We start from the raw sequence: 72,089 nt of genomic DNA on the forward strand, positions 1-72,089 counted from the left end.
TATTTTATCCTCAATATTTTCTATTTTATCCTCATTTTTTTATTTTATCCTCAACATTTTCTATTTTATCCTCAATATTTTCTATTTTATCCTCATTTTTTTTATTTTATCCTCAATTTTTTTTTATTTTTTCATCTCTAAATATAGTATTGAGGAGTACAAAAATGACAGTACCTATTGATATAAAAATTTGGAGGTATTCTGCATTCCTCAATGCCCCTACTTCTTCAGCTGCCATATAATTGTCAAAGAATGTAGTACTCATTTTTTTTATATATATTTTGTAATTCCACAAAACACGTGGGGAGCAGGGCAAAGCCACAAACTTTCCACAAGGTTGTTGTTTTTTTTTTAATCCAGGAAGTTGTTCCTTAAGGGAAAGGATATTTAGAAACAGCTCTTCCAGCCAGGAGTTTAGAGTCCTGTTGCTGAGATTTAAAACAGCTGTTTTCTGTCTATCAGAGTCACACAGCTGGGAAGTATCTGAGGTCCGATTTGAACCCAGGACCTTCTGCCTCTAGGGCTGGCTCTCAATCCGCTGAGCTACCCAGCTGTCCCTTAAGATTAAAGGGAAGAAAAAGAAAAAACTGCTGATTCCAATTTAACTTAAGGAGAAAAGAGAAAAGAGAAAAAGTTTTTTATACTCACCTGTTCTAGCAGCTGTGTCTTTAAGCCAAGTTTTTTGTTTAAAAAAAAGGGACTAAGTGCGAGATGGTATAGTAAAAAGGCAAGGAATTTCAAAAGTTTTATTGAGAGGATTCTTTAGACTCCCGTGTGGTCAGCCACAATGTTACAAGGAAATCACTTTAACAGACTGATATATATTAATTTAAGGTCGCCAAGGAATCAGCTATGTAATTCCTAAATGAAAACTTAAGTCAGCAGTCAATCTTTTATGGAGTTTAATTACAATAGGAGGAAGTAATTAGAGAGAGAGAGAGAGAGAGAAAGGGAGAGAAGGAAATAGGGCTTAAATACCCATTATGTTTAGGCTGGGCCAAAAGGCCCAAGCCCTTAGATAGCTGGGGCAAAGAAAAGAGATCAGTCCCTATTACTCACGTGACCAAAATGGAGAAACAGTCTCAGAGGCCCCCACTTTCAGCTTCCTTCAGAGCAAGCTTCTCAGAGCTCACACCAACCACACCGACCAACTTCTCAACCCTCCTCGAGTCTTCAGACCCCCCTATCTTTAAGGAAACCATCCAAGTTGCCTCCCCTCAGTTCTCACATCTACCAATCACCTGTCCATCAATTTCCCTGTGCCAATGGAGGCTCTAGCTTAACCCAGGACCGCCCAGAGGTCTCTGGCTTTGCACATGTCTGTTGAAGGTCATATTTTCAAATGATTAAATCTTTGCTCCTTTGCTACAGCCCTTTCTAAATCCTGTTAACCTAAGTAGGGTAGAGATTGGAATAATTAAATTTTGATCTAGGCTGCAGCCCTTACTCAATCCTGTTAGGACTGAATAGGGTGGAGATTGATTCCAAGTATCTCCATTGTATCAATTCTAAAATCAATCATGACTCAAAGAAATTCCTGTTCTATGCTTAAGCATAGGTCAAAGTCCTTTCCATTGTTCAGCAAAAGGTTTCTGTCCTAAAGTAATCTTAAGAAGGGAGGAGGAGGAACCTCCCATGCCAATGGGGTTCACATTCCAATAGACTATCAGTAAGAAATTTTCCAAGTATGAAATATCCCAATGGTGAAATTTCCAACATTTATAAGTCTAAGAAATTTTGAGGTTTACAGGTGATACCTCAAAGTTGTTTTGATTTGCATCTCTCTGATTATAAGAGAACTCTCTTTCATGCACTTAGTAATGGTTTTGATTTCTATGACTGAAAATTGCCTATTCATGTCCATTATCCATTTATCAATTGGAGAATGGCTTGATTTTTTTGTACAACTGGTTTAGCTCTTTATAAATTTGAGTAATTAGACCTTTGTCAGAGGTTTTTGTTCTGAAGATTGTTTTCCAATTTGTTGCTTCCCTTCTGATTTTAGTTACATTGGTTTTGCTTGTACAAAACCTTTTTAATTTGATGTACTCAAAATTATTTATCTTATATTTTGTGACTCTAAGTCTTGCTTGGTTTTAAAATCTTTCCCTTCCCAAAGATATGACATGTATACAATTGTGTTCACATGATTTGCTTATACTTTCCTTCTTTATGTTTAAGTCATTTACTCATTCTGAGTTTATCTTGGTGTAGTGTGTGAGGTGTTGATCCAAGCCTCATTTGTCCCACACTGTCTTCCAGTTTTCCCAGCAATTTTTATCAAATAGTGGATTTTCATCCCAAAAGTTGGGATCATTGGGCTTGTCATAGACTGTCTTGGTGAGGTCACCTACCCCAAGTGTATTCCATTGATCCTCCTTTCTGTCTCTTAGCCAGTACCAAATTGTTTTGATGACCACTGCTTTATAGTATAGTTTGTGATGTGATACTGCAAGGCCACCTTCCTTTGCATTTCCCCCCATTATTTCCCTGGATATCTTTGAGCTTTTATTCTTTCAAATGAACTTTGTTATGGTTTTTTCTAATTCAGTAAAAAAGTTTTTTGGAAGTTTGATGGGTATAGCACTAAATGGATAAGTTTGGGTAGGATGGCCATTTTTATTATGTTAGCTCATCCTACCCATGAGCAGTTAATGTTTTTCCAATTGTTTAGATCTAGTTTTAATTGTGTGGAGAATGTTTTATAGTTGTGTTCATATAGTTCCTGTGTTTGTATCAGCAGATATATTCCTAAGCATTTTATATTTTCTAGGGTGATTTTGAAGGCAATTTCTCTTTCTTATTCCTGCTGCTGAGATGTGTTGGAAATATATAGAAATGCTGATGACTTATGTGGGTTTATTTTGTATCCTGCAACTTTGCTAAAGTTGTTGATTATTTCCATTAGCTTTTTAATTGATTCTCTAGGGTTCTTTAAGTATATCATCCACAAAGAGTGATACCTTGGTCTCTTCGTTGCCAATTTTAATTCCTTCAATTTCTTTTTCTTCTCTAATTGCTACTACTAATGTTTTTAGTACAATGTTAAATAATAAAGGTGAAAATGGGCATCCTTGTTTCACTCCTGATCTTATTGGGAATGCATGTAGTTTATCCCCATTGCTAGAGTATTGTGATGCTATAGAAACTATTTGACATAATAAGCAAAGGTGTCTTACCAAATTCCATTTATGATACAAATATGGTAAACTGATTCCAAAGCCAGGTAGACGAGAAACAGAAAGAATACTATAGATGCAAAAATTTTAAAATAGAATACTAGCCAATAGACTCCAGCAAGTAATCACGAGGGTTATTCATTATGATCAGGTAGGATTTATAACAGGAATGCAAAGATGATTCAATTTTAGGAAAACCATTCAAAAAATTGAGATATTCTTTAAGGTATGCAAATTAAGTTTCAATTAAGATATATTTCCGTTGTTTCTCATTAGAGAGAACTAGGTAAATTATTTGGTAAATTTGGTATATTTAAAGAAATCCTATCAGAAAAAAAATAATCCCCAAAATAATACCCTAAAAAAATAAGAAACCGGGAGCTGTGCCAGCTCATCAATGCTCTCAGGGAGCTGGAATTGTTTAAGATAGGCTGGAACCTCCCCCTTTATTACATGGCCATAATATCTAGAACCATATAAAATTGCTCATAAAAATTTAAGAACAGAAGATTTAAAAGTTAATAAAACTCCTAGCTGGCTCACCAAGTATTGTAAGGGTTGAATTAATGAGGTCGACAAAGTGAGATGTTCAACAGAAACTTTAATTTAAGAAAAAAGTAGATAGAAAATAGAAAATAGCAAAGAGATGATTAATCTTATACCCTATCAATGTACCTAAAATGCCCAATACTACCTAAAATTTCCTAAAATTTATTTTTACTCAGGACAGATTCTCCTGCCTGGCACACCAGGCCTAATATATTCTACTCTATCTGTAAATTATTCACTTAATACCCAACTCTTTAAAATAACAGACAGCCACAAGTAATTCACTATTTCAGTCAGTTTTCTAAAGCAGCCCAACTATCAATAGCCCCTTGACTCAGATGCAATCCTCCTGCTCTCTAGAGATCCCAGAGGTAAAAGAACCTCAACTGTTCATGGCTGCTTCATTTCTGCTCTCACAGACCAACTGTACCCCCTCACTTTATGTCAGAGAGCAGTCTAATACCTCCCCTCGGTCCTAATCTACCTGGTAATTGTATCTTCAGCTGTGGCTCACTGACTCCTGTCACTTCTGATCTAATGAGAAATCCTGCTCTCTAGCCTCATAAAGAGACAGAGGAAGAAATTAAGAAAATCCCTTTAACATTCACATTCATAACGTTTCTCCCCAATATGGGTTCTCTGATGAACAGCAAGACTGGATCTCAGTCTGAATGTCTTTCCACATTGTTTGCATTCATAAGGTTTCTCCCCAGTGTGGATTGTCTGATGTAAAGCAAGACTGGAGCTCTGACTGAATGTCTTTCCACATTCCTTGCATTCATAAGGTTTCTCCCCAGTGTGGATTCTCAGATGTATTGCAAGACGAGAGCTCAGACTGAATGTCTTTCCACATTGTTTGCATTCATAAGGTTTCTCCCCAGTATGGATTGTCTGATGTAAAGCAAGACTGGAGTTCTGCCTGAATGTCTTCCCACATTCCTTGCATTCATAAGGTTTCTCCCCAGTGTGGATTCTCTGATGTACAGCAAGAATAGAACTCCGACTGAATGTCTTTCCACACTCATTGCATTCATAAGGTTTCTCCCCAGTGTGGATTCTCTGATGTACAGCAAAGCCAGACCTATGACTGAATGTCTTACCACATTCCTTGCATTCATAAGGTTTCTCCCCAGTATGAATTCTCTGATGATTTGCAAGACCAGACTTCTGACAAAATGTTTTTCCACATTCATAGCATTCATAAGGTTTCTCCCCAATGTGGATTCTCTGGTGTACAGCAAAGCCAGATCTCTGACTGAATGTCTTTCCACATTGCTTACACTCATAAGGCTTCTCCCCAGTATGACTTCTCTGGTGATTAGCAAGACCAGACCTCTGACAGAATGCCTTTCCACACTCAGTGCATTCATAAGGTTTCTCCCCAGTGTGGATTCTCTGATGTACAGCAAAATAGCTCTCATGGAATATCTTACCACATTCTTTACATTCATAAACTTTCTCTCCAGTGTGGATTCTCTGATGTTGAGCAAGACTGTAGCTCCGACTGAATGTCTTCCCACATTGCTTGCATTCATAAGGTTTCTCCCCAGTGTGGATTCTCTGATGTCGACCAAGACTGGATCTCAGTCTGAATGTCTTTCCACATTGCTTGCAGTCATAAGGTTTCTCTCCAGTGTGAATTTTCTGATGTTGAGCAAGACTGGATCTCAGTCTGAAAGTCTTACCACATTGCTTGCATTTATAAGGTTTCTCCCCAGTGTGGATTCTCTGATGTCCAGCAAGGCGGGGTCTCAGTCTGAATGTCTTTCCACATAGCTTGCATTCATAAGGTTTTTCCCCAGTGTGGATTCTCTGATGTACAGCAAGACCAGACCTCTGACAGAATGTCTTTCCACATTCCTTGCATTCATAAGGTTTCTCCCCAGTGTGGCTTCTCTGATGATTAGCAAGACCAGACCTCTGACAGAATGCCTTTCCACACTCAGTGCATTCATAAGGTTTCTCCCCAGTGTGGATTCTCTGATGTACTGTAAAATATCTCTCACAGAATATCTTTCCACATTCCTTACATTCATAAACTTTCTCCCCAGTGTGGACTCTCTGATGTTGGGCAAGACTGTATCTCAGTCTGAATGTTTTTCCACATTGCTTGCATTTATAAGGCTTCTCCCCAATGTGGATTCTCTGATGTTGAGCAAGACTGGATCTCAGTCTGAATGTCTTTCCACATTGCTTGCATTTATTAAGCTTCTCCCCAATGTGGATTCTCTGATGTATAGCAAGACCAGACCTCTGACAGAATGTCTTTCTGCACTGATTACACTCATTACATTTTTGCTCAGTGTGCATCATTTGACATTCAATAAGGGTTGAATTTTGGGATTCAACAAACAATTCTCTCCAATGTAATTTATCAGGACCATCACTCATGAATCTTTGTCTGTCACTTTCTTCCACACAAAGGCTGGTATCTATTGGAGTCACTTTCATTTCAGGGCTGATATCTCCTGAAAGAAATACTAAAATATAAATAATCACATATCCATATTTATAACCACATCTCCTTTACTCCACTGTAAAAACTTAGACTACTTTATATCCTATTTCCTTGGGTATGTAAAAAGGATTTCATAATATCTTTCTTTAATTTAACTGAGAACCTTGAAGTCCTTTTACCACAGAGAAGTGTAGGAATTAACCAGTCCACAGTGAAATTAAGTAGAAATCAGACAAGAAGTGAGGTAAGAAGGAAATATAAAGAGGCCAGCTTCATTTGGTCAGGAGAGGAAGACAGTTGCTGACAAGTGCTGGTGATTGTAAGGAACTTGGCTACTGGGGGGTGTGTCTAAAGGGGACTGACCAGGAGATTATCTTTTCTTTTTTTTAGGATAGAATAGTTTTGACTTCATTTATTTATTTATTTTTTCTTTTAAGTATTATTTTATTTGTTTTTTTTCAAACATTATTCATTGGAAACAAAGATCATTATCTCCCCCCCCCCCCCATAAGTGACCCATGATTCCTCTGGGTATCACGTGTGTCCTTGACTGGAACTCATTTCCATGTTGTTGGTATTTGCATTAGGGTGTTCATTTAGAGTCTCTCCTCAATCATATCCCTTCCACCCCTGTAGTCAAGCAGTTGCCTTTCTTCGGTGTTTTTACTCCCACTGTTTGTCCTCCGCTTGTGGGTAGTGTTTTTTCTCCTAGATACCTGCAGATTGTTCAAGGACATTGCATTGACACTAATGGAGCAGTCGATTACATTCAACTGAACCACGTATATCAGTCTCTGTGTACAATGTTCTCCGGGCTCTGCATCACTTCCTGGATGTTGTTCCAGTCTCAATGGATACTCCACTTTATTATTTCTTTTAGCAAAATAGTATTCCATCACCAACATATATCACAATTTGTTTAGCTATTCTCCAATTGAAGGGCATCCCCTCATTTTCCAATTTTTGGCCACCACAAAGAGCGCAGTTATGAATATTCTTGTACAAATCTTTTTCTTTATAATCTCTTTGGGGTACAAACCCTGCAGTGCTATGGCTGGGTTAAATGGCAGTCATTTATCACCCTGTGGGCATAGTTCCAAATTGCCCCCCAGAATGGTTATATCAATTTACAACTCCACCAGCAATGCATTAATGTCCCAACTTTGCCACATCCCCTGCAGCATTCATTACTTTCCTTTGCTGTCATGTTTGCCAATCTGCTAGGTGTGAGGTGATACCTCAGAGTTGTTTTGATATGCATCTCTGATTATAAGAGATTTAAAACATTTTTCATGTGCTTATTAATAATTTTGATTTCTTTATCTGAGAACTGCCTATCCATGTCCCTTGCCCATTTATCAATTGGAGAATGGCTTGATTTTTTGTACAATTAATTTAGCTCTTTGTAAATTTGAGTAATTAGACTTTTGTCAGAGGTTTTGGTTATGAAGATTGTTTCCCAATTCCATTTATATTGGTTTTGTTTGTACAAAAACTTTTTAGTTTGATGTAGTCAAAATTATTTATTTTACATTTTGTGGCTTTTTCTAAGTCTTCCTTGGTTTTAAAATCTTTCCCTTCCCAAAGGTCTGAATGTATACTATTCTGTGTTCACCTAATTTACTTATAGTTTCCTTCTTTATGTTCAAGCCATTCACCCATTCTGAGTTTGTCTTAGTGTAGGGCATGAGATGTTGATCCAAACCTAATCTCTCCCATACTGCCTTCCAGTTTTCCCAGCAGTTTTTTTTAATCAAATAGTGGATTTTTGTCCCCAAAGCTGGGTTCTTTGGGTTTGTCATAGACCGTCTTGCTGAGGTAACTTACCCCAAGTCTATACCATTGATCCTCCTTTCTGTCTCTTAGGCAGTACCAAATTGTTTTGATGACCATTGCTTTATAACAGAGTTTGAAATCCGGGACTGCAAGGACACCTTCCTTTGTATTTTTTCCCATTATTTCCCTGGATATGCTTGATCCTTTGTTCTTCCAAATGAACTTTATGGTTTTTTCTAATTCAGTAAAATATTTTTTTAGAAATTCAATTGGTATAGATAGCACTAAATAGTTAATTTTGGGTAGAACGGTCATTTTTATTATATTGGCTTGTCCTACCCATGAGCAATTAATATATTTCAACTGCTCAAGTCTAGTTTTAGTTGTGTGGAGAGTGTTTTGTGCTCATATAGTTCCTGTGTGTGTCTTGGGAGATAGATTCCTCAGTATTTTTTATTGTCTAAGGTGATTCTGAATGGGATTTCTCTTTCTAATTCCTGCGGTTGAGCTGTGTTGGAAATATATAGAAATGCTGATGACTTATGCGGGTCTATTTTGTATCCTGCAACTTTGCTAAAGTTGATTATTTCGATTAGCTTTTTGGTGGAATCTCTAGGATACTTTAAGTAGACCATCATGTCATCCACAAAGAGTGATAACTTGGTCTCCTCCTTGCCTATTTTAATGCCTTCAATTTCTTTTTCTTCTCTAATTGCTACTGCCAGTGTTTTTAGTACAATGTTAAATAATAAAGGTGAAAATGGGCATCCTTGTTTTACTCCTGATCTTATTGGGAATGCATCTAGTTTATCCCCATTGCAGATGATATTAGCTGATGGTTTTAGATATATACTGTTTATTATTTTTAGGAAAGACCCTTGTATTCCTATGCTTTCTAGTGTTTTTAATAGGAATGGGTGTTGTATTTTATCAAAGGCTTTTTATGCATCTATTGAAATAATCATGTGGTTCTTGTTGGTTTGCTTGTTGATGCGGTCAATTATGTGAATGGTTTTCCTGATATTGAAACAGCCCTGCATCCCTGGTATAAATTCTACTTGATCATGGTGAATGACTCTTCTGATCACTTGCTGGAGTCTTTTTGCTAGTATCCTATTTAAGATTTTTGCATCTATATTCATTAGGGAGATTGGTCTATAATTTTCTTTCTCTGTTTTTGACCTGTCTGGCTTTGGAATCAGTACCATGTTTGTGTCGTAAAAGGAATTTGGTAGAACTCCCTCTTTGCTTATTATGTCAAATAGTTTGTATAATATTGGGGTTAGCTCTTCTTTGAATGTTTGATAGAATTCACTTATGAATTTATCAGGCCCTGGGGCTTTTTTCTTAGGGAGTTCTTTGATGGCCTTTTGGATTTTATTTTATGATATGGGATTATTTAAGAATTCTATTTCTTCTTCTGTTAGTTTAGGCAGTTTATAATTTTGTAAATATTTATCCATATCACCTAGATTGGTATATTTATTGCCATATAATTGGGCAAAGTAGTTTTTAATGATTGCCTTAATTTCCTCTTCATTGGAGTTGATGTTTCCCTTTTTATCTATGATATCATTAATTTGCTTTTATTCTTTCCTTTTTAAAATTACATTGACCAGTACTTTGTCTATTTTGTTTTTTCAAAGTAGCAGCTTCTAGTATTACTTGTTCAATAGTTCTATCACTTTTGATTTTATTAATTTCTCCTTTAATTTTTAGGATCACTAATTTGGTTTTCTTCTGGGGGGTTTTATTTGTTTGCTTTCAAATTTTTTTATTTGCATGTCTAATTTATTGTTCTCTGCCCTCCCTAATTTGTTAATATATGCACTCAAGGATTTGAATTTTCCTCTGAGTACTGCTTTGGCTGCATCCTATAAGGTTTGAAAGGATGTCTCGCCATTGCCATTTTCTTCAATGAAGGTATTGTTTCTATGATTTGTTCTCTAGTTTCTCCTTTGAAATTTGGGAGCTATACAATTTGGTGCATACATGTTGATTAGTGCTATTTCCTCATTTTCTATACTCCCTTTTATCAGGATGTATTTACCTTCCCTATCCCTTTTAATTAGGTTTATTTTTGCTTTGGCTTTGTCAGATATCATGATTGCGATTCCTGCCTTCTTTCTATCAGTTGATACCCAAAAGGTCTTACTCCATCCTTTAATTCTGATCTTATGAGTGTCTACCCGCCTCATGTGTGTTTCTTGAAGACAACATATGGTAGGGTTTTGGATTCTAATCCACTCTGCTTTTCATCTACATTTTATGGGTGAGTTCATCCCATTCATGTTCAAAGTTATGATTGTCACTTGTGAATTCCCTGGCATTTTGATATCCTCCCCTAATTCTGACCTTTCTTCTTTTGCTATAAGCGTTTAAATCAGTGGTTTACTTTAAAGCTGTTCTCTTAGTCCCCTCCCTTGTTATGCTTCCCTTTCTGGCCCCTCCCTTTTTATTCCCTTCTTATTTTTGGGGGGGGGGCGGTCTGTTAATTTTCCTCCACCCTCTCTTTCCCTCCCTTTTTGAACTCCCTCCCCTTATCCCCCCAGTATTCCCTTCTCCCTCACCCTGTTGGATAAGACAGAATTCAAGATCCAAATGGATCTAGATGCTCTTCTCTCTCAGAGTTGATTTCACTGAGAGTAAGGTTTAAGTAGTACCAATTAGCAATCTCTTCCTCTCCTTATAAGAGAATTCTTCCCCTCCCTTTCCTGTGTGTATCTTTGTGTGACAAAGATTATTTTATTTATTTCTGTCTTCAAGTATATCTTGGTACCATCATCGATGCTCCCCTCCCTTTTTCTCTTTGTTTTTTTTCCCCTCCAAATCATCTTAATGCCCCAATCTTTCCCTCTGAGTGATTCTTCTGTTTATTAATGTATACAATTATTTAGATTTACACATAACATTTTCCCTATATATTAAATTGTAGTCCTTATAGAAGAGAATTTGAATAAAAGATAAAAGAATATTTTTCTCCTTTCCCCTTTCTTTCCTATTTACTTTTTCATGTTTCTCTTGCTCTTTGTGTTTGGATATCAAATTTTCCACGAGTTCTGGTCTTTTCTTTAAAACACTTGGAAATCATCTATTTTGTTGAATGCCCATACTTTCCCCTGGAAGTATATAGTAAGTTTTGATGGGTAGCTGATTCTTGGTTGAAGACCCAGTTCTCTTGCCTCTGAATATTGTGTTCCAGGCCTTACAGTCTTTTAGCGTGGCTGCTTCCAGGTGTTGGGTAATCTTGATTGGTGCTCCTTTGTATCTGAAGTTTCTCTTTCTGGCTTCTTGTAAGCCTTTCTCCTTAGCTTGGAAGCTCTTGAATTTGGCAATTACATTCCTGGGAGTTGTCTTTTGGGGATTTAGTATAGAGGGTGTTCTATGAGCCCTTCCAATGTCTATTTTGCCCCCTTCTTCAAGATCTTTCAGGCAATTTTCTTCGATTATTTCTTGTAGTATGGCATAGAGATTTTTATCTCTGGTTTTCCAGGTAGACCAAATGATTTTCAAATTGTCTCTCCTTCCTCTATTTTCCTGGTCTGTCACCTTGTCAGTGAGATATTTTATGTTTTCTTCTAATTTGTTAGTTTTTTTACTTTGCTTAATTCTGGTCTTTAAGGACTGGTTTTGCTTTTCAGTTTGGTCTGCCCTGCTTTTTGAGGCTTCCAGCTGTTTCTCCAATTGGGAGTTCTTGTCTATCAGACTGTTGATCTCTCTCTGAATTTTTCCCCATTTTTCTTGCCAGAAGGTTTCAATCTTTTGGATAAGCTCCAATTTGAGTTCTTCCAGAGCTTGTGGACAATTTGTATGAATTTCATCCTCTTTTTCCTCTGTTGCCTGGGTTTTCCCTCCATAAAAGTTTTCAATAGTCACTTTTTTTCCTGTTCTTCTTGGAGGCTTGTCTGGGGCCCAATGAGCCATCCCTTTGGTGATTTTCCCTGATTTTCCCTTTCCTTTTTAGTCAGAAATCTGAGTGAGATGGGCAGGTTTTCTGTGGAGTTACGTGGTGGGGCTTTTACCTCAGGCAGGTTCTGACGTCTCCGCAGCTTCCTCAGTTTGCTAAGGTGTCTGTGGTCTGTGCTCTCCCATGAGTAGTAGTCTCCTGTGAAACCACTCTGAGGGGTAGGTCCCTGGCAGTTCTTGTCAGTTCCCAAGGACCCTAGTGTACCCCCCACTCACTACAGCGAGGAGCAGGGTTTTTGCCTCAGGCTGGGTCTGGAGTCTCCGCAGAGTCCACAGTTTGCAAGAGCACCCGCGGTCTGTGCTCTCCAGTGCTCAGGGGTCTCCTGTGAAACCATTCTGAGGGGTAGGTTCCTGGCAGTTCTTGTCAGTTCCCAAGGACACTGGTGTGCTCCCCAATCACTACTGAGACATCCCTCACTCACTGTCTCTGGTGAGCGTGCTGGTCCCGACTCTGGTTCCGTAAAGGTGGGGGAAGGTAGTTCAGATCATGTTTGGGTGTGAGCTTTTTCTCCTTCTTATAGTGTGGAAATGCTCAAACCCCATGTACCTTCAGTGCTGCGCCCTACTGTAGAGTCCCTCCGTTCTTCCAAAGATGATTTTTATGTTCTTTTGAGGTACTCTATTTCGTTGGGTGCTGGGGAGGGGAAGTGATTCCCATCTAGATTGCAGCCATGTTTACCCGGACGTCCCCAGGAGATTACCTTGAGGTTTTTAAGCCATGGACAGAAAAGAGTCACAATTGTGTAATGGTTCTCCTATAACTGGTAAATCTGGAAGCAAGGTGGCAGGGTTGTGTTGTACCTCGTATTAAGGTGAAATTTTCTTTGCCTAACAAGGTTACTTTATATCTTGTGAGTCTTTGATCAGGAAATGCCCGTGTTCTATGCCTTAGCAACAATGCTTTGATTTCATGTGGACACAATATTGTTAGTGGGCATCCCAATAATAATATTTAATAAATAATAATAATAAAAAAATTAATCGGCAAAAAAGACATGACGGTGCTCCTGAAGCTACTGGGTCAAGTTGGGCCAAGTAATATGCAAGTGGACATTGAACAGATCTTAAAGTTTGAGTTAAAACACCTGAAGTTACCCCTCTCTATTCATGTACATATATAGTGAATGACTTTGTAATCTGGGATGCCTAGAGCAGGGGCAGACAGGATAGCTTATTTTAACTTAGAAAGAGCTTGGCAGGTGTTCCACCACTAATCTAAGCAGTTCAGTGACTAATTTTTTTTGTCAGTGATATAAGGGGTTTAGTGATTTCCCCGTAGGAAGGAACCCACTGTCTACAAAATCCTGCTGCTCTTAGAATTGTTCTGAACTGTTTCTTAATGGAAGGGGCATTTAATTTTTTTTAATATCTTCAATGTACTTAGGGGAAATTGTAAAAAATAGACTCGAATACAGGACTACAATCCCCACAAGCCTTTGCTCCACTTCCCCAAAATGCTTTGTAATATCACGGGAATGCTGAGGTGGGCTGAGATCGAGGAAGGATTTAAGCTGGTGGCAAAGGTTTTTGGCTCTTTTTTTTTGGACTTCCGTTTTGGAGCAGATGCGTCTCTTCCATGATGTGAGGTTATCTGGCCTAGGCCTTTGGCCTAGGCACGTGTTTTTTCTTATTCTGTATTTTCTTTAATCTTTAACCTTTAATAAACCTCTAAAAAATATAATACTCCTTGCAGAGAGAAACTAATTTCTACCTGCCTCAGTCTCCCCATATTCCTAAATTTTAATCATTACAGTTTGGCGACCTAATGGGAAAAAAAAAACTCTCAATCTTCCGATTTCTTTTCTGATCTTTAGTTAATTTTTAATAGCTAGTACCTAGAAAATTTTTTTTGAGCCACATCTCTCTGGCCAAGGTTTTTTTTATTTTTTATTTTTTTATTTTTAGAATTTTTACCCTCAAAAAGCTGCAGTCCCTGATCAAGACCTGTTGCATTTGCCGCCCACCTGGCCCCTGGCTGCTAAGTTCTGCCTTCCTGCTTCTCCTGCTTCTGCTCCTGGCCTCTAACCTGGTGCCCGAGCTCCCGGCCCTGTTTGTCTGTGCTCCGGCTCCCAGGCCTGCCCACCTCCCAGTCTTTCTCTCGCTCACCTGGCCCACCTGATTCAACCAAGATTGTAATCACCTGATGACCTGCCTGCCCAACAAACCCAGATCCTTGGCGGGTAACAAAACGGGGGTGGGGGTGTGTATTGGCTCCACGTGGATTGGGGCAGGAGGAGGTATCAGAGCAGGGGAGAGAGAAAAGGGAGAGGAGAAGAAACAGATTTTTTCAAACAAAAACTTAAGAAGCAATGGGATGTTTAAAAGGATAGCTTTTGACTCTTCTGGTAATTTCATTGATTTTACCTGCCTGTCAGGGAGCAGATTCAGCCCAAAGATTCAACTTTAACTTTGAAGGCGCAAATGGGTGGCTCAACGAACTGGGAGCCGGCCATGAGGACATTCGGTTATGGGTTAAAATCTGGCCTCAGATACTTCACAGCTGTGGGGCCCTGAGCAGACCCCTTAGACCCCATTGCTTAGCCCTTACCACTCTGCCTTCTGACAATAAACATTTAAATGGATAAACCCCCAAGGAACTTTGAAGAGACTAAAGGCTATATTCTAAGGCATTTCAGACTCCAATGGTTTATAAAAACTCTCTGTATTTCTATTGCATTTTTTGTTTAAGGTTTAACTTTGTGATTTTAAGTTCATATATTACTGGATTCAATATTCTCTTACACTGAAGGTTGATTGAATTTATTTTGAATGTACTGAGATTTGAAATTCTGTTGTTTTTCCCCTATAACTGTGCTGAACAAATATTATTGTAATTAAGCCCATATGAAAAAAAAAAACAGCCTTTCTATTTTGACCTTGTAAATTATCACATAGATGGACTTCAGGACTGGTTATAATTGTAGAACAACCTTGGAAAAATTTAATGTGCTAAATACCTCAAATGATTTTAAGGGTTTTTTAAATATGATTTTTGGAATTTTTTTAAAACAATCTGTTTATTTTTGCCTGCCCCTACCACGAGGTAAGGCCCATTCTAGTAGCTGAAGTGAAATACATTTTATAAACCCCAACCTTCCCACATGTGAATGGAAGTTGGGCAGTTAATCTCAGGGCATTTGTATCCCTAAAGCCTCCAAAAGGAGCACCCCTTTATTTATACTCTTCAGCTCACTACTTTACTTGCAGCAGAATGACATCTAGATTTCTTGATTATGTTCTTAACCCAAGATGAGTTTTACTTTGTTTAAAAAAATATGTTTAAATACCAAGGCTGAAGAAGGATTGCTATGTTTGTAAAAATTGTGACAAATATCCATCAATTCATAGGTTTTAAAAATGTCATACAGCAACTTATGTGAAATATGAAAGTGTGTTTGTTTGCTATTGTAATTAATTGGGCTATTGAGAATTTTGGGGATTTTGATATCTACATATTTGTACTACTGTATTTTTAAAAATGAAAAAATTGTTAACCTTGTTCAATTCATTTGCCTTCTACTCACAGTGAGCATGGCCAGATATTAAGAGGAAATGGATCTCATTTTTGGTGAGAAAGCCTTGTATTTTATATTTTCTTAGCTGACACAGAGTGTCAATGATTATAAGCTATATTTTTGAATTTTTAAAGCTCTTTTTTATTACATTTTTCTTGCATGTGCAATATACTTTTTCAGTTTTTTAAATTATTTTTTCTCTCCTTTTTATATTTGAAGCACAGGTCACCAGCATTAAGATTTTCTTTAACCTTTTGACTTTTCAGTGCTACAAGTTTGAAATACATTTGCTAATGCATGCCCTAAAAAGCTTGTGACTATAAAAATGATGCCACTAATTATTTAAATAAATTATGGGACTTTGCTTAATGATTCTGTCTGATTCCAGGACAAGATATACACACAAGAGCCATTGCACAGAGCCAAAGAAAGGCCAATTCAGGATGGATTGATGCACGTCTAGGCCAATACGAAGGTCTTGAACCTAGTGTGAAGCCTCAATGTTTATTATTGCTAGACATAGGCTTTCCTTGTATCCACACTCACTCTGAAAATACTCACAGACGAGTATCCCCGAAACCTTGGCTCCTATAATCTGGTCCCCTTTTCTGCCTTCCATAATGTGGTACCTTTCTGTAGTCCTGGCTACTGACTGGGTAAATGCATCATTGCTTAGATCATTTTGATTGGGCCCTGATAGAAGGACCTGTTATAGATTTATTTTTCTTTTTACTTGGAATTTTTACAAATAAGACTTTGATATTTCTATATCTATATTTTCATCCAGAAATTTTTTCTTTTCTTTTGGATTTTTCTGATATCTTTTTAATTTCTCGTGCCAATTGATTCATATACCTCATACCTCAGCCATGCATCCCTAAGCGATCCCGGTTTTTTTAATCACCCTCTTAACGAGGGGAATGTAAAAAAAATATCCTTATTTAAATTGCAAAGTTTAAATTCCTTTTGAGAAGAATTTTAGGTAAAGAAGATGCTACCTCTCTGAATCCAGAACTGAACTGTTGGAGAAGATACTATGAAGAAGCCTCCAGACCACAAGTTGCACAAAATTGAACTTTGGGTGTGGTTGACTGAACATTTATTTGTATGTATACTTTCATGCCAAAAGGACACTGCCCCCTAACTGGCTTTCTGTCAATGCATCCAGTAATTATTGGTTTTGTTCTTTTTTTTTTCTTATCCTCAAATTGTTGTAATCTTTAAATTGATTATGTTTTTATGATCCTTTGGGGAAGGACTTCTTCTGTAAACCTTAAAATTTCCCAGACCCTACTTTATAAGATTGGATTAAGACCATTCCCCATTTGGGCAGTGAATTCTACTTAAAGCAGGAATGTGAGAATTCTACTTTACCTACTTGGGTCTGCCCTAGGGGAAGATAAAGTTGTAAACTCTTTTCTGAACAATGAAAAGTACTTAAACCCATACTTTTCTTAAGCTAAGTACCTATAAAGGTCAAGCAACTTGTGAATTTACAAGGAACAAAGAACTGGAAAACTTACTCAGAGCTTTCCTGGTGTGAATTACTCAAAAATCCACAACTTCTTAGGTATGGACTAAGAATGGGCAGTCCTTTAGAAACATCTACAGTGATTGGTAGATGTAAGGACTTAGGGGAGGTGACAGAGGAAATTTTGCCCTTAAAAATAAGAGCTCAGAGAAGAGCAAAAGATCTGATTCTGAGGGAGCTCATTTTGAGAAGACTCATTCTGAGGATCTCGATTTCTGACTCTCATTCTGAAGGAGAGTTCCTTGAGGAGCTCCTCTGAGGGACTCTGTCCCTCTGGGGTAGGAATGCTGGAGGCTCTTGAGAGAGGCCCTTTGAAACAATTTCTGGCTGGAAGCCTCTTTGAGGAAGGACGCTGGCCTGGTGTCATCAGAATTCCTTACTTAGACAGATCTTATGGTGAGTGTTAAAAAACTGACTGATTTCTCTTTTAAGACTCAGGTCTAGGCCATATTGGCTTGAGGCCCTTCATACTTATTCCTTTCTTACTCTCTCTCTCTTTCTTAGATTACTCATTGTATTGTTAATTAAAATCTCTATAAAACCCAATTGACTTGGGTATTTGAATAATTGGGAATATTTCCCTGGTGACCACCTTACATTTGATTTAAAAACCAAGACACTGTAGTGAAACATATTTCTGTGGTCAAAATTATTCACTCTCTCTTATATCTATCACAATTTATGTCTTCCAACATTTTAACTCACTACAGTTTAAGACCTCAATCATTTTAAATCTCACACTTCCCAGAGGATCAAATGGGGTAATGTAAAAAATAGACTTATGTTTAGTGATCAATTGGGGAGACTAGTCCCCCAATCATCATCAGGGGGGATTGTGAATTTTAAAAGTCTCCATCTTGGTCTAGCACCCAAAAATTGTGCACACCCACACTACACGGGCATGTGCTAGTCAATGACAAATCAGAAATAACTAACTGCCCACCTGGGCTGTCCTAAGCTAAGCTAGAGCCAACCATTGGCATTTGTGAGACACAGGAAGTGAGGTAGGGAATAGCCTCTGGAATTCGCTCACTTCCTGTGGAGAGAGCTAGACGCGAGTTGGTGTTAGGAACGTGGACAGGGAGGACGCCCGCAGACAGCTTTCCTTCAGATCACTCACGTGAGTTAAGGACTGATTCTTTCCACCTTGGCCCTTTGGGCCTAAAACTCCCTCTGCCTTAGTCAGAGGTTGAGTAGCCCCTTTCCCTTTTCTCTTCTCTCCTTCTCTCCCTCTCCTTTTCCCTACTCCCAGTGTGATTAAACCTCCATAAACTCCATTCTGACTTGAGTGTTTCATTTTAGGAATTTCATAAGTAAATTCCTTGGCGGCCATTGTTCAATATTACATAAATCCTGTAGCCATATTTTTAACCATTACAGTTGCTCAGTCTCCCCTTATTCCATAAAATTTCTATCATTACAGTTAGGATATCAAAATAGGAGAGGATATCAAAATGTGACTTTGAATGTGAATTGGATGAACTCACCCATAAAGTGAAAACAGAGTGGATTAGAAATAAAAATCCTACCATATGTTGTCTACAAGAATATGAGGCAGGTTAGAATTAAAGGTTGGATCAAAATCTATTGGGCCTCAACTGAGAGAAAGAAGGCAGGAGTTGCAATCATCATATCTAACAAAGCCAAAGTAAAAATAGATGTGATTAACAGAGAAGATAACTATATCCCGATAAAGGGCAGTATAGACAATGAGGAAATATCAGTACTCAACATGTATGCACCAAATGGTATAGCATCCAGACTTCTAAAGGAGAAACTAGTGGAGCTGAAGGAGAAAATCAATAGTAAAACTATACTAGTGGGAGACCTGAACATATCACCATCAAGTTTAAATAAATCAAATCAAAAAATAAATAAGAGGTAAGAGATGTGAATGAAATCTTAGAAAAATAAATAGGGACAAAAAGGAATACATGTTCTTTTCAGCATCACATGGTACATTCACAAAGATTTACCATGGACTAGGGCATAAAAACATAGCAAAAATATGCAGAAAAGCAATAAATGCAACCTTTTCAGATCATAAGGCAATAAAAATAATAATCAGTAAGGGTACATGGAGAGCCAAATCAAAAATTAATTGGAAATTAAATAATATGATGCTTCAAAAGTGGTTAAAGAACAATTAATAGAATCATATAATTGAATCATACAATTACATATTAAAATATATATATATTAAAAGTAAAATATATATAAAGAATAATAGAAACAATTAATTTCATTGATGAAAATGACAGTGATCAGACATCCTTTCAAAATTGATGAGATGCAGCGAAAGCAGTACTCAGAGGGAAATATATATCTTAGAGGGAAATATATATCTTTGATATCATATATTAACAAGGTAACAAAAAACTTTTGAAAGCAAACAAATTAAAAATCCCCAGATGAAAACTAAATTAGAGATCCTAAAAATGAAGTTAGAAATGAATAAAATCAAAAGTGAAAGAACTATTGAATTAATAAATAAGATTAGAAGCTAGTTTTAGAAGCTAGTTCTTTGAAAAAACAAACAAAATAGACAAAGTACTGGTCAATCTAATAAAAAAAAGGAAAGAAGAAAACCAGAAGAAAACCAAATCAACAGTATCATAGATGAAAAGGGAGACCTCACCTCTAATGATGTAAATGTTAAAAAATTGTAAAGAATAATTTTAGTGTTTTGACTTAAAATCTAAAATAAGTGGTCACTATGGGAAATTCCCAAATATGAAAATACCCAAGTCAGCTGGGATTTATGGAGATTTTAATTAATAAAGAAAGAAGGAATTAAGGGAAGGAGAAAGAGAATTAATTTAAACTGCTCTGGCTCAGGCTGAGCCAAGCAGTAGAAAAATGCAGTAGAAAGAGGCTTAGGACATGTCAGACCATCTCCAAGCTGGGTTCTTCCACTTGGAACTGAATTCCTCTCCAAACTGAATTCAATTCAATTTTCTCCTGACTTTTACCCCTTTCTTTTAAAGAAATTTTCTCTTATGTCACCTCCCCTAAATTTTCACATCTACCAATCACAGTAGATGTTTTTACCCAGGACTGCCCATTCTTAGTTTTCACCTTCTCTGGTTAGATTAAATCTTCTGAGTACTTCACACCTCTTTGTTAAACTTGTCTTTTGTAAGTTACTTGACCTTTTTAGGTACTAATTTAACCTTTACAGGTACTTAACACCCTTTTGTATTAGATCTAAAAATAGACCTAGCTTAATGTTTTAGCTTTACTATAAGGTATGAGTTGGGGACTTTCATTGTTCAAGCAGGAATTTACAATTCTATCTTCCCCCGAGGCACTGTCTGAGTAGGGTGGAGTAATTTTAAAAGTTCCCAATAAATTCTTGATCAAGTATCTCCATTGTTACAATAGGGGAATAAATAGCTCAACCAAATCTGCTAAGGTACAGTCTGAGTAAATTTTAAGATTCACAATGAAGAGGAAATTAAGAAAATCATTAAAAACTATTTTTTCCCAATTACATGGCAACAAAAATAGCAATCTATGAATTGTCTAGATTAACAGAAGAAATAGATTTCTTAAATAATCAGAAAAAGAAATTGAAGAAGCTGTCAAAGAACTCCCTAAGAAAAAATGATTCACAAGTGAATTCTATCATTCAAAGTACAACTAATCCCAATACAATACAAATTATGTGACATCATTTGCAAAGGAGTTCTACCAAATTCCTTTTATGACAGTACTGATTCTTTTGAAAGAAAACTATAGACCAATCTCCTTAATGAACATAGATGCAGAAATCTTAAATAGAATACTAGCAAAAAGACTCCAGCAAGTGACCATGAGGGTTATTCATTATGAACAGATAGGAATTATACCAGGAATGCAAGGATGGTTCAACATTGGGAAAACCATCCACATAATTGACCATATCAACAAGCAAACCTCCAAAAATCACACAATTATCTCAATAGACACAGAAAAAGCCTTTGACAAAATATAGGAGTAGAAGGGCCTTTTCTTAATAAACAGTATATATTTAAAACCATCAGCCAACATCATCAGCAATGGGGATAAACTAGATGGATGCCCATTATCACCTCTATTATTTAACATTGTACTAGAAACACTAGCAGTAGCAATTAGAGAAGAAAAAGAAATTGAAGGTAGAAGGTATTAAAATATTACTCTTTGCAGATGATATGATGGTCTATCCAAAGAATTTTAGAGAATCAACTAAAAAGGTAGTGGAATCCAGAGCAGGAACTGTGGGAAAAGAAACACAGAAGAAAAACTGCTTGATCACATGGATCGATGGGGCTATGACTGGGAAAGTAGAGCCTAAAAGATCACCCTAGTGCAAATATTAATAATATGGAAGTGGGTTTTCATCGATGGCACATATTAAACCCAGTGGAATTGTGTGTCGGATACAGGAGGGGGCTGGGGAGAGGTAAGGGAAGGACCATGAGTCATGTAACCATGCAAAATTATTCTAAATCATCTAATTAAATAAAATAAAAAAATAAAAAGCTAGTGAAAATAATGAACAACTTTAGCAAAGTTGCAGCACATAAAGTAAACCCACATAAGTTATCGGCATTTGTATATATCTGAAACACATCTCAGCAGCAAGAATTAGAAAGAGAAATTCCCTATAAAATCACCCTAAACATTGTATAAGTATATTCATAGGTGCCCTCTTTGTGCAAAAAATTGGAAAATGAGGGGATGCCCATCAATTGGGGAATGGCTGAACAAATTGTGGTCTATGTTGGTGATGGAATACTATTGTGCTCAAAGGAATAATAAAGTGGAGGAATTCCATGGAGACTGGAACAACCTCCAGGAAGTGATGCAGAGCGAGAGGAGCAGAACCAGGAGAACATTGTACACAGACTGATACACTGTGGCACAAAATGGACTTTTCCATTAGTGGCAATGCAGGGATCCTGAACAACTCAGAGGGATCTACAAGAAAGAACACTATCCGCATCCAGAGGAAAAACTGTGGGAACAGAAACACAGAAGAAAAACAACTGCTTGAACACATGGTTTGATGGGGATTTATGACTGGGGATGGAGACTCCAAATTATCATCCTAGTGCAAACACAACAATATGGAAATGAGTTTTTATCAAGGACACATGTAAAACCCAGTGGAAATGCGTGTTGGCCACAGGAGGGGGTGGGGAGAGGGGACGGAAAGAACATGACTCTTGTAACCAAGGAAAAATATTCTAAATTGACCAAATAAATTTTTTTAAAAATAAAAAAAATTGTTCATTCTTTCCCTAATGACTCTTTTCTTATTGTAACCAATAAACCATTTCTCTTTAATCTTCCAAACACTCTCTCTTGATCTCTACATCCCATGAAATACTGTCCAATGTCTGTCCTCGGATTCAGGGCTAATCTGCTAGAAACGGCCATTTGCAGTGAGCTGTGCCGATGCCTTTCCCTTGTTTTCTCCGCCATGCTTTCCCCCAGCATCCTCAGTCTGGCTCTCCTGAAGCCCCTTTAGAGCTCTCTAGGGCTCCTTCCCTCTCAGGCTTCACCACAGCAGAGAAACATCTGCTAACCACGACTCTCACACACCACTTTTCACCTCACTCACCTGGACTGCAGCTCCTCAGGCCTTCCTGCTCCAGCAGCCACGGGGCTTCCCTTTGCTCCAAATAAGAGGTCACATCTCCGGGAACTGCAAATCCTGGGCATGAGGAATCAGTTAGGGAAGAGGATGGAAAGAAACTTGTCATTCAGTTCTCTTTAGGAAAAGGCACGGGAATCCAGTGACTCCATTTAGAGAGGGGCCCACAGGGTTCCCACATGAGTCTGCACTCACCCCTAAGTGTCTGCAATGCTAGGATAGGAGGTGCCTGTGATTCTGCTGTGGAACCTGTCATCAGCAGCAGCCCAATCCTCTGCCCCACTCCTCATGGCCAATCCTGTCACGTTCCCTTCTGGCAGGAACTCCTAAGCCCAGGCTGGGGAAGAGGGTTATTGTTCTGGATCAATCTGAAGTCCCAGACAGGAGGCCTTGAGGGATCGGCTCCCGCCCCATCGCCCTACCTGCTCCTCACTCCCTGAACCTCCTATAAACCTTTGCAATGTCACTTTGGTTACTCTGCCTCTTCCATTGTGGAACTCAGCCACTCCTCTTGGCCCCAACTCTGTTTCTCCGCCACTCAGTCAGTCCTGACAGCGACAGAGGAAGGCAAGCAGTGACTACAGGACGCTTACCAGGACTCCTGAAGAACAGTTTCCAAAGCATTTATTTTGGGGGAGAGAGGAGGGGGAACAAGATCATGAAGCCAATTTGGAATCAGAATATTTGGTTCTGATGCATTTTCTTTGTAGAAGGATGCACTCAATCCATAGATTTCCATGTTCACAAAAACAGAGGCAGCCAGAAGTGTGGCGGACAGAGATCTGAGGTTAGAGTCCAGAAGGCCTCAGTTTCAATCTGGCCACATAGGATTATTATGTGTGCGCCTCAGAGCAAGTCACTTAATCTAATCTTTATTTCCCTCAACTGTGAAATGGGTATAATTGTGTGGGAAGATTAAGGTGAGGAAGAAGTGACATAATTTAAAGAGAAACTTTGGCAGAGTATCTGGCAAAGAGTAGGTATAAATGCTTATTCTCTTCCGTCCCTTTCTCATCAGTGGCGCTGGGGGTTCAGAGAAACAGGAAGGAAGATGAAGGACAAACCCAGGAGCTGTGAGTTGTTAAAGAGAAAAATATTCCAAATAGTAGATCTGTCCTAGAGAGGAAGAGGTTGGCAGGAAAAGCTGCCTGAGCAGTCTACCGAGATGGGTTTGGGAGACACAATTCCAGGCTGGGTAGAGGGGAGATGGGACCATGTCTGTGATTCTTCCACATGGATTTGATTTTGGACTTTAGGAGCACCAAAGGGAACCTCCCATGACACAATGCAAAGTCCTTTGTAGGAAAATAAGGCAGCAGAGGGGCCTGTCTCTTGGACTCGGCATACCAGCACTTTTCCCTTCCTTATAACTGATAAATATTCCAAATTCTGCCAATTAATAATGAAAATATTCCTTTGCATGGCAGACTCGGGCAGCAGGGAGAGGCTCCTTACCCACAGAGAGCAGGTTCCGGACATTCTCCAGCATCACCTCCTTGTAGAGCTCCTTCTGGGGAGGGGTCAAGAGGCGCCACTCCTCCCGTGTGAAGTCCACAGCCATATCCTTGAATGTCACCACCTCCTAAAGCATCAAAAGTCAGAGGAAAGAGGGCTGAAAGCCATCAGGATTAATAATCCAACTCTCGTAAATGATCACCCTAGTGCAAATATCAATAATGTGTATTAGAGAGGGAAGTTAGAGATAAAAAGGGAAATCAAAAGATGTGACACCAGGAAACAGTTGGAAGGAAGGGAGCTGATTTCAGAGCACCTCCTTCACTTCCTGTTCTCTTCACTAAGCAACCCAATGAAGTTTGCCTCACAGATGGTGAGTCATTTCCTCCCTCCAAATACAACAACCATCAGAACAGTTTTCTTTAGTTTAAGAGATGTATTTATTCTCTTAGGGGGAAGGAGATAAGGGCGGGGGGGAACTGGGAGAGAGGGAAAAGGGGTTTCCTAATTCTAATTTATCATTTGTTGAAGGCTTTGATGTCTATCCTTTTCCTTGAGCTCAAATTTGAAGTAGAAAGGTAATGGCCAGAGAGAAAATGAAGTGGTCTATCCTCAAACCACTCCCAAGCAGAAGTTGAGTCCAGCCAGCTGGAGGAGGATCCAACTGCCCCTTCTTCACACTTCCATGGAATTCTCTCTCTCTCTCTGCTCACCCCATGAGTCTGGGTTCCATGTGTTCTTGAGCTCTTCTTGCTCTGCATGTCATTTCTTCTGCCTGTGCCCATTTCCTCCATCACATATGGAAATAGGTCCTGACCAAAGACACACGTAAAACCCAGTGGAATTGTGCGTCGGATATGGAAGGGGATTGGGGGGAGGGGAGGGAAAGAACATGATGCTGGAAAAAGGCTCTAAATCAGGGGTCCCCAAACTACGGTCCACGGGCCATTTATCCAGCCCCCACTGCCCTTCCAGAAGGGGCACCTCTTTCATGGGTGGTCAGTGAGATGCGTCCTGTGCTCCTGGAGTACTGTCTGTGGTAGCAATGAAAAGTTTGGCATCTCATGTACAGTATTATGTCCGGTGACATAATCCTTGGCACTATTGGAGCCTTATTCTGAGAATAACTGCACGAGAATGAAGTGCAAAGGATTCTTTGGTTGCACCATGGAAGACGTCAGCATGGTGAGCAGCGATCTGGGGGAGGAGATTCCGCACTGTGTAGACTGCTGCCCGGTAGTGATGGGCCTGTGCAAGGTGTGACAGTGTACAGTGTCCCAGGCCCAGCACCGCCTCCAGCACTGTATACAGGCATCAGGCCTGTGACCAAAACCAACGACGACTAGGTTGGCAAAAAGCCAATTTGGGGGCAGTCCCCTTTGGAATAGGAGTGTACAACAAAGGCATCTCAACCTCCCAAAGTTCACTCTGGATCTTCTGGTGCGGGATGCGATCTCTGCAGGCATCTGTCTTCATAGGGCATTCTGGGTTCAGGGAGGTGGCAAGTCTCTTGTCCTAAAATGGCTCAAATTTAAATCAATGTCCACAACAGTAACTTGGCCCCATGAGGTGAATAATAACAAACAGTGGGATCACTCAGGGATGCATGGCTGAGTTATGAGGTATATGAATCCATTTGCAAAAGAAAATCAAAAGCATGAAAAAATCCAAATAAAAGGGAAACATAACTTGTGGATATAATAAAAAATGTAAACGTCTTATGTCTAAAAAAAAAATCTAAGTAAAGGAAAAACAAATCTATGACAGGTCCTTGAATCAGGGTCCAATTCAAATGATTTAAGCAATTATGCATTTACCCAATCAGTAGCCAGGACTATAGAAAGTTGCCACATTATGAAAGACAGAAAAGGGACTCGATTATAGGAGCCAGGTAGGAGCCAAATTTGAGATACTCGGCAGAATGTGAGACAAGGAAGACCTGCGTTTAACACATCTTAAACAGCCGCAACCTTGAACCCCAAACAAGTTCAAGTCCTCTTGTCTTGGCTCAAAATGTTCATCAATCCCATGTGAACTTTAAAATTACTCCAACCCTAACTAGACATATTTTAGGGGAAGATAAAAGTTGCAAACGCCTGATTAAACAATGAAGGTACTTAACTCATACCATATAGTGAAGCTAGAACCTTAAGCTTGGTCTATTTTTAGATCTAATACAAAAAGGTGTTAAGTACCTGTAAAGGTTAAATTAATCACAAAAGGTCAAGTAACTCACAAAAGGCAAGCTTAACAAAGAGGTGTGAAGTACGCAGAAGATTTAATCTAACCGGAAAAGGTGAAAACCAAAGAGGGTGAGAACTAAGAATGGGCAGTCCTGGAAAAAAGTGTCTACTGTGATTGGTAGACGTGAAAATTTAAGAGAGGTGTAGATGCAGGGGAAAAGGGTTTAGCCTGTATAGGTGGATGTCCAAAAAGCATCTCAAATGGTGAGATGTGTAGGTCTCCTCTAGGCCTGCTTCTAAGATAAAATAGGGCCAGAGGGAGAATTTCAGGCCATTTTAAATGGGTCTCAGTGCATAATTTTCCAATCATAGTTTTAAGTTCTTTGTTCAACCTCTCAACTTGGCCTGAGCTCTGGGGGTGATATGGAACATGAAATTTGGGAGTTATCCCCAAGCAAGAATATATCTGGTTTAGGACAGAATCAGTACAATGACTTCCTCTATCTGAATCAGTATGTGCTGACAGTCCAAAGCAAGGAATAATTTCTTTTAAAAGTATCTTTGTAACAAAATCTGCCGTGGCTCGGGTCGCAGGAAATGCTTCCGGCCATCTGGTTACTTGATCTACAATGACTAGACAAAACTTATAACGTCCAGCCTTTGGCATTGTTATGAAATCTATCTGCAGATGTTCAAAAGGTGTGTAAGCCCGACTCCAAAGGCTTTTCCACGAAATGCATGTTGGTTTTATGCTTGACACGTAGAGCAGGCTGAACTCATTTTAGAGACTGTAGTAGTTATACCAGGGGCTATCCATAGTTTCTTGACAGAGTCCACAATGCCCTGGGTGCCAAAATGACCATTTTTATGAATAGATTGGCAAATTTGGTGATAGAAACTTCTAGGGAACAAGGGTTTTCCTTCAGATGACACCCATACTCCATTGATCTGCTTCGCTTTGAATTTTTGTTTCCATCTTCCACTGCTTTTTCATTATATTCCTATAATGATAAATTTAAATCATCAGTTGTTGTTAATGTTAAAATTAGTTCAGGTCCTTCTATGGCTGCTAGCTTTGCAGCAGCATCTGCTTAATCATTTCCTACTATTTGGAGGGGATACAAAACTGAAAAAGGTTAATTAGAAAGGCATTAGGAGAGTCCTACTACTAATAACCCACCTGGGTAATAAATATAAATAACCTTAACTTAACTAAACTAAACTACAAGTCACAAAGGAGTAAATCCAACAGGGACCAGAATCTCACAAACAGAGTACCTTACAGGGAGGTAACAGGAATCCAGCTGTTGGGTCCTTAGATGTCCCAGAGAAGAGAGAGAGAAGACTCCATCAAACACTCTGTCCACCAGAAATGTATGGGAAATCTTCCTCTCAGCCTTATTGCTTATTTCAGAGGCAGTCAACTTCCAAGATGATCTTGTCTAGGTAGAGTCCAGCTACACACACCCTTCAGGCTTCACCTTCAGGTCCAGACTCTCTCTGGAAATTCCTCCTTTCCAACAGCTTAGAACTCTGACCCTACCAGCTCATGAGAGCTTCTAAGTCTTGAGACCTGCCAATCAATTGCAACGTTTACCTTCCCTTGCTACAGCTCTTGAACAAAAGGGCAAAATAGACATTGAAAGAGTTCATAAAACACTCTCTACACGAAATCCTCAAAAGACAACCAACAGGAATGTAATAGCCAAATTTAAGAGCTTCCATCCCAAGGAGAAAATTTTACAACAAGCCAAAAAGAGACAATTCAGATATCAAGGAGCACCAATCAAGATTACACAAGATCTGGCAGCTTCCACACTAAAGGACAAGAAGGCTTGGAATATGATATTCAGAAAGGCAAGAGAATTTGATCTTCAACCAATGATCACCTACCCTAACCCTAACCTTAAATACTTCCGGAGGAAAGTTTGGGCATTCAACATAATAGAAGATTTCCAAGTATTTGTAAAGAAAAGACCAGAACTAAGTGGAAAGTTTGATATCCAAACACAAAGATCAAGAGAACCAAGGAAAAGGAAAATGAGAGGAAAGGGAGGGAAAACGTTTTTCTTTATTTAAATTTTCTTAAGGGCTTCAATAAGATCAAATTGTTTATATTAACATATGGAAAAATGCTATTTGTAACTCAAAAATTATATTCACTATTGCAGTAATTAGAAGAATAATTCATAGGTAAAGATTGGGGTAATAAGTGGTCTTAGATGATGTGCAATTAAAAAAAGAAAAAGGGGGAATAGAAGATGACAACAAGAGAAACTTGAAGGAATAAGGTAAACAGAATAATCTATAACACATAACAAGGCACATGGGAGGGGGAGGGGAAGAATATTATAAGAAGGGGAGGAAGAGAGTGCTAATAGGAAATACTTAAATCGTAGTCTCAGTGAAATCAATTCTGAGAGGGAAGAGCATCTAGATCCACTGAGGTATAGAATTCTATCTTACCCTACAGAGAAAGTGAAAAGGGAAAACCTAAGGGAGTGGGGGAGTGGGGGAGTGGGGTGGGGAGTACAAAAAAAGGACAAAAAGGGGGGAGGGAACTTAATAGACACTAAAATGATAAGAAGGGAACAAAAAGGGAGGGGGTGGAAAGGGAAGTATAATAAGGGTGGGGATTAGGGGGACTGATTAAAAGCTAACCACTGGTTTAAAAAGATATAGCAAAAGAAGAAAAGGGAAGAACTAGGAGAGGTTATCAAAATATTGGGGAACACAGAGGTGGTTATCATAACTGAATGTGAATGGAATGAACTGATCCATAAAACAAAAGCAAATAGCAGAGTGGATTAGTGTGGAAGAGAGAAATGCTAAAATGAATACAATAACAGGATTTTGCAAGGTTATCTGATGAAGAAATGAGATGGAACAGTGATTGCCAAAGTGGGATGGGAATGGAATATTCCAGTTAAGAAAAGGAAGATCAGTTGGGGACTGCTGGTCTTTTCTCTTTGACTTGAAGAGGGAAGGAACAAATCTTCTTTGAGCCTACTTAGCTACCAATTTACAAATCCCTTGTTGAGCAGGAAAAGATCCAGACCATTCATCTGTCTTACAGTAGTGGAATAGAGACTTTTTTTTCCCCTTTGGGATAAGGCAATAGTCTATCCTTCAGAAGACTCATTCAAAACCATATCTCTGTGACAAGAAATGCCATCCTCTTGAATTTATAAAGACATTAAGATAGTCTGGAACTTAGTGTCCTGGGACCAAAGGAAAAGTGCCAGGCTGAAGAGTATATGAAATTCATCACCTGGACAGGGGAGGGGCCCCAGGAGTGGAATCGGAGGAGGAGAAGACTCTGGCGGGGAGAGCAGTGTTACATTTAAAAGAGTTGTCTGCCATAAACTGTAAGAGTAAAATGGTTGTAGTTGTAAGTTGTAGTGAGTAAAATAGTGGAAGATATGAAGTATAGTAGATATAAGAGTGGGTGAGTAAACTGTGACCGCAGAGAATATGTTTCACTACAGTGTCTTGGTTTTAAATCAAATATAAGGTGGTCGCCAGGGAAATATTCCCAATTATGAATATACCCAAGTCAACTGGGTTTTATAGAGATTTTAATTAATACAAATGAGGAATTAAAGAAAGAGAAAAAGAGTAAGAAAGGAATAAGTATGAAGGGCCTTAAGCCAACATGGCCTAGACCCGAGTCTTAAGAGAGAGAGATCAGTCAGTCAGTCTTTTATCACTCACCACAAGGTCTGTCTAAGCAAGGATTCTAGTGACAGAGTCTGCTCAGAGAGAGTTCCAGCCAAAGTCTGAGAAATTTCAAGATTTACAGCAGTGAGGGTTTCTTGGTCTTGAGAAGCCAAAGAGAGAAGTTGGGAAAAAGACTTTCTCTTGAGGGTTACCCATTTTTCCTGCTGGTGACTGGAAATCCCCCCCCCCCCCAGAGCTTCCAAATTGAAGGGACTTTGTGAAAAGAAAACTGAGCAGACTTTACCTCAGCTCCTGTTGCCCAGGAATGAGTCAACCTGACTTTCTCTCAGGGGGATCAGGCTGCCAAGACCGAGTTCCCCCCAAACACAAGGAGGGAGGGGAAAAGGTTTAGATAGACAGGGGCCCCTTCTCCCCACTTTCCTTTTCCCATCCTTCCCTGCCCGTTATTCCTTTGTATTACCTGATTGAGTTAACATTAAAAATTATCTATTCCCTACTATTGTGCTAAAAGGAATAATAAAGTGGAGGAGTTCCATGGAGACTGGAACAACCTCCAGGAAGTGATGCAGAGCGAGAGGAGCAGAACCAGGAGAACAGTGTACACAGAGACTAATACACTGTGGTATAATCGAACGTAATGGACTTCTCCATTAGTGGCGGTGTAATGTCCCGGAACAACTTGCAGGGATCCAGGAGAAAAAAACACCATTCATAAGCAAAGGATAAACTATGGGAGTGGAAACACCGAGAAAAAGCAACTGCCTGAATACAGAGGTTGAGGGGACATGACAGAGGATAGACTCTAAATGAACACTCTAATGCAAATACTATCAACAAAGCAATGGGTTCAAATCAAGAAAACATCTAATGCCCAGTGGACTTACGCGTCGGCTATGGGGGGTGGGGGGGAGGAAAAGAAAATGATCTATGTCTTTAACGAATAATGCTTGGAAATGATCAAATAAAATATATTTAAAAAAAATTATCTATTCCCCAAGCTGAATGTGAGCGAACGGATCAAGGGGAGACCTTTTGGTCTCAAGTAGTGGAGGGGGGGACAAGAGGGACAAGAGTGAATTGGGGAGAGCAACTTTAGCTAAGGAGGGAAGGCAGAAGGGGGGAAATCTTCAAACCCCCTCTCCTCTCTCTGAGCCAACCCATTATATCTGCTGTCTCCCCTGAACCCTGCTTTGAGAAGGGGGTTCTCCTCTCTTTCCCCCTTTCCATAATGAAAGTCCTAACTTCCAACCAGGCAAAACTTCCCTCTTCTATCTTTTTCTAATACACCCCTGAAGACATCAATAGGAGGGAGATAGTCCAAGGACTTCCTGTATCCTCTTTCCTAATTTATACTGTAACCTCTTATCCAATAAATAGCTAACTTTACTGAGGACTCAGACATCTTAAATGTACTAGAAGGGGATTATAAATACCATCAACTAAAGAAGAAACAGACTGAAGGCGATTTTCTCTTATCCTTCAGCTCTAGTCAGATCAGACTCCATTGTTCAAACAGCGTGCCTAGGGGAAGGGAGAATTGGTGTTACTCTTTATCTGATACCTCTCTCTCAAGTACCTGTCAAAATTTTGGTTCCTTTGATTCCCCAATTGTACATTAGAAACCAAAATCCTACCATATGTTGTCTACAAGAAACACACAAGAGGTAGGTAGACACTCACAGAATAAAGATCAAAGGCTGGAGCAAGATCTACTGGGCCACAATTGAGAAAAAGAAGGGAGGGGGCAGCTGGGTAGCTCATTGGATTGAGAGCCAGGAGGTCCTATGTTCAAATCTGGCCTCAGACACTTCCAAGTTGTGTGACTCTGGGTAAGTCACTTAACCCCTACTGCCTAGCCCTTACAACTCTTCTGCCTTGGAACAAATATACAGTATTGATTCCAAGATGGAAGGTAAGGGAGGGAGGGAGGGAGGGAAAGAAAGAAAGAAAGAATAAAAGAAAGAAAGAAAGAGAGAGAGAGAGAGAGAAAAGGAAAGAAAGAAAGAGAAAGCAGGAGTTGCCATCATGATATCTGACAAGGCCAAAGTAAAAACAGATCTCATTAAAAGGGATAGGGAAGGTAACTACATCCTGAGACAAAGGGCAATATAGACAATGAAGAAATATCAGTAAACATGTTTCCACCAACTGGTATAGCGTCCAAATTTCTAAAGGAGAAACTAGTAGAGTTGAAGGAGAAAATAGATAATAAAACTATACTAATGGGAGACCTAAACCTTCCTCTATCAGATCTAGATAAATCAAACCAAAAAATAAACAAGAAGTAAGAGATGTGAATGAAATCTTAGAGAAATTAGAGTTAATAGATATGTGGAGAAAAATAAATAAGGACAAAAATGAATACACCTTCTTTTCAGCAGCACATGGTACATTCACAAAGACTGCTCACATACTAGGACACAAAAAAATAGCAAACATGTGTAGAAAAGCAAAAATAATTAATGCAATCTTTTCAGATCTTAATGCAATAAAAATAATAATCAGTAAGGGTACATGGAGGGCCAAATCAAAAATTAATTGGAAACTAAATAATATGATTCTCCAAAACCTGTTAAAGAACAAATCATAGAAACAATAATTTCATTGAAGAAAATGATGATGAGACATCCTTTCAAAATCTATGGATGCACTCAAAGCATTACTCAGGGAGAAATTTATATCCTTGATTTTATATATTAACAATTTAGGGAGGGCAGAGGTCAAAGAATTGGGCATGTATATCAAAAAACTTGAAAGCGAACAAATCAAAAATCCCCAGATGAAAATTAAATTAGGGATCTTAAAAATTAAAGGAGAAAATAAAATTGAAAGTGAAAGGACTATTGAACTAATGAGACTAGAAGCTAGTATTTTGAAAAAACAAACAAAATAGACAAAGTACTGGTCAATCTAATAAAAAAAGGAAGGAAAATCAAATTAATAGTATCATAGATGAAAAGGGAGACCTCACCTCCAATGAAAAGGAAATTAAGGCAATCATTAAAAACTATTTTGCCCAATTATATGGCAATAAATAATGTTAACCTAGGTGATATGGATGAATATTTACAAAAATATAAATTGCCTAGATTAACAGAAGAAGAAATAGAATTCTTAAATAATCCCATATCAGAAAAAGAAGTTGAACAAGCCATCAACGAACTCCCTAAGAAAAAATCCCCAGGGCCTGATGGATTCACAAGTGAATTCTATCAAACATTCAAAGAACAGCTAACTCCAATACTATATAAACTATTTGACATAATAAGCAAAGAGGGAGTTCTAACCAAATTCCTTTTATGACACAAACATGGTACTGATTCCAAAACCAGGCAGGTCAAAAACAGAAAAAAAACAAAAAACACTACAGACCAATGTCTCTAATGAACATAAATGCAAAAATCTTAAACAGGATACTAGCAATAAGAATCTAGCAAGTCATCATGAGGGTTATTCACTATGACCAGGTGGGATTCATACCAGGAATGTAAGGATGGTTCAATATTGGGAAAACCATCCACATAATTGACCATATCAACAAGCAAACCACCAAAAAGCACATGATTATCTCAGTAGATACAGAAAAAGCCTTTGACAAAATACGACACTCATTCCTATTGAAAACACTAGAAAGCATAGGAATAAATGGGCTTTTCCAAAGGATAATAAACAATATATATCTAAAACCATCAACTAATATCATCTGCAATGGGGATAAATTAGAAGCCTTCCCAATAAGATCAGGAGTGAAACAAGGATGCCCATTATCATCTCTATTATTTGATATTGTACTAGAAACACTAGCAGTAGGAATTAGAGAAGAAAAAGAAATTGAAGGTATTAAAAAAGGCAATGAGGAGACCAAGTTATTGCTCCTTGCAAATGACATGATGGTCTACTTAAAGAATCCTAGAGATTCAACCAAAAAGCTAGTCGAAATAATCAACAACGTTAGCATAGTTGCAGGATAAAAAATAAACTCACATAAGTCTATAGCATTTCTATATATTTCCAACACATCTCAGCAGCAGGAATTAGAAAGAGAAATCCAATTCAAAATCACCTTAGACAATATAAAATACTTAGGAATCCATCTCCCGAGACAAACACAGGAACTATTTGAACACAACTACAAAACACTCTCCACACAACTAAAGCTAGATCTAAATAATTGGAAAAACATTGATTGCTCATGGGTAGGATGAGCTAACATAATAAAAATGACAATCCTACCCAAACTAATTTACTTACTAATGCCATACCTATTAAACTACCAAGAAACTTTTTTAATGAATTAAAAAAAAACTATAACAAAGTTCATTTGGAAGAGCAAAAAATTAAGAATATTAAGGGAAATACTGAAAAAAAATGTGAAGGAAGGTGGCCTTGCAGTCCCAGATCTTAAAGTATACTATAAAGCAGCAGTCATCAAAACAATTTGGTACTGGCTAAGAGACAGAAGGGAGGATCAGTGGAATAGACTTGGGGTAAATGACCTCAGCAAGACAGTCTATGATAAAGCCAAAGATCCCAGCTTTTGGGACAAAAATACACTATTTGACAAAAACTGCTGGGAAAATTGGAAGGCAATATGGGAGAGATTAGGTTCAGATCAACATCTCACACCTCACACCAAGATAAACTCAAAATGGGTGAATGACTTGAATATAAAGAAGGGAATTATATGTAAATTAGGTGAACACAGAATAGTATACTTGTCAGATATTTAGGAAAGGAAAGATTTTAAGACCAAGCTGGAGTTAGAAAAAAATACAAAATGTAAAATTACTAATGTTGATAACATTAAATTAAAAAGTTTTTGTACAAACAAAACCAATGCAACTAAAATTAGAAGGGAAGCAACAAATTGGGAAAAAAAATCTTCACCCCAAAATACTCTGACAAAGGTCTAATTACTCTAATATATAAAGAGATAAATCAATTGTACAAAAAATCAAGCCATTCTCCAATTGATAAATGGGCAAGGGACACGGATAGGCAGTTCTCAGATAAAGAAATCAAAACTATTAATAAGCACATGAAGAAGTGTTCTAAATCTCTTATAATCAGAGAGATGCAAATCAAAACAACTCTGAGGTATCACCTCACACCTAGCAGATTGGCTAGCATGATAGCAAAGGAAAGTAATGAATGCTGGAGGGGATGTGGCAAAGTAGGGACATTAATTCATTGCTGGTGGAGTTGTGAACTGATCCAACCATTCTGGAGGGCAATTTGGAACTATGCCCAAAGGGCGACAAAAGAATGTCTACCCTTTGATCCAGCCATAGTACTGCTGGGTCTGTACCCCAAAGAGATAATAAGGAAAAAGACTTGTACAAAAATATTCATAGCTGCGCTTTGTGGTGGCCAAAAACTGGAAAACGAGGGGATGCCCATCAATTGGGGAATGGCTGAACAAACTGTGGTATATGTTGGTGATGGAATACTATTGTGCTCAAAGGAATAATAAAGTGGAGGAGTTCCATGGAGACTGGAACAACCTCCAGGAAGTGATGCAGAGCGAGAGGAGCAGAACCAGGAGAACATTGTACACAGAGACTAATACACTGTGGTATAATCGAACGTAATGGACACCTCCATTAATGGTGGTGTAATGTCCCTGAACAATCTGCAGGGATCTAGGAGAAAAAACAGTATTCATAAGCAAAGGATAAACTAAGGGAGTGGAAACACCGAGGAAAAGCAACTGCCTGACTACAGCGGTTGAGGGGACATGACAGAGGAGAGACTCTAAATGAAACTCTAATGCAAATATTGACAACATGGAAATGGGTTCGAATCAAGAACACATGTGACACCCAGTGGACTTACGCGTCGGCTATGGGGGGTGGGGGGGAGGAAAAGAAAATGATCTATGTCTTTAATGAATAATGCTTGGAAATGGTCAAATAAAATATTATTAAAAAAAAAATAAAAGGACACATCCAAAGCAACCTGGACCAAATAGATCAGGGTCCAGACAAACAAGATCCATGAAGATGAAAAGAAAATTCAGCTAAAGTGTCATCCATATTACTAATTGCTATTTGGAATACATGTTAAATCCTGCCCATCTGGGTACCCTTGGATAGCTTTTCTAATCAGTCTTTACTTCCTCCCATACTACTGAAGCACTATGCTCTCTGCCTCTCCCAAACCTTCAAAACAGATAATGGCCCAACACATACATCCAAAGCTCTTGCTAATTTCAAATTAATCAAAAGAAAAAAGACAAAAGGTAAACCGGAAAAGTATTATTATGAATCATTGGTAGTGCCAGCCCTCTTTTGGGGCAAGGATCTGTTTGTGTTTTCCCTCAGCTACACTCATACACACTTGGATTCCAGAAAGATTCACCCATTCCTGCCATGACTCCCATCCTAACGACAAGCCTGGGAGAATGCAGATACAGAGACTGCTGAAACAACAAGATGCTCTACCACCTTGGGGACAAATTGGGACACTTGCAGCCCAAGCAAAACAAAGAATGGACAAGCAACAATTGACACCTCCTGATTGTACTAATGCCTTAATTCTTGCCATGCTAGCCATTTTATCTGTACGCCCTGTTATTTCTGCCATTGAAAGCAGAGATAATGGGAGATAATCCCATTACCCATTTTTCTTTGTGGAAATTCATTGCTTCTCTCTCCCCCTGCTGTATTACTGCACCCCAGTGACAAGAAAAGTTCCAAAGCCACTCAAACCTATGTATTGATTGTACAATGTGTTTCCCCCACAACTTATAGAAATTCTTGCTATGTATTTTAACAAATTGTCTTAATCCCCCCATTCTGTGAATTTTTAAATCTCCATCTTGCTGGGTCTGGCACCCAAAATTGTGCACACCCACTACACGGGCATGTGCTAGTCAATGACAAATCAGAAATAGCTAACTGCCCACCTGGGCTGTCCTACACCAAACTTGAGTCACCATTGGCACTTGTGAGGCACAGGAAGTGACAGAGAGAGCAGCCTCTGGAATTCGCTCACTTCCTGTGGACAGGGCTAGATGCCAGTTTGTGCTAGAAGCTTGAGCAAGGTGGAGGCCCGCAGACAGCTTCCCTTCAGATCGGTCACGTGAGTCAAGGACTGTTTTCCTTCTCTACCGTGGCCCTTTTGGGCCTAACTCCCTCTGGCTCCCTGCCAGAGGTTGAGTAACCCCTTGGCCTTTCCTCCTCTCTCCTTCTCTCCCTCTCCCTTCTCTTACTCCCCTTGTGATTAAACCACCATAAATTCCATTCTGACTTGAGTGTTTCATTTCAGGAATTTCACAAGTAAATTCCTTGGCGGCCACAGTTTTAATATTATAACAATCTTCAAAGGTGAAATTTTCACTACGACAATTCCTGCTGTCATTGTATTTGTTGCTAAATAACCACCCTTTATTATGCTTCCTGATAATATGACTATTGACAGGTATGATGGTCCAGGCACTTATGCCCAGAGTTGATTTCCAACAGTTTAGACCATCCTAAAGCCTTCATTGCACCCCTTATTGGGGAACACTGCTCTGACTGCACCACTAGCAGCCTGCCCTAGAAGGAGCCCACACTACACAGACAGACCATGGATATCGGTCACTCTGGCACCTCCCTTTATTCAGCCCCGTCCATTGCCAATTCATTTTATGACACCATCTCCTCCCTAATCTCCAACAGTGATTTGACCCACACCTTTATTGCTCGTGGATTTGCTCTTGTCTTATTTTTTCTTATTCCTTTTGCTTTCCAGTCCTCCTCCGATACCGGGGTCCACCATTCGGCAAGTCCAAATTGAGCTGAAGTCTCTTCAGCTCAAAAATTAAAAAAAGGGGGATATGCTGGGGGCCATCAGTCCACGACGCCTTGACAGAGTCACGCGTGGTAGCTGGGGAGACCACAGAGGGGTCCTTGATGAGATGTGGCTGCCCACCCAACCCCCCCCTTGCATGACCCCTTTCATCAATGCCCCTCACCTATGAACTGGCATGATTATGATTCCCCCAAGTGTCAAAAGAAATAATGCCAGAGCAAAACGCCTGTAGCCTAATTCTCCTAAACATCCCCAAAAGACCAGGCCCTGAAACCCAATCCCAAAAGACTATCGTGGGCCCACTCTTTCCCAGCAAAACCGCAGCTACAGGGCACGCCCAGAACTTTCTCATGAAGCACAAATCAGTCCTAGAGGCCCGTACACCAGGTGCAGGTGCAGTACAGGCACACCAAGCTTCCACGTGCCTCAGTGACGCAGTTACGCAAAGTCCCTAGGAAGCCCCTTGAGACGAAACCATTTCTCTCGTGTTCTGTCTGTGATCACAGCACAGGAAGATAGACTGAATCAGGTGATGCATCACTTGTCCAATGACCTCTGGTTTTGTGTATCTGCGTGCCAAGAGAATGGGTATAAATGCCCGGCCTGGGAAAGTGGAGCAGCCGAGCTGCAAAGCAGTCCCGTGGCCGTAATGATGAAGCTCTCCTCCACTTGTTATGTATTTTGACTGATCGCTCGCCACCTGCCAGGAACCCTGGAGCCGCCAGGGCTGGACCCCTTTTAGCAGGGAAACTCATTTTCATCTCAACAGCACTCACTTGTGACGGGCAGAAAGCCAACAGGGGAAGCAGCGCCTGGGGGTCTGACCTGCCCTAAATTCATGCCCAAGGGCCAAGGAATCACTCCCAACCCTTGAGAAGAGAATCAGGAAATGGTGATCCTCCTGCCCTGGATGTGGGCACAAAAAGGGTCCAGCAGGAAGGAGGGAGCAGCTTCCAAGCCCAGAGACAGGGAAGGGCCTCCCTGGCCCAGGGGGCTCCCATCTGGGGCTGGAATGCACTTACCTGGCCTGGGAGTCTGTCCCTCTCAAAGGCCATCCCTGGGGCTCCAGGCTCCCTGTAGAGGCAGCAAAGTAGCCCCAGTGAGTCCATGTGGTGAAGCTCCTCCATCTTTTCCCAGCCTTGTCTCCCCAGTCACAGTCCTGCCCCCCACCTCACCCCACTTTATGGCCCCCTGAATGGAGCTCCTGCCAAAGCTCCTCCTAACAGGCCTCCCTTGGTCCAGGGAATGTCTGTCTTCTCTGCCCTTCTGAGCAGCAGGAGATGGCCTGGAACCCCCCTCCCAGGGTACTCCCATCCCTCTTTCCCATCTTCCTCACTGCCTTTGGGCTCACTCTGGGCCAGTTGCTCCTAGTTGAACCTAAGAAGAAAGCTGCCCTGATCTTGCTCCCAGCTCCATATCTGGACCAGTCCCATCCCTCCCTGGGCCTCTGAACCCTGAGTTGGGGAGCAAGAAGGGGCCCAGAGGGGCAGAGGTTTTTCCCTTCTCTTTCCAGGCCTGAGGTTGTCCCACAGGGATGTACACTGGATGAGAGGTCACAGGAGTTACCAAGGGCCAGGCCCGCCCTCAGGGGAGAGCCTGGTACCTACAGAGGGATGGAGGGGGGAAGCCCAAGGGAGGGACAGCTTGGGAAGAGAAGAGGATCTGAAGGGTCAGATGAGTCCCTTCCTTCTCTTACTCCTCTTCTGACCCCCTCCCTTCTCCCATCCTCCCAGAACCCCAAGAGGCAGCATGGTCTTAGGATTCCACATGGGATGAGCCCAGGCAGAGCTCTGCCCTCCTGGAACCCCCGTCCACAATGAACCCATCTGTTCTTGCTTTGGTAACTCCTTTCCTGCCTTTGGGGTTTTCTGGGCAGAGATAGGAGTTCTTTGCCATTTCCTTGGGTCATCTGAGTCCGTTCTCTGGCTGAATCTCCCAGAGGTCAAAGCAAGAACTCGGAGCACCCCGAGGGGGGCAGGATGTGGTCTGGTCTCCTTCCCAGAAGGAGGAGGCCTGAACGGGAAGGACAATCGAGGCCGAAGAAGCAGAGATCTCCTCCCAGCCAGCCCAGCTCCTCCTACAGACAGTGACTGAAGGAACTGGGCCCTGGCTTTGCCTTGTTCCCCAGGACGGATCCCAGGAAGACTTTTAACCCAGAAGCCCCTCTTTGGCCACTTGAGCTCCTGCTGTTGTACCCTGGTCACTCCCACCCACTGCAGCTGGGGGGGGGGGGTTCAGGGAATTCACTCGTGTTACCCCCCACCACCACCATACCACCATGTCCTAAAGCTCTGCAGCCCCCACTGTCTAGAGATCAGTGCAAAGTCCCAGGAATTCTCTCCCAGGGCTGGGATCTTTGCTGAGATGAGCTTACATGCAGAGTTCTCCCTCACCCCATCACTTGCCCTGAGTATTAGAACTCCCACAGTCATTCTCTGATTTTGTAGGGCCATAACGTCTCCAGCCCATTTTAGAGATGAGTTGCAGCAGGAATGGTGAGGTGACTTGCCCAGGGTCACACAGCTAGGAAGTACCTGAGGCTGGGGGCAGGCAGTGAGATTTAGGCCTTATCCAAAGAATCAATGACTCAGGTAATCTTTATTGAGAGGGAGGAAGGGGGTGGGATGGCCCTGGAGATGGCAAGGCCTGGCCACAGAATGGCCTCAGAGTTTTCAGGAAAGCTTTCCATTCTGATTGGTGACTAAGGAAGGGTGGTTGTAGCCCTGTCATTCTCAAGACACTGAGGTGACTTTACGCATGAGTGTCTCAGGGGTGGGGGGCAAGCACACCCCAATGTAAAAGGGTGCTAATGATAGGTTAACCCCCTGGGGCACGTATTTTAGCTCCAATTTTGCTCCTTTCTGGGCAGAGTCTAGGGAAGGCAGCAAAGGGGGAAATAGAGCAGGCTTGGACCTCGTCCCGAGTGCCAGGAGAACTGTAGAGATTAAAATTAATATTTGAACACTCCAAATAGTATTTTAATACTATTTATTAAAAATCAAAAAGCCTAGCCCATCTAGCTCCACGCTGCTACTGCCAGCCAGTGCTTCCGTGAGATTGAGCAAAGCAAGCTCAAAAACGAAACTGAAATCAAAACGAACCCATGATGCAAGACAGGAAAAGGGATAAGGGGCTTGTGGGAAATGTAATCTCTAGGGTTCAAGATTCCAAATCAATACATTCCCCTTGGGGGGGGGGGCAAGTTATTGTTGTGAACTTTAATTTAAATTTGAGCAAATTTAAGATGAAAAAAACGTGCTATTTCCCAGAATCCAGAACGCGTCATGAAGATAAATGCCTGCCGAGATCCAGTGAACTCTGGGATGTGAATTGAACTATGAGGTGTTGAGATGCCTTTGTTCTGTGTACACTCTTATGCCAAAGGGGACTATCCCCAAATTGGCTTTTTGTCAACCTAGTAATCATTGGTTTTCTTCTTCTTTTTCCCTTTTATTCACAAAGTAATGCAACTTTTAAGTTGATTATGTTTCCATGTGTAAACCTCAAAATTTCTTAGACTTATAAATGTTGGAAATTTCACCATTGGGATATTTCATACTTGGAAAATTTCTTACTGATAGTCTATTGGAATGGGAATCCCATTGGCATGGGAGGTTCCTTCTCTTCCCTTCTTAAGATTACTTTAGGACAGAAACCCTTTGCTGAACAATGGAAAGGGCTTTGACCTATGCTTAAGCATAGAACAGGAATTTCCTTGAGTCATGATTGATTTTAGAATTGATACAATGGAGATACTTGGAATCAATCTCCACCCTATTCAGTCCTAATAGGATTGAGTAAGGGCTGCAGCCTAGATCAAAATTTAATTATTCCAATCTCTACCCTACTCGGGTTAACAGGATTTAGAAAGGGCTGTAGCAAAGGAGCAAAGATTTAATCATTTGAAAATATGACCTTCAACAGACATGTGCAAAGCCAGAGACCTCTGGGCGGTCCTGGGTTAAGCTAGAGCCTCCACTGGCACAGGGAAATTGATGGAGTGTGATTGGTAGATGGGAGAACTGAGGGGAGGTACTTGGATGGTTTCCTTAAAGATCAGGGGGGTCTGAAGACTCGAGGGGGTTGAGGAGTTGGTTGGAGTGGTGGCAGTGTACTCTGAGAAGCTTGCTCTGAAGGAAGCTGAAGGTGGGGCCCTTGAGACTGTTTCTCCATTTTGGTCACATGAGTGATAGGGACTGATCTCTTTTCTTTGCCCCAGCTATCTAAGGGCTTGGGCCTTTTGGCCCAGCCTAAACAGAAGGGGTATTTAAGCCCTATTCCCTTCTCTCCCTTTTTCTCTCTCTCTATCTCTAATTCCTTTCTTCCTCCTATTGTAATTAAACTCCATAAAAGGTTGACTGCTGACTTGAGTTTTTCATTTAGGAATTACATAGCTGAATTCCTTGGCGACCTTAAATTAATATATATCAGTCTTTTAAAGTGATTCCCTTGTAACATTGTTAGGACTTGTTAGGTTTACACATGATCCTTTTGAGGAAACTGGTTTCCCAATAGGATCACAGGGGGTTTGTATGAATGGAGATTTTGAACCTTTGACTTCATTCCCCAGATCTCAGTATTTCCCCAAATTCCCTATAATCTCTCCTGAGTCTCCACATTGGCGAGATCATGTTACTGGTATTTAACTGGCTGTACTGTGGATCTTAAAACTACTCAGACTCTACCTTAGAAGATTCGGTCTAGCTATTCCCTTATTGCAACAATGGAGATACTTGATCAGGAATGTATTGGGAACTTTTGAAATTACTCCACCCTAGTCAGACAGTGCCTGAGGGGAAGATAAAGTTGTGAACTCCTGACTGAACAATGAAGGTACTTAACTCATACTTTATAGTAAAGCTGGAACCTTAAGCCAGGTCTATTTTTAGACCTAATACAAAAGGGTGTTAAGTACCTGTAAAGGTTAAATTAGTACCTAAAAAGGTCAAGTTACAAAAGGCAAGCTTAACAAAGAGGTGTGAAGTACTCAGAAGATATAATCTAACTGGAAAAGGTGAGAACCAAAGAGGGCGAGAACTAAGAATGGGCTGTCCTGGGGAAAAAAGTCAGGAGACAACTGAATTCAGTTTGGAGAGTCATTTCAGTTCCCAGTGGAAGAACCCCTTGGAGATGGTCTTGTGGAGAGTGATAAAGACTGACTCTCTCCCTTAGAATCAGCCTAGGCCTTTTTCTACTGCCTGGCCCAGCCTGAGTCAGAGCAGTTTGTATTAATTGTCCCTCTCTCTCTCCTTCCCATAATTGCTTCTTTATTAATTAAAATCTCCATAAATCTCAGCTGACTGGGGTATTTCCACATTTGGGAATTTCCAATGATGACCACTTACTTAGATTTTAAGTCAAAACACTAAAATTACCCTTACAGTTTGGGCTTTTACACAACTCCTCCCACGTTTGGCTTTTTTTAAGCCACCAGGCTGAGTTCAGGTACTTCCTTTTAACTTTTAACATATAATACTTTGTTACTGAATATTAATTTTAATCTTTACAGAATTCACGGACTGTCCAGGGAGCTCAAGCAAGGTCCTGGGTTCTGTATGAAGACTGCTGGGAGCTTTCCCACCGCTGTGACTCTGAGCCCCCATCTGTCTTCTCTGAAAGGAGGGCCACTATAACCCACAGGGACCTTCCTGCAGTCCTTTGGGCTGTGTACTTGGCAGGGCCTGGGGGACATGCCAGCCCACCAAGGCCAGATGGCGACCGAGGAGTATGAGGATTCCGGGCTGCTGTCCAGGCGCCCTGACATTGTCTAGACAACAGCCTGACTCATCTGGGAGGGAGAGACTGTGGGAAGGGTAAAATGGGTCTAAGATGGGTCCGGGGGGGGGGGGGGCACTCTGGAAGGGATCTGCCTGGAAATGACTACAGGAGCCCTGAGATTGGGAGCCAAAATCAGGGCTGGGATTCAGCCCCCTGGCAGGGAAAGGGCTCTGAGGGCTCTGACAGAAGGAGGAGCAGGGAAACATGGGTAAGGGGAGCCAAGGGAGGGGCTGGGAAGGCACACAGTCCAACAGAAGTCCTGGCAAGGAGGACAAGGACGTCAGAGAGACTGAAGTGTTCCAGGGGGTAGCTGAGCCTGAGGAAACAGGATGACGAGATGCTGAGGTCTCCCTAAGAGCTGGGGAGGGCTCCTGGAATCCTCTGGGAGAGCTGAAGTTTGGAATCCCTAAAGGGAAACTGGAGCCAGGGTTAGGGTTAGAAATCAGGCCTGGGCCCTGAAAGGGACCAGTCCAAGGGCCACGGATCCAAATAAGGGGGTCAGGAAAGAGCTTTGGCTCCTGAGGACAGGAAGGCAGAGCTCACGGATCCTCACAGAGGGCTGGCTCTAGAGCAGGAGTCCCCGAGCTATGGCCCACAGGTCTCACGCGGTCCCCTGAGGTCATTTATCCTGCCCCCACCGCACTTCCGGAAGGGGCCCCTCTTTCATTGGTGGTCAGTGAGAGGCGCTCCTGTACAGGACTACTTCCGGTGACATCATCCTTGGCGAGATGCCTTGTTCTGAGAGTAACTGAAGAACGAGGCGCCTCACAAAGGATTCTGTGGCTGCACCATGGAAGAGGTCAGCATGGTGAGCGGCGATCTGGGGGAGGGGATTCTGCACCGATGGGGCTGTGCAAGGCGGGACAGGCCCATCCCAGCCAGCGCTGTCCAGTGTCACAGGCCCAGCACTGCCTCCAGTACAGTATACAGGCATCAGATAGTGGGGATCAGGCTGGGACATCAGCTGTGGGCCTCTGCTGTGAGAAGCCACCACTGCCGCTGGGTGTTGGCTAAGACACCCCGTTTTTTTTGGGGGCAAATAAATATAAAACAGTGTCTTATTTTCAGGGAAACAAGGCAGCGCAATGGCCCCCCTACTCCCCCAGATGCCTGTCTGAAGGACGCGGTCAAGTCAAGCAGCTGGCCCAATTTCGATGCCTCTCTCCCCTCTGAGGCACAGCCTAAGCTCGGTATCCGGCACTCCACATGGCAGCCATCTTTGGCAGCACTTCCGTCAGTGAACAACTTTCCCAGATCTGCCCCCAGACCTAGACTAGGGTGCACTTTGCATCCCTTGTTACGGCCAGCAGGGACCAATATGGCACGGGGCGCAGGCCCAGAGTTCCCAGTGAAACACGGGTCAGTTGGTTGATTTAAATGGACTTGTTCTTTATTTTAAATGTTGTATTTGCTCCCATTTTGTTTTTTTACTTTAAATAAGATCTGTGCGGTGAGCACAGGGATCTGGTCATCGTTTTTTTAATAGCCCAACGGTCTGAGGGACAGTGAACTGGCCCCCTGTGTAAAAAGTTAGGGGACCCTTGGTCTAGAGGCATAACAATGGAGTCTCTAACCAGGAGCGGGGGGTCAGGACTCCTGGGTCCTGAAGGAGAAGCTGAAAGGGGGACTCCTGGGTCCATTTTAGATAAGTGTCACCCAACAGTCAATCTGGGGAGGGTTAGCCATCTGGAAAAAAGCTAGGGGTGGGGAGCTGAGCCAGGAGCCAGGTCTAGGGGGACTCCTGGGGGCCCTGAGGTGGGAGTTGGACACCTGCCAGGTTCCCCTCACTAAGGCCTGTCCTTCCAGGTTCCCAACCTTTCAGGGCTTGAATCAGGACCAACCAGCCTGGGGGCACCCTGAGCTTGCCAGCAAATCTCTGCTCCTCTCCGTCTCCCTTTTCCAGGGGATTCAGGGGATTTGCTGATGCCGAACCCAGAAGCTCTCTGGGGTTCTGTTTTAGAGGATTCACAGGTCCCATGGCAAGGGGGGCCAGCAGGAGGCAGGAGCTGGGAGGAGGCCCCGGCTCCGAGCCACCTGGGACCTGCACAGGCAGAGAGATCTCAGCCCCAGGGATGAAGAGGGGCCCAGCTCAGAGTTCCAGATTCCAGCCAGCCCACTCTGGAAGGGTCCTAGCCCAGCCTGATCCTCTAATCCCAGGCTGGACCAGGACCTCAGGCCCCTCCCTTAAGCCCCTCTCCCTAGACTGCTCCCAACCTCTAAACCCCACCCCAGAGTTTGGATTCCCCCTGGGCCCCCCTCCACCAGGCTGGGCATCTGAGGGTCCCTCCTGCCCCCTGCATCCCCACCCTCCTTCCCTCTCCCCTCCCTCAGACTGCCAAGATAAAGCTGGAGAACAGGTGGAGGGAGAGCCCCAACCCTGCACTTGGAGGTGGGAGCAGCAGAGAGCTCAGCTGGCCCTGCAGCCCCAGCATGGCTGCCCTGGATTTCCCCTCATCTGCGGGATCTCTGGGGCTCACGGAAGGCACATGTGCTCTCCCACAGCGCTAACTGGGAGGCTAGTTAGGACGGGGAGCTCACCACCAGCTTATCTGGACAATACAATGGAGGAAACTCCAGGTCTGAGGAAGTTGGGGTCAGGAGCCCCCTCCAGTGCTCCCATTGGTTGGAGGGTGCCCACAACATGGGGCCAACCAGGGGCCTCTGGGTGGGTTTTTAAGATCCGCTCATCCCAATAAAATCGGTTTTATTTCTAATACTCCCTGCGGTCAAGGCCTGCACAAACAAACAGGAACAACAACCTAGGAGGGACTTTTCCATACAGTTTCCAAAAGCATCTCACAAGCTCCTGGCCAGGAGCACCTTCTCTAGCTGTCCCTGCCCTCCCTGGCTTCCCTGCAGTCCAAAGGGCATCTCGCCTCCTCCAGGAAGCCCTCCTGAACTCCTCTTGGCTCTCTGCCCAGTATGGCCCATTTAGCCAGAACAGAGCGTGCTTAGGGTGACCAAGCAGCAACCAGGGGTGGAGGGATTGCAATCTGGAGTCCCCACCCAAGACGGGGGTGCTGGGTGCTCCCCCTGCCAGGGCAGGAATGGAGACAGGAGAGCACAAGAGCTGCTCCCACCGGGGGGAGGGGACTCTGCCCAGGGCTGGCCGGAGGCTCGGAGACAGCACCGTGCCTGGGATTCTGCTGCCAGGGAGGCAGGACTCCTGGGTCCTTATAGCCTGCACACCCTCCCCCGGGAAGCGGGCAATCCCAGAATGGAGCAGCCAGGTATCCCTCGGGAAATTCCCAGCCAGGCCCGCCCAGCTCCAGAGCCGGAGGACACGGGGGAGGCCGCCCGACTTTGGGCTGATCCGGGGTCTCAAGGAAGCACAAGCGGGGAGCTGGTCTGCCCCAGACACTGGTAAAGAGGAGAATTCGAATTCAGCCCCACCCGGGGGTCCACGCAGCCTGGAGCTCCCGGCTTTAGCCCGTGGGGGAGGGAGTATGTCCCCGCCGTCTCCCCGGCACCACCCCACAGCAGTCCGGATCCTCCCCACTCTGGGCCTCTTCTTGGCCCCCGTGTGATCGCCGCCCCCTTTCCCGCCGTCCCCCCTCCACCGGTTCACGACGTAATTACCCAATCTTTCGCCGGGGCTACAGAGGCAAGGCGGGAAACTCTTTGGAGGCGGAGGAGGCGGGGTGTGCTGGGCACAATCTCAGCTTCCGGCTTCCTGCCTCCCAGAGGCCTCTGCGCTGCCCACGGCTGTGCATCCGGGGCAGGATGGGGAGGCGCCAAGTGAAAGAATGTGGGCGTGGCCGGAATCCCGGGGTTAGAGTTAGGGTTAGTCTCCTAAACCAGGAGTGTGACCTACTGGGGGTCCGCTGAAGAAAAGAGCCACCGGAAGAAGAAAGGAGAAAGTCCCGCCCCTCTCGGGCCGCTGCCTCTGACCACGCCCCTGTCCTCAGATGTTTCCCCGCCCAGGTTACCCCAGCAACAAGACGCTTCCAGACTGGCTCTTGCTCAGTGAACTGAGTGAGGAAGGGAATCCCTGGGGTCGGGGCCATCCCGAGGTTTTAGACACCCGTGGGGGAAGGCACATGTGCCGGCCTGCCTCACCTGGCCACTGTTGGCCACACTGCCAGGCGGCTGCGCTGCTTATGCACCATAGCGCCCCCTAACAAGCCCCAGCAAGAAAGTCTTTGGAAGCGGAGGAGGAGGGGTGGACTGGGCAGGATCTTGACTTCCTATTTCCCAGAGGCCTCTGCGCTGCCCGTGGTTCCCTGCATTTTGGGGAGAGCCTCTCCCTCTCCTCTCCTTCCGCATCTCCCTTCTGTTCCTCCAGTCTAATCCGCATCACACACAGTGGAGTTCTTTGTGACCAGATTTGAACTGAGACCTTCCTGCCTCTCTGGCCGAGTCCCTGCCGGCTCCCCTGTTTCCCTTCCAGCTGCTTCTCCTTTCCAGATAAGGGAAAACCATGGACAGAGTCTTCTCTGAAGAAAATGCCCAGAACCAAACGTTCTGGTTCCAGACTGGTTCCCAGACCTTCACCCCTTCCTCTCCCCACACTACCTGCTGGGGAGACTCGCCTCCAGGAGGCCCCGTTAGCCTCTCGCAGGCCCTTCTTGCACCCCTCTGTCATTGTGCTGATCAATGGACTGGCTGAAAGACAGCATTGGGCCAACGAAGATTGTTGTCCCCAGGAGCAGAGGCAGTCCACGGGGCTCCGAGAGGTGTTCAAGAGGGAGGAGCAGGCAAGATGGCAGGACAAAAGCTGTTCCCTCCAGGTCCCTGGCTTCAGGCTGACCAAGAAGACGGACCCTGGACCTAGTTTGGGAGTTTAGGAGTTTCTGCCAGAATGGACCTGAACAGGATGGAGACTGTGTAATTAGAATCTGCTCCCCAGAACTCTAAATCCCAGCTTCCCATGTTCTCACATTGTGTCCTTACCTTTTGGAGATACAGTTTGTGACCCCTCCTCGCTCTCTTTTCCCAGGATTACTAAATCTTATTTAATACCTGGAGTTATTGAAAATTAATTTTTATCTTGGGGGAGGGGGGCTGTGTACCTGGGCTCCTACATTACAGACACCAAAATAGCTCTTAATAATTGCCTAAATTTCCTCTTCATTACAGGTGAGATCACTCTTCATTCATGATATTGTTAATTTGATTCTCTTCTTCTTTTTTTTCTTCTTTCAAACCCTTACCTTCCATCTTGGACTCAATACTGTGTATTGGCTCCAAGGCAGAAGAGTGGTAAGGGCTAGGCAATGGGGGTCAAGTGACTTGCCCAGGGTCACACAGCTGGGAAGTGTCTGAGGCCAGATTTGAACCTAGGACCTCCCATCTCTAGGCCTAGCTCTCAATCCACTGAGCTACCCAGCTGCCCCCTATTCTCTTCTTTAAAAAAAAATTTAGATTAACCAATAGTTTATTTTATTTGTTTTTTTTTTTCCCACAGTACAAGCTCCTAGTCTTATTTATTAGTTCAATAGTTCCTTTACTTTCAATTGCATTAATTTCTCCTTTGATTTTTACAAGTTCTTATTTGGTCTTTATCTGAGGATTTTTAATTTGCTCTTTTCCTAGATTTTTTAGTTGTATGTCCAATTTGTTGATCTCCTCTTTCTCTTTTTTGTTGCTATAGGCACTCAGGGTTATAAATTTTTCCCTAAGCACTGCTTTGGCTGTATCCCATAAATTCTGATATATTGTCTCCTCATTGTCAATCTTTTCACGAAATTGGTAATTGTTTCTCTTATTTGTTCTTTAACCCACCAATTTTGGATAATTAGATTAATTAATTTCCAATTAATTGGCCTCTTCATGAACCCTTACTAATTATACTTTTTATCACATTATGATCTGAAAAAGTTGAATTTATTATTTCTGCTTTTCTGCATTTGTCTATGATGTTTTAATGCCCGAGTACATGGTCAATCATTTTATATGTACCATGTGCTGCTGAAAAGAAGGTCTATTGTTTTTATCCCTATTCACTTTTCTATAGATATCTAGTAACTTTAATTTTTCACTTATTTTTTCTTTTTTTTCTTTTTTCTTTAGAATATTTTTCCATAGTTAAATGATTCATATTTCTTCCCCCCTTTTCCCCCCAAAGCCAACAAGAAGTTTCCACTGGGTTATTGTAAAGATTAAATTTAACTCTCCCCTGATTGGAAAATCAAATTAACTCCCCTGCCCATTTTTAGATCTAATCACCAAAAGTGTAAACATCCCACTTAATCATTTAGTGGAAGAGGTTTGTGACCCATGTGTACAAATCAGAATAGACTTCCTCCTGGGAAGTCCTAAGCAAGGTGTTAGACTATGATTTGTCCACATAAAAAGTGGAGGAAGGCAGAGGAAATAACTAGCCTGAGGAGAAACCTATCCTCTTGAGAGAGGCTCCCTATATCCCCAGGTCCTTGGCTACAAGGGCTGAGGCCTCTCTGATTAAGAACTAAACTCCCCAGCCTGTTTTTGAGCCAGGGGTCAGCTCAAAATACTTAGTGATTAGGCTAGATATCTTACCCTTTCCTCTCACTTTCTAACTTCACTCTTTCCATATTTTGTAAATAAATTGTAAATTAATCTCTTTGGACTTTCATAAAATTCCTGGTGACCAAAGAGATAATAAGGGAAAAGACTCGTACAAGAATATTCATAGCTGCACTCTGTGGTGGCCAAAAATTGGAAAATGAGAGGATACTTTTCAATTGGGAAATGGTTGAAGAAATTGTGGTACATGTTGGTGATGGAATACTATTGTGCTCAAAGGAATAACAAAGTGGAGGAATACCATGGGAACTGGAACAACCACCAGGAAGTGATGCAGAGCAAAAGGAGCAGAGCCAGGAGAACATTGTACACAGAGACTGATACACTGTGGTACAATCAAATGTAATGGACTTCTCCATTAGTGGCAATGCAGGGATCCTGAACAACCCAGAGGCATCTATGAGAAAGAACACTATTCACATTCAGAGGAAATACTGTGGGAGTAAAAACACTGAAGAAAAACAACTGCTTGATTACATGGGTTGAGGGGATAGGATTGGGGATGTAGATAATAAATGAACATCTTAATGCAAACACCAACAACATAGAAATGGGTTCTGATCAAGAACACATGTAATACCCAGTGAAATTGCACATTGGCTGTGGGAGGGGCTGGGGGAGGAGAGGGAGGGATAGAATATGATTTTTGCAACCAAGGAATGTTTGAAAATAACCAAATAAAAAAATAAAAATAAAATAAAATTCCTGGTGACGCTATTTTATAATTCACTCCAATCTTTTTAAAAGAGAAAACCCCTTACCGTTGTACATGTATCATTGTTCAAAACATAATTGCATATTATTCATATTTGCAGTAGAGAAATCCTTTAATATCAAAACCCTAATCATATCACTATCGCACTAAGTGATCAATAACATTTTTCTAATGCATTTCTGTTTCCAAAATTCTTTCTCTAGATGACTAGCATTCTTTCTCCTAAGTTCCTTATGACTGCATTGCTGCTAGTAGAGAAGTCTATTACGTTCAGTTGTACCACAGCATATCTGTCTCTATGTATAGGGTTCTCCTGGTTCTGCTCCTGCCACTCTGCATCACTTCCTAGAAGTTGTTTCAGTTTACATGGAATTCCTCCAGTTCTTTATTCCTTTCAGTAAAATAATATTCCATCACCAACATATACTACAATTTGTTCAGCCATTCCCGAATTGAAGGGCATCCCCTCATTTTCCTTTTTTTTTTTGCCATCACAAAGAGCACAGCTATGAATATTTTTGTACAAGTCTTTTTCTTCATTATTTCTTTGGGGTACAAACACAGCAGTGGTATTTCTGGATCAAAGGGCAGGCAGTCTTTTTTTTTTAACCCTTACTTTCTGTCTTAGAATCAATACTATGTTTTGGTTCCAAGGCAGAAGAATGGTAAGGGGTAGGCAATGGAGTTAAGTGATGTTGTGAAAATAGAAACCCACAGACTCCATGTAGCAGTCCACCCCTAGCTATGGGCAAGGGCAACAGTATGTACAGAGTGGCTTAGAAGAGAGCATGCTCAGTCTTGCGCATGGCTGGGAAAGCTGCTGACCCTTGACCCCAGCTTCCCCCAGGTTAGGCGGGAAAACACGTTTCTTTGTGCTCACCTGGCTAAGAGAAACCACACCTATACCTTGTCGTTAACTAAAGATAATCATCCCTATGTATTGTGTATATTTGCATATCAAAGAGATTAAATACAGGACCACAGTAGGCTCCGCCTTCTCTCTTTCCCCTCTCTCTCTTGGATCTCAGCTCTCACTGATGCCTGTCCTTGCTGGAGCTTGGCCTCTGGCCAAGCTCCATCTTTGATTCCTTTCCTGATCTACCTCTCCCACCTGCCTTTGGCCAGGCACTTTCTTTTCTCTATCATGTCTCTGACCTGTGTGGTATTAAATTTGGATCTTTGGACAGGTACAAGCCTTCTGAGTAGTTCACTGATCAGAGTTTTTACTATGGCTCCTTTGTAATCAATAAGGCCTGGATTTCTGACTCATTCCTGCCACCTCATATCTCTAAGTTGGCTCCGCCATCCCCCTCGTGGCATCCAGAACTTTTATCCTTCCTCTATCTTCCTACCTTGAGGCTTCTCGTGGGTTCGAGGAAGCTTCACTCCATATAGACAATTTAGGTAAATTGTGGAAAGGAAACTAGACTAACACTTTGTGGGGGAAGGAGCAACTGGGAGTGGCAGTTGGGTCTTGTGACTAGCACTTCCTTCCAACTGGGAGTGGCAGTTGGGTCTTGTGACTAGCACTTCCTTACGGCCGGGGGGAGTTGCTTCCTGGTGTTGGAGGAGGTAGGAGCTTGTTCAACCCAGACTAGAGTGTGTAATAGTTAAAATAGTGGGAATCATAAACTGTGGCAGATGAAAGAGTGGTTGCCTTAAATTGTGACCGCAGAAAATATGGTTTCAAGACAGTGTCTTGTTTTAAATGAAATATAAGGTGGCCGCCAGGGAAAAATTCCCAATTATTAAATATACCCAAGCCAACTGGGTTTTATAGAGATTTTAATTCATACAACTGAGGAATTAAAGAAAGAGAGAAAGAGAGAAAAAGGGAATAATGAGAAAAAAGGGCTATAACGGCCTAGGCCAGCATGAGCCAGCCTAAGCTGAAAACCCTAAGAGAGGGATCAGTCAGTCTGTTATCAACTCACCACAAGATCTCTGAGAGGGAGCTCTGAGAGAGACCCTTCAAGGCAGTTTTGGCCAGCTGCCTCCTCCAATTCAGCCTTTCCCAGCTGACTGTCCTGACAGAGAGCTTTTCGTCTCCTTTTAAAGGGAATTTTCTCCTATGTCACCTCCCCTAAGTTCTTACATCTACCAATCACAGTAGACGTTTTCCAAAGGACAGATCGTTCTTAATTCACACCTGAGTAGACTTTAAACTTTTGATTAAGTTCACACCTGAAAAAATCTCTGAGTAAGTTCTTACCTCTTTGCTCCTTGTAAATTCACAAGTTGCCTGACCTTTATAGGTACTTAACACCCTTTTGTATTAGATCTAAAAATAGGCACAGATTAACAATGTTTGCCTTACTATAAGTATGGGTTTAAGTATTTTTCATTGTTCAGCAAGGAGTTTCTTCCACTAAAGCAGGCTTAAGTAGGGGTGGAGTAGAGTTCTCACATTTCTGGTCAAGTACCTTCATGTTTAAATGGGGAATGGTTTTAACCCAACCTTATAAATTCAGGTCTGAGAATTTTTAAGGTTCACAAATGGCATGCTCTTCTTGGTTCAGCCAGAAGACACAGGCTTCTGAAGGTCAGATCTGTTCTTGTTTGCTTTCTGTCTACTGCTAAGATTCTAAAAATACAAAACTGGACTGATATAGAGTAGACGGGAATGTGAGAACCCTCTGCCAGCCTCTGGCCTGGCCTCAACTCTGCAGCTGAGGAAAAAACTCCAATACCAACTGCTTATTAAACTATATTATTTGAATTTGCAGTCAGATAAGTGGACTATCTTTTCTGGCCATAGAGGGAGCTGAACTTCAGTTCAGTCATTCCAGGACAAACAGTCCTTATCGGACCCCTGTTGTTTCCTCTCAGCAGAGGGCATCTCCCTCCCTTGCCTCATCAAGCAATATGCCCTCTCTCCCTTCTCTACTCCATACCCCCATATAAACCTCAAGTTATCCCCCATTTTTCCAATCCCATTTCCTTTTGCAATAAATATTACAAAATAAAGTCAAAAAGCCAAATTTTTCCAAGTCAAGGTAGAAACCTAGATTTTATTGGAAAAGGGCCAAGTCCTCTAATAAATTCATTCTCTTACATTGTTGGACCCTGGCAAGAGACAACTCTCAGAGCCTGAGACTTGGTTTTTATAACAAAATGAATACTTCTGTACAAGATCACAAGACATAACATCATATAGACCTCATTTTAGAAACAGTTACCCAATTACAAAGCTGATTGGTTACTTCATTTCAGAAAACCCATATTAGTCTTTTGAATAATGACTAAGACAAGTCAAATGACTGTTACCTCTATCTCATCTGATCTGGGAGAAGAGATGACCAATTAAACCAGTCTTTAAAGGTCAGAATCAGGTAACTGGAAGACAATGATCTTGCAAAAGAGCAAGAATTAATAAAGCAAAGCCAAAAATACCAAGAAATTAGAAGAGAACATAAAATATCTTACTGACAAGGTGATAGACCTGGAAAATTGAGGAAGGAGAGACAATTTGAGAATAATTGGCCTACCAGAAAAGACAGAAATAAATAATAATCTCGACCTCATAATACAAGATATCATCAAAGAAAACTGCCCAGAGATTCTAGAACAAGGGGGCAATACAGGCATTGAGAGTTCACAGAACACCCTCTAAACTAAATCCCCAAAAGACAACTCCCAGCAATGTAATTGCCAAATTCCAAAGCTTTCAAGTAAAAGAAAAAATCTTACAAGAAGCCAGAAAAAGACAATGTAGATATAAAGGAATGCCAATCAGGGTCACACAAGACCCTGAAATTTCCACTCTGAATGACCGTAAGACATGGAACATGATTTTCAGAAAGGCAAGAGAGCTGGGTCTTCAACCAAGAATCAGCTATCCATCAAAACTGATTATATACTTCCAGGGGGAAGTATGGGCATTCAACAAAATAGAAGATTTCCAAGTTTTTGCAAAGAAAAGACCAGAGTTCTGTGGAAAGTTCAATATCTAGAAACAAAGAGCATGGAATACCTGAAAAGGTAAATATGAAGGAAAGGGAAAAGGAGAAAAATGTTATCTTTTTCTTTTATTCAAACTCTCTTCTATAAGGACTACATTTATATCAAATTATATATATTAATATGTGGGGAAAATGTAATGTGTAACTCTCAAAAATTATATGCATCATTAGAGTAGTAAGAAGAATCATGCATAGGGTACATTTGGGGCATCAAGATGATATGGAGAAAGGGGGGGATAGAAAGAAAAAGGGAGGGGGGAATCGTTGATGGTACTAAGACATACTCCAAGAAATGGGGGGGAGAACTAAATAGAATAATCTTTCTCACACAAAGATACACATGGGAAAGGGAGGGGAAGAAAACTCCTATAAGAAGGAGAGGAAGAGAGTTTTTACTTAAACCTGTGACAAGAGGTTTCTTCCTGTCTCTTCCCTGTGCCAATGGTGGCTCCAGCCCAACCCAGGACCGCCCAGAGGTCTGTGGCTTTGCACATGTCTGTTGAAGGTCATATTCTCAAACAATTAAATCCTGATCCTTTGCTACAGCCCTTCCTAAATCCTGTTACCCTGAGTAGGGTAGAGATTGGAATAATTAAATTTTGATCTATGCTGCAGCCCTTCCTAAATCCTGTTAGGACTGAGTGGGGTGGAGATTGATTCCAAGTATCTCCATTGTATCAATTCTAAAATCAATCATGACTCAAGGAAATTCCTGTTCTATGCTTAAGCATAGGTCAAAGCCCTATTCATTGTTCAGCAAAAGGTTTCTATCCTAAAGTAATCTTAAGAAGGGAGGAGGAGGAACCTCCCATGCCAATGGGGTTCACATTCCAATAGACTATCAGTAAGAAATTTTCCAAGTATGACATTTCCCAATGGTGAAATTTCCAACATTTATAAGTCTAAGATATTTTAAGGTTTACAAACCTTACTCTCAGTGAAATCAACTCTGAGAGGGAAGAGCATCCAGATCCATTGGGATCTTGAATTTTATCTTATCCAACAGGGTAAAGGAGAAGGGAAAACCAAGGGGGTTAGGGGGGAAGGGAACAAAAAATGGAGGGAAGGGGGAGGGGGAGGGAACAAAAAGGGAGGGACTAGAAAGGGAAACACTTCAAGGGTGGGAATTAGGGGGACTGATTTAAAGTAAATCACTGGCTTAAAAGGTTATAGCTAAAGAAGAAAGGTCAGAATTAGGGGAGGATATCAAAATGCCAGGGAGTCCACAAGTGACAATCATAACTTTGAACGTGAATGGGATGAACTCACTCATAAAACATAGACGAATAGCAGAATGGATTAGAATCCAAAACCCTATCATACATTGTCTTCAAGAAACACACATGAGCAGACATTTCCCAGTTGTGTGACCCTGGGCAAGTCACTTGACCCCCATTGCCTAGCCCTTACCACTCTTCATTCGTGGAGCCAATACACAGTATTGACTCCAAGATGGAAGGTAAGGGTTTAAAAAAAAAAGAAAGAAACACACATGAGGTGGGTAGACACTCACAAGGTCAGAATTAAAAGATGGAGTAAGACCTTATGGGCCTCAAGTGATAGAAAGAAGGCAGGAGTTGCAATCATGATATCTGACAAAGCCAAAGCAAACATAGACCTGATTAAAAGGGATAGGGAAGGTAACTATATTTTATTAAAAGGGAGTATAGACAACGAGGAAATATCACTAATCAACATGTATGCACCAAATAATATAGCACCCAAATTTCTAATGGAGAAACTAGGAGAATTGAAGGAAGAAATAGACAATAAAACCATACTAGTGGGAGACTTAAACCAACCATTATCAAATTTAGATAAATCAAATCAAAAAATAAATAAGAAAGAGGTAAAAGAAGTGAATGAAATCTTAGAAAAATTAGAATTAATAGACATATGGAGAAAAATAAATAGGGATAAAAAGGAATACACCTTCTTCTCAGCACCACATGGCACATTCACAAAAATTGACTATACATTAGGTCACAGAAACATAGCACACAAATGCAGAAAAGCAGAAATAATGAATGCAGCCTTCTCAGATCACAAGGCAATAAAAATAATGATTAGTAATGGTACATGGAAAACCAAATCTAAAACCAATTGGAAATTAAACAATATGATACTCCAAAACCATTTAGTTAAAGAAGAAATCATAGAAACAATTAATAATTTCATCAAGGAAAATGACAATGGCGAAACATCCTTTCAAACCTTTTGGGATGCAGCCAAAGCGGTAATCAGATATAAATTCATATCCCTGAATGCTTATATTAACAAACAAGGGAGAGCAGAGATCAATCAATTGGAAATGCAAATGAAATAACTCGAAAGCGATCAAATTAAAAACCCACAGCAGAAAACCAATTTGGAAATCCTAAAAATTAAGGGAGAAATTAATAAAATCAAAAGTGATAGAACTATTGATTTAATAAATAAGACAAAAACCTGGTACTTTGAAAAAACAAACAAAATAGACAAAGTACTGGTCAATCTAATTAAAAAAAGGAAGGAAGAAAAGCAAATTAACAGCATTACAGATGAAAAAGGGAACAGCACCTCCAATGAAGAGGAAATTAAGGCAATCATTAGAAATTACTTTGCCAAATTATATGGCAATAAATACACCAATTTAGGAGATATGGATGAATATATACAAAAATACAAACTGCCTAGACTAACGGAAGAGGAAATAGAATTCTTAAATAATCCCATATCAGAAATTGAAATCCAACAAGCCATCAACGAACTTCCTAAGAAAAAGTCCCCAGGGCCTGATGGATTCACCTGTGAATTCTATCAAACATTCAGAGAACAGTTAATCCCAATACTATACAAAGTATTTGACATAATAAGCAAAGAGGGAGTTCTACCAAACTCCTTTTATGACACAAACATGGTACTGATTCCAAAACCAGGCAGGTCAAAAACAGAGAAAGAAAATTATAGACCAATCTCCCTAATGAATATAGATGCAAAAATCTTAAATAGGATACTAGCAAAAAGACTCCAGCAAGTGATCAGAAGGCTCATTCACCATGATCAAGTAGGATTTATACCAGGGATGCAGGGCTGGTTCAACATTAGGAAAACCATCCACATAATTGACCACATCAACAAGCAAACCAGCAAGAACCACATGATTATCTCAATAGACGCAGATGAGAGGACATTGCTATGATCTAGGAGGCACGGGGAGCTTCCTTTCCTTCCTTCTTTTTTTTACTCAATTTTTGGTCCCCCTCCATCCCTTCCTTCCTTTCTCCATCTCTCCCTCCCATATGTCCGCCTTCCCTCCCTCTCCCCATCCTTCCTTTACATTCCAGCTCAGTGGAGGACATATGACTAAGATGGGTCCTGGAAAGTCGGTTTGACTAATCTCCCTCACTCCTCTCTGTCCAATAGAGGGCCCTCTCAGGCTTGCAGGCAGATTCAGGCAATGGGAGATTTTTCAGGGCCAGACTTGGCCCGCCAGGAATGATACCCCTGCTCCATTTCCTTGCATGCTCAGGAGGTTCCCACCTCCTCCCCATGTCCTAGCTAGGTCTTGGAAGTAAGAGAGCCAGGCAAAGAATGCTGGGGAGGTTGCGGGTTGGCTTTCTGCAGGGACAAATGCCTGCCTTGAGGCAGAGCTGGATGAAGCATGCAGGGTAAGCGGGCCAGTCTAGGCGATGCCATGGAGTGGTCATGAGAAAGAGCAGCAGCAGTAGCATTAAGGCACAAATCTGTTCTGCCATCGAAGCCTTGTTCCTGTCAGCCTAAATGGGGAGGAAGAAGATGGTCTCTGGGTGAGAGGGCATGCATCTTGTCGAGCTAGTAGGTGAAGCTCCTGCACCTTTCTTTTCTTTTGGTTTCTGCCAAAGGTTTTCTCCCTGCCCTTGCCTTCCTTCCTGCTTTCTTCCCTCCCTGGTGAAATGAAGGTCCCGTCATGAAGGTGCTTCTGGAAGGTAAGTGTAATGAATCCATTTCCGCTCACCCTCCTGGTGGTGGTGGATGCCAGCCTCTGGTCAGCAATGTGGCAAGGGGAATGATGGAGGCCTTGAGAAGACTGGGTAGGGTGCTGCCCCCTTCCCCAGGGGGTCCATGCCGGGGTGGGAGGGAGTTGTGTGTCAAGAGTAGCAGCAGCAGCAGCTGAGTAGCTCCTCTGGGGACCTACCACAGTCTCCCCTTTGGGGACTACTTTGGGGATTGCGGGCCATGTGATTTGCGGGTTTTTTCTTTATTTTTGGCGAAGCTTCTTTAGACAGGTCTCCCCCAATCTGCAGGCGAAGGGGTACACTGGGACTCCTTTGGGCATTGTAGGTCAGTACCAAAGAGGGTTGTTGTTTTTTTTTTTGCTTCCTCCGAACCTGGGCTTTTTGTAAGGGATCGATGTGAGGCAAGGCCAGTCCCTGGTAGGAGGTGGGGGGGGGGGGGGGCCTGAGCCTTTTTCTGTGGCTGCTGGTGGTGTATCCCTTAATGTGCGTTTGGAGCCCGAACTCCAATTACAGAGTGTGGCAAACGCAAGGGGTCCAGCTGAGGGGCGGGGGTGGAGGAAGGAGGTCTGTGGACGAGCTACGCAGGTGCAGAGTAAAAGGCAGGCCAGGAGGCTTGGAGCGCTGGCGCAGGCGAAGGCAGGCAGAGGGGGAAGGGAGCAGAAAGTTCCCGCCTTTCCTGTCAGAGCCTCCCTGTGTCTCTGTGCCTAGCATTCAGCTGGGCCAGGGCAAAGGACGGGAAGTTGCCTGTGGATGGTGTGAGGTAGGGGAGCAGCACTGGTCACATCAGGCACCCCTGCCGAGGGGAGGAGGCTTTGGGAGTGGCTGCCGCCGCGCAGCCCGCCTCCTGCCTCTTCCTCTTGGTTCTTCAGTAGTCCCGCCTGCTGCCTGTACTGGTCAGCTCCATAGGCAGGCCTACCCCTGAAAGCTGCCCCTCCCTCTCAATTGTCCGCCTCCCACACTGCCCCTCCTCTCCGTGGGGGACACCCACCAGAAAGTCCCCTCCTTCAGTAGCCCCACTCCCAGGTCCCCAACTTCCTCAGGTGCTCAGCTCCCCCTCCCAGACCCCCTTCGCCTCTTGGTCTCCCTCTTGAGGCCACGTATTGGTATTGCATCCGAGGAGGGTTTTTTTTTTTTAATGGGTTTGAAATAAGGTATCCGAGTATCCGAGGTCCGATTTGAACCCAGGACCTTCTGTCTCTAGACCTGGCTCTCAATCCGCTGAGCTACCCAGCTGTCCCTTAAGATTAAAGGGAAGAAAAAGAAAAACTGCTGATTCCAATTCAACTTAAGGAGAAAAGAGAAGAGAGAAAAAGTTTTTTATACTCACATGTTCTAGCAGCTGTGTCTTTAAGCCAAGTTTTTTGTTAAAAGGGACTAAGTAGTAAGACGGTATAGTAAAAAGGCAAGGAATTTCAGAAGTTTATTGAGAGAATTCTTTAGAATCCCTTCATGGTTGCCACAATGTGACAAGGAAATCACTTTAAAAGACTGATATATATTAATTTAAGGTCGCCAAGGAATTCAGCTATGTAATTCCTAAATGAAAACTCAAGTCAGCTGTCAACCTTTTATAGAGTTTAATTACAAACAGGAGGAAGAAAGGACACCTCTACCTGTGTAGAGATTGGAATAATTAAATTTTGATCTATGCTGCAGCCCTTCCTAAATCCTGTTAGGACTGAGTAGGGTGGAGATTGCAATTTCTTTTTTTTTTTTTAAATATATTTTATTTGATCATTTCCAAGCATTATTCGTTAAAGACATAGATCATTTTCTTTTCCTCCCCCCCACCCCCCATAGCCGACGCGTAAGTCCACTGGGCATTAGATGTTTTCTTGATTTGAACCCATTGCTTTGTTGATAGTATTTGCATTAGAGTGTTCATTTAGAGTCTATCCTCTGTCATGTCCCCTCAACCTCTGTATTCAGGCAGTTGCTTTTTCTCGGTGTTTCCACTCCCATAGTTTATCCTTTGCTTATGAATGGTGTTTTTTTTCTCCTGGATCCCTGAAAGTTGTTCAGGGACATTACACCGCCACTAATGGAGAAGTCCATTACGTTCGATTATACCACAGTGTATTAGTCTCTGTGTACAATGTTCTCCTGGTTCTGCTCCTCTCGCTCTGCATCACTTCCTGGAGGTTGTTCCAGTCTCCATGGAACTTCTCCACTTTATTATTCCTTTGAGCACAATAGTATTCCATCACCAACATATACCACAGTTTGTTCAGCCATTCCCCAATTGATGGGCATCCCCTCGTTTTCCAGTTTTGGGCCACCACAAAGAGCGCAGCTATGAATATTTTTGTACAAGTCTTTGTGTCCATTATCTCTTTGGGGTACAGACCCAGCAGTGCTATAGCTGGATCAAAGGGCAGACAGTCTTTTATCGCCCTTTGGGCATAGTTCCAAATTGCCCTCCAGAATGGTTGGATCAGTTCACAACTCCACCAGCAATGAATTAATGTCCCTACTTTGCCACACCCCCTCCAGCATTCATTACTTTCCTTTGCTGTTATGTTAGCCAATCTGCTAGGTGTGAGGTGATACCTCAGAGTTGTTTTGATTTGCATCTCTCTGATTATAAGAGATGTAGAACACTTCTTCATGTGCTTGTTAATAGTTTTGATTTCTTTATCTGAGAACTGCCTATCCATTTCCCTTGCCCATTTATCAATTGGAGAATGGCTTGATTTTTTGTACAATTGATTTAGCTCATTATAAATATGAGTAATTAAACCTTTGTCAGAGGTTTCTATGAAGATTTTTTCCCAATTTGTTGTTTCCCTTCTGATTTTAGTTATATTGGTTTTGTTTGTACAAAAGCTTTTTAGTTTGATGTAGTCAAAATTATTTATTTTACATTTTGTGATTCTTTCTATATCTTGCTTGGTTTTAAAGCCTTTCCCCTCCCAAAGGTCTGACATGTATACTATTCTGTGTTTACCCAATTTACTTATGGTTTCCTTCTTTATGTTTAAGTCACTCACCCATTTTGAATTTATCTTGGTGTAGGGTGTGAGGTGTTGATCTATTCCTAGTCTCTCCCACACTGTCTTCCAATTTTCCCAGCAGTTTTTATCAAATAGTGGATTTTTGTCCCAAAAGCTGGGATCTTTGGGTTTATCGTATACTGTCTTGCTGAGGTCGTTTTCCCCCAGTCTATTCCACTGATCTTCCTTTCTGTTTCTTAGCCAGTACCAAATTGTTTTGATGACTGCTGCTTTGTAATATAGTTTGAGGTCTGGGACTGCAAGGCCCCCATCATATGTGTTTTTTTTCATTATTTCCCTGGATATCCTTGATCTTTTGTTCTTCCAAATGAACTTTGTTATGGTTTTTTCTAAATCAGTGAAGAAGTATTTTGGTAGTTCAATGGGTATGGCACTAAATAGATAAATAAGTTTGGGTAGGATGGTCATTTTTATTATATTGGCTCGTCCTATCCATGAGCAGTTAATGTTTTTCCAATTGTTCAAGTCTAGTTTTAGTTGTGTGGCGAGTGTTTTGTAGTTGTGTTCATATAGTTCCTGTGTTTGTCTTGGGAGATAGATTCCTAGGTATTTTATTTTGTCTAAGGTGATTTTGAATGGGATTTCTCTTTCTAGTTCTTGCTGCTGAGCTGTGTTGGAGATATATAGAAAAGCTGATGATTTATGTGGGTTTATTTTGTATCCTGCAACTTTGCTAAAGTTGTTGATTATTTCAATTAGCTTTTTGGTTGAATCTCTAGGATTCTTTAAGTAGACCATCATGTCATCCGCAAAGAGTGATAACTTGGTCTCCTCCTTGCCTATTCTGATACCTTCAATTTCTTTATCTTCTCTAATTGCTACTGCTAGTGTTTCTAGTACAATGTCAAATAGTAGAGGTGATAATGGGCATCCTTGTTTCACTCCTGATCTTATTGGGAATGCATCTAGTTTATCCCCATTGCAGATGATATTAGCTGTTGGTTTTAGATATATACTGTTTATTATTTTTAGGAATGACCCTTCTATTCCTATGCTTTCTAGTGTTTTTAATAGGAATGGGTGTTGTATTTTATCAAAGGCTTTTTCTGCATCTATTGAGATAATCATGTGGTTCTTGCTAGTTTGCTTGTTGATGTGGTCAATTATGTGGATGGTTTTCCTAATGTTGAACCAGCCCTGCATCCCTGGTATGAATCCTACTTGATCATGGTGAATGATCCTTCTGATCACTTGCTGGAGTCTTTTTGCTAGTATCCTATTTAAAATTTTTGCATCTATATTCATTAGGGAGATTGGTCTATAGTTTTCTTTCTCTGTTTTTGACCTGCCTGGTTTTGGAATCAGTACCATGTTTGTGTCGTAAAAGGAGTTTGGTAGAACTCCCTCTTTGCTTATTATGTCAAATAGTTTGTATAGTATTGGGGTTAACTGTTCTCTGAATGTTTGATAGAATTCACAGGTGAATCCATCAGGCCCTGGGGATTTTTTCTTAGGAAGTTCTTTGATGGCTTGATGAATTTCAATTTCTGATATGGGATTATTTAAGAATTCTATTTCCTCTTCTGTTAGTCTAGGCAGTTTGTATTTTTGTATATATTCATCCATTTCTCCTAAATTGGTGTATTTATTGCCATATAATTGGGCAAAGTAATTTCTAATGATTGCCTTAATTTCCTCCTCATTGGAGGTGCTGTCCCCCTTTTCATCTTTAATGCTGTGAATTTGCTTTTCTTCCTTCCTTTTTTTAATTAGATTGACCAGTACTTTGTCTATTTTGTTTGTTTTTTCAAAGTACCAGCTTCTTGTCTTATTTATTAAATCAATAGTTCTATCACTTTCGATTTTATTAATTTCTCCCTTAATTTTTAGGATTTCTAATTTGGTTTTCTGCTGGGGGTTTTTAATTTGATCGCTTTCGAGTTTTTTCAATTGCATTTCCAATTGATTGATCTCTGCTCTCCCTTGTTTGTTAATATGAGCTTTCAGGGATATGAATTTGCCTCTGATTACCGCTTTGGCTGCATCCCAAAAGGTTTGAAAGGATGTTTCGCCATTGTCATTTTCCTTGATGAAATTATTAATTGTTTCTATGATTTCTTCTTTAGCTAAACGGTTTTGGAGTATCATATTGTTTAATTTCCAATTGGTTTTAGATTTGGTTTTCCATGTACCATTACTAATCATTATTTTTATTGCCTTGTGATCTGAGAAGGCTGCATTCATTATTTCTGCTTTTTTGCATTTGTGTGCTATGTTTCTGTGACCTAATGTATGGTCAATTTTTGTGAATGTGCCATGTGGTGCTGAGAAGAAGGTGTATTCCTTTTTATCCCTATTTATTTTTCTCCATATGTCTATTAATTCTAATTTTTCTAAGATTTCATTCACTTCTTTTACCTCTTTCTTATTTATTTTTTGATTTGATTTATCTAAATTTGATAATGGTTGGTTTAAGTCTCCCACTAGTATGGTTTTACTGTCTATTTCTTCCTTCAATTCTCCTAGTTTCTCCATTAGAAATTTGGGTGCTATATTATTTGGTGCATACATGTTGATTAATGATATTTCCTCATTGTCTAGAGTCCCTTTTAACAAAATATAATTACCTTCCCTATCCCTTTTGATCAGGTCTATTTTTGCATTGGCTTTATCAGATATCATGATTACCACTCCTGCCTTCTTTCTATCAGTTGAGGCCCAGAAGGTCTTACTCCATCCTTTAATTCTGACCTTGTGGGTGTCAACCCGCCTCATGTGTGTTTCTTGAAGACAACATATGGTAGGGTTTTGGATTCTAATCCATTCTGCTATTCGTCTACGTTTTATGGGTGAGTTCATCCCATTCACGTTCAAAGTTATGATTGTCATTTGTGGACTCCCTGGCATTTTGATTGCCTTCCCTAATTCTAACCTTTTCTTCTTCGGCTCTACCTTTTAGTCCAGTGATTTACTTTGAATCAGTCCCCCTTGTCCCCTCCCTTGATGTTTCCCTTTTTAGTCCCTCCCTTTTTGTTCCCTCCCCCTCCCCCCTCTCTTTCCCTCCCTTTTTGTTCTCCCTCTCCCCCTCCCCCCCTTGGTTTTCCCTTCTCCTTACCCTTGTTGGGTAAGATAGAATTCAAGATCCCAATGGATCTGGATGTTTTTCCCTCTCAGAGTTGATTTCCCTGAGATTGAGGTTTAAGTAAACCCCCCCCCCCCTCTCTTCCTCTCCTTCTTATAGGAGTTTTCTTCCCCTCCCCTTCCCCTGTGAATCTTTGTGTGAGAACCATTATTCTATTTGGTCTTTCTTTACCCCCTATTTATACATTACATTTTCCCCACATATTAGTATACATAGGTTGATATAAATGTAGTCCTTATAGAAGAGAGTTTGAGTAAAAGAAGATAACATTTTTCCCCTTTCCTTAATATTTACCTTTTCAGGTATTCCTTGCTCTTTGATTTTCGGTATCAAACTTTCCACAGAGCTCTGGTCTTTTCTTTGCAAAAAGTTGGAAGTCTTCTATTTTGTTGAATGCCCATACTTTCCCTTGGAAGTATATAGTCAGTTTTGCTGGGTAGCTGATTCTTGGTTGGAGACCCAGCTCTCTTGCCTTTCTGAAGATCATGTTCCATGCCTTACGATCATTCAGCGTAGAACTTGCAAGGTCTTGTGTGACCCTGATTGGCATTCCTTTATATCTAAATTGTCTTTTTCTGGCTTCCTGTAGGATTTTTTCTTTTGTTTGATAGCTTTGGAATTTGGCAATTACATTCCTGGGAGTTGTCTTTTGGGGGTTTAGTGTAGAAGGTGTTCTGTGAGCTCTGTCAGTGGATGTATTGCCCCCTTGTTCTAGAATCTCTGGGCAATTTTCTTTGATTATATCTTGTATCACCATGTCCAGTTTGGTGTTTATTTCTGGCTTTTCTGGGAGTCCAATTATTCTTAAATTTTCTCTTCTCCCCCTGTTTTCCAGATCTATCACCTTGTCGGTGAGATATTTTATGTTCTCTTCTAATTTCTTGGTGTTTTGGCTTTGCTTTATTAGTTCTTGCTTTAAAGCCTGGTTTTCTTTTACAGTTTGGTCAAACTGGTTTTGTAGATGTGTGAATTTCTTTTGCATCATTTCCCACTTTTCCTCCCAGAGGGCTTCCATCTTTTTGGTCCTTTCTGATTCAAATTCTTCATGGGTTTGTGGAGAGTTTCTATTTCCTTTGGAAGATTTTGGAGAATTTTCTTGTATATCTTCTTCTATCTGCTCTGTATTTTGTATTTTGGCTCCATAGAATGTGTCCAGAGTCGCCCCTTTCTTCTTATTTTTCTTGGTATTTTGGGGCTTCTGTGTTTCTGTGGAGTTTGTCATCTCTGAACGTGGAGGATTGGCTTTTCTTGTCTTTGTCTGGTGATCAGTGGCTTTAGTCCTGGGCAGATGGTTCTATGAGCGTTCCCTGGGTTAAACTGAATATGCCTCACTGGAACTGGAATGGAAGGGTCGGACCACGAGGCCACACTCTCCCCCTGGCTCGATTTCCGGAAGTTGCCTTCAGAATCGCTGGCCGTGAGGCTGTTTCGTCGGCCTGCGGGGGGATGGGCTGCCGCTTCCCCAAGCTCCGAGAGCACAGACTTTCACTGAGACTTGGCTAGCAGGATCCAGCCCGTGAGGCTGTCTTGCCCGCCCTGAGGGTTGCTGTTGTTTTGACCAGCTCTTTGCAGCGGAGGCCCCAGGCAGTAACTTTCACCCGGACCGACCGGCTCTCTGCAGCGGAAGCCCCAGGCAGTAACTTTCACCCGGACTGGGACTTGGGTAGAAGACCCTGAGGGTTGTTGTTCCTCAGACCCTGCTCTCTGAGCCCCGCACGGCTGCCGCTTCCGGGAGCCTTGGACTCTGCGCTCCTACCCCTGAGGTCCGAGGGATCTCGGGTTCTGGCTTTTAAGGGGAGCCGTACCTTTTGAACCGGGTCCAGGTCCAGGAGGAGGGTTCCCAGGGTCTGTGCTGTTGATCGTTTTGAATTTCGGCGCCTTAGGAGTTTCTAGTTTGAGATCGGTCGGGAAGGGTTTTCCGGAGATCTGAACTTCAGCTTTCTCTAAGCCGCCATCTTAACCGGAAGTCCTCTGAAAAGGTAAATATTAAGGAAAGGGGAAAAATGTTATCTTCTTTTACTCAAACTCTCTTCTATAAGGACTACATTTATATCAACCTATGTATACTAATATGTGGGGAAAATGTAATGTATAAATAGGGGGTAAAGAAAGACCAAATAGAATAATGGTTCTCACACAAAGATTCACAGGGGAAGGGGAGGGGAAGAAAACTCCTATAAGAAGGAGAGGAAGAGAGGGGGGGGGGTTACTTAAACCTCAATCTCAGGGAAATCAACTCTGAGAGGGAAAAACATCCAGATCCATTGGGATCTTGAATTCTATCTTACCCAACAAGGGTAAGGAGAAGGGAAAACCAAGGGGGGGGAGGGGGAGAGGGAGAACAAAAAGGGAGGGAAAGAGAGGGGGGAGGGGGAGGGAACAAAAAGGGAGGGACTAAAAAGGGAAACATCAAGGGAGGGGACAAGGGGGACTGATTCAAAGTAAATCACTGGACTAAAAGGTAGAGCCGAAGAAGAAAAGGTTAGAATTAGGGAAGGCAATCAAAATGCCAGGGAGTCCACAAATGACAATCATAACTTTGAACGTGAATGGGATGAACTCACCCATAAAACGTAGACGAATAGCAGAATGGATTAGAATCCAAAACCCTACCATATGTTGTCTTCAAGAAACACACATGAGGCGGGTTGACACCCACAAGGTCAGAATTAAAGGATGGAGTAAGACCTTCTGGGCCTCAACTGATAGAAAGAAGGCAGGAGTGGTAATCATGATATCTGATAAAGCCAATGCAAAAATAGACCTGATCAAAAGGGATAGGGAAGGTAATTATATTTTGTTAAAAGGGACTCTAGACAATGAGGAAATATCATTAATCAACATGTATGCACCAAATAATATAGCACCCAAATTTCTAATGGAGAAACTAGGAGAATTGAAGGAAGAAATAGACAGTAAAACCATACTAGTGGGAGACTTAAACCAACCATTATCAAATTTAGATAAATCAAATCAAAAAATAAATAAGAAAGAGGTAAAAGAAGTGAATGAAATCTTAGAAAAATTAGAATTAATAGACATATGGAGAGAAATAAATAGGGATAAAAAGGAATACACCTTCTTCTCAGCACCACATGGCACATTCACAAAAATTGACCATACATTAGGTCACAGAAACATAGCACACAAATGCAAAAAAGCAGAAATAATGAATGCAGCCTTCTCAGATCACAAGGCAATAAAAATAATGATTAGTAATGGTACATGGAAAACCAAATCTAAAACCAATTGGAAATTAAACAATATGATACTCCAAAACCGTTTAGCTAAAGAAGAAATCATAGAAACAATTAATAATTTCATCAAGGAAAATGACAATGGCGAAACATCCTTTCAAACCTTTTGGGATGCAGCCAAAGCGGTAATCAGAGGCAAATTCATATCCCTGAAAGCTCATATTAACAAACAAGGGAGAGCAGAGATCAATCAATTGGAAATGCAATTGAAAAAACTCGAAAGCGATCAAATTAAAAACCCCCAGCAGAAAACCAAATTAGAAATCCTAAAAATTAAGGGAGAAATTAATAAAATCGAAAGTGATAGAACTATTGATTTAATAAATAAGACAAGAAGCTGGTACTTTGAAAAAACAAACAAAATAGACAAAGTACTGGTCAATCTAATTAAAAAAAGGAAGGAAGAAAAGCAAATTCACAGCATTAAAGATGAAAAGGGGGACAGCACCTCCAATGAGGAGGAAATTAAGGCAATCATTAGAAATTACTTTGCCCAATTATATGGCAATAAATACACCAATTTAGGAGAAATGGATGAATATATACAAAAATACAAACTGCCTAGACTAACAGAAGAGGAAATAGAATTCTTAAATAATCCCATATCAGAAATTGAAATTCATCAAGCCATCAAAGAACTTCCTAAGAAAAAATCCCCAGGGCCTGATGGATTCACCTGTGAATTCTATCAAACATTCAGAGAACAGTTAACCCCAATACTATACAAACTATTTGACATAATAAGCAAAGAGGGAGTTCTACCAAACTCCTTTTACGACACAAACATGGTACTGATTCCAAAACCAGGCAGGTCAAAAACAGAGAAAGAAAACTATAGACCAATCTCCCTAATGAATATAGATGCAAAAATTTTAAATAGGATACTAGCAAAAAGACTCCAGCAAGTGATCAGAAGGATCATTCACCATGATCAAGTAGGATTCATACCAGGGATGCAGGGCTGGTTCAACATTAGGAAAACCATCCACATAATTGACCACATCAACAAGCAAACTAGCAAGAACCACATGATTATCTCAATAGATGCAGAAAAAGCCTTTGATAAAATACAACACCCATTCCTATTAAAAACACTAGAAAGCATAGGAATAGAAGGGTCATTCCTAAAAATAATAAACAGTATATATCTAAAACCAACAGCTAATATCATCTGCAATGGGGATAAACTAGATGCATTCCCAATAAGATCAGGAGTGAAACAAGGATGCCCATTATCACCTCTACTATTTGACATTGTACTAGAAACACTAGCAGTAGCAATTAGAGAAGATAAAGAAATTGAAGGTATCAGAATAGGCAAGGAGGAGACCAAGTTATCACTCTTTGCGGATGACATGATGGTCTACTTAAAGAATCCTAGAGATTCAACCAAAAAGCTAATTGAAATAATCAACAACTTTAGCAAAGTTGCAGGATACAAAATAAACCCACATAAATCATCAGCTTTTCTATATATCTCCAACACAGCTCAGCAGCAAGAACTAGAAAGAGAAATCCCATTCAAAATCACCTTAGACAAAATAAAATACCTAGGAATCTATCTCCCAAGACAAACACAGGAACTATATGAACACAACTACAAAACACTCGCCACACAACTAAAACTAGACTTGAACAATTGGAAAAACATTAACTGCTCATGGATAGGACGAGCCAATATAATAAAAATGACCATCCTACCCAAACTTATTTATCTATTTAGTGCCATACCCATTGAACTACCAAAATACTTCTTCACTGATTTAGAAAAAACCATAACAAAGTTCATTTGGAAGAACAAAAGATCAAGGATATCCAGGGAAATAATGAAAAAAAACACATATGATGGGGGCCTTGCAGTCCCAGACCTCAAACTATATTACAAAGCAGCAGTCATCAAAACAATTTGGTACTGGCTAAGAAACAGAAAGGAAGATCAGTGGAATAGACTGGGGGAAAACGACCTCAGCAAGACAGTATACGATAAACCCAAAGATCCCAGCTTTTGGGACAAAAATCCACTATTTGATAAAAACTGCTGGGAAAATTGGAAGACAGTGTGGGAGAGACTAGGAATAGATCAACACCTCACACCCTACACCAAGATAAATTCAAAATGGGTGAGTGACTTAAACATAAAGAAGGAAACCATAAGTAAATTGGGTAAACACAGAATAGTATACATGTCAGACCTTTGGGAGGGGAAAGGCTTTAAAACCAAGCAAGATATAGAAAGAATCACAAAATGTAAAATAAATAATTTTGACTACATCAAACTAAAAAGCTTTTGTACAAACAAAACCAATATAACTAAAATCAGAAGGGAAACAACAAATTGGGAAAAAATCTTCATAGAAACCTCTGACAAAGGTTTAATTACTCATATTTATAATGAGCTAAATCAATTGTACAAAAAATCAAGCCATTCTCCAATTGATAAATGGGCAAGGGAAATGGATAGGCAGTTCTCAGATAAAGAAATCAAAACTATTAACAAGCACATGAAGAAGTGTTCTACATCTCTTATAATCAGAGAGATGCAAATCAAAACAACTCTGAGGTATCACCTCACACCTAGCAGATTGGCTAACATAACAGCAAAGGAAAGTAATGAATGCTGGAGGGGATGTGGCAAAGTAGGGACATTAATTCATTGCTGGTGGAGTTGTGAACTGATCCAACCATTCTGGAGGGCAATTTGGAACTATGCCCAAAGGGCGATAAAAGACTGTCTGCCCTTTGATCCAGCTATAGCACTGCTGGGTCTGTACCCCAAAGAGATAATGGACACAAAGACTTGTACAAAAATATTCATAGCTGCGCTCTTTGTGGTGGCCCAAAACTGGAAAACGAGGGGATGCCCATCAATTGGGGAATGGCTGAACAAACTGTGGTATATGTTGGTGATGGAATACTATTGTGCTCAAAGGAATAATAAAGTGGAGAAGTTCCATGGAGACTGGAACAACCTCCAGGAAGTGATGCAGAGCGAGAGGAGCAGAACCAGGAGAACATTGTACACAGAGACTAATACACTGTGGTATAATCGAACGTAATGGACTTCTCCATTAGTGGCGGTGTAATGTCCCTGAACAACTTTCAGGGATCCAGGAGAAAAAAAACACCATTCATAAGCAAAGGATAAACTATGGGAGTGGAAACACCGAGAAAAAGCAACTGCCTGAATACAGAGGTTCAGGGGACATGACAGAGGATAGACTTTAAATGAACACTCTAATGCAAATACTATCAACAAAGCAATGGGTTCAAATCAAGAAAACATCTAATGCCCAGTGGACTTACGCGTCGGCTATGGGGGGTGGGGGGGAGGAAAAGAAAATGATCTATGTCTTTAACGAATAATGCTTGGAAATGATCAAATAAAATATATTAAAAAAAATATTAAAAAAAAATAAAAAAAAAATATTTACCTTTTCAGGTATTCCTTGCTCTTTGATTTTCGGTATCAAACTTTCCACAGAGCTCTGGTCTTTTCTTTGCAAAAAGTTGGAAGTCTTCTATTTTGTTGAATGCCCATACTTTCCCTTGGAAGTATATAGTCAGTTTTGCTGGGTAGCTGATTCTTGGTTGGAGACCCAGCTCTCTTGCCTTTCTGAAGATCATGTTCCATGCCTTACGATCATTCAGCGTAGAACTTGCAAGGTCTTGTGTGACCCTGATTGGCATTCCTTTATATCTAAATTGTCTTTTTCTGGCTTCCTGTAGGATTTTTTCTTTTGTTTGATAGCTTTGGAATTTGGCAATTACATTCCTGGGAGTTGTCTTTTGGGGGTTTAGTGTAGAAGGTGTTCTGTGAGCTCTGTCAGTGGATGTATTGCCCCCTTGTTCTAGAATCTCTGGGCAATTTTCTTTGATTATATCTTGTATCACCATGTCCAGTTTGGTGTTTATTTCTGGCTTTTCTGGGAGTCCAATTATTCTTAAATTTTCTCTTCTCCCCCTGTTTTCCAGATCTATCACCTTGTCGGTGAGATATTTTATGTTCTCTTCTAATTTCTTGGTGTTTTGGCTTTGCTTTATTAGTTCTTGCTTTAAAGCCTGGTTTTCTTTTACAGTTTGGTCA

General features: G+C 41.3%; 1 protein-coding gene across 7 annotated transcripts; it reads right to left on the reverse strand.

Annotated features, from left to right (window-relative positions):
- Nucleotides 1–3,763: 3,763 nt before the first annotated feature.
- On the reverse strand, nt 3,764–50,694 carry LOC100027516 (zinc finger protein 420-like). 7 transcript variants are annotated; one of them, XM_056803534.1, is made up of 6 exons: nt 47,071–50,694; nt 38,736–38,787; nt 24,766–27,236; nt 24,053–24,179; nt 22,565–22,657; nt 3,764–6,196 (listed from the first exon to the last, which is right to left on the reverse strand). In XM_056803534.1, exons 3-6 carry the CDS (start codon nt 24,844–24,846, stop codon nt 4,326–4,328), a joined length of 2,172 nt encoding a protein of 723 aa, XP_056659512.1. In that variant the 5' UTR covers nt 24,847–27,236; nt 38,736–38,787; nt 47,071–50,694; the 3' UTR covers nt 3,764–4,325. The 7 variants fall into 7 exon arrangements, with proteins under 7 accessions (XP_056659512.1, XP_056659510.1, XP_056659511.1 ...); XM_056803532.1 differs by having other exon boundaries at nt 3,764–6,208; XM_056803533.1 differs by lacking the exon at nt 38,736–38,787 and having other exon boundaries at nt 3,764–6,208.
- Between the last annotated feature and the right edge of the window lie 21,395 nt (nt 50,695–72,089).

The sequence above is a fragment of the Monodelphis domestica genome, chromosome 6 (assembly GCF_027887165.1).
Source record: "Monodelphis domestica isolate mMonDom1 chromosome 6, mMonDom1.pri, whole genome shotgun sequence".
In the NCBI taxonomy this organism is placed as follows: domain Eukaryota; kingdom Metazoa; phylum Chordata; class Mammalia; order Didelphimorphia; family Didelphidae; genus Monodelphis; species Monodelphis domestica.

Bases quoted from the DNA above. Each gene is read 5' to 3' on its own strand.
- LOC100027516 (XM_056803533.1), bottom strand. From the start codon at position 24,846: ATGGAGGAAATGGGCACAGGCAGAAGAAATGACATGCAGAGCAAGAAG. The intron at 24,180-24,765 runs GTGAGCAGAGAG...TTGATGCTTTAG, and splicing joins ATGGAACCCAGACTCATGGG to GAGGTGGTGACATTCAAGGA. The intron at 6,209-22,564 runs GTGAGTGAGGTG...TTTATATTTTAG, and splicing joins CCTGAGGAGCTGCAGTCCAG to TATTTCTTTCAGGAGATATC.